Source organism: Lactuca virosa, chromosome 5 (assembly GCF_052849685.1).
Source record: "Lactuca virosa cultivar CGN04683 chromosome 5, Lactuca_virosa_CGN04683_v6, whole genome shotgun sequence".
In the NCBI taxonomy this organism is placed as follows: domain Eukaryota; kingdom Viridiplantae; phylum Streptophyta; class Magnoliopsida; order Asterales; family Asteraceae; genus Lactuca; species Lactuca virosa.
In genome coordinates, this window is record NC_136430.1 from 388,623,884 (window position 1) to 388,678,621 (window position 54,738).

A 54,738-nucleotide genomic window follows, 5' to 3' on the forward strand; every position below is an offset into this window, starting at 1 on the left:
ATTCCTTCTATAATCACCCAGTGTATATAAGTTATATAAAATTTAAGTTAAATAAACCGTCGAATATAATGGGTCTGCCCTAGGTCCACAACCAAACAATGAACAGGAAGTAAGGCGGTCCCACCAATTCTAGGTCGATTGCGACTAGAGTCTTATATAACTCTAGCATATACACTTATCAATTATAGCTGAAGTCTAACAATTCTAGATGAAATGTAGTTTTGATAGAAATATGTTCCCGAAGAAAATCCAATATTTTCCTTATAAAAGTCATGTAGTCCTAATTGTTAAGACAGAGAATATGTGTGTGTTTTGTGCTTAAAATGTTCGTAATGGGAATGTGTTTCCAAAGAAAATCCAATATTTTCCTTATAAAAAGTCATGTAGCCTTAAGCGTCAAGACCGAGAATATACAAGTATTTTTACATACTTAGAGTAATTCATGCAAGTTTAAATCGGCATAAACTCGTTTAATTTAGAAGTAAAATCCCTTTTCACTTTAGAATTTTTCCTGTAAACTTGAAAGATTGTTAACTCCCTATGTGAGTCGCTATAACCATACTACGACAGAATAACCTGCTTGCGACGTTCTTCAGGCGTCGGAATCGAAATGACACTTGTCACCCCCGATCTGCCGATCGGAATGATGCAAGCAGCATGGGTGTGGGTTGTCAATCCCAATATAGATCTATACACAATTATCACGCTCTCCCTACAAGAGACTCTGGTTATAACTAATTCAGGATCTTCTGTGGTACTTAAGAGTACCCCGAAGGAGAATGTCTCACAACTTACGTTAACTAGTTTACATATAGTTTTGAGTATAAAACCTCTTCCATGGAGGAAGTGAAATCACCTTTTATGAAAATACATTTGTGATATAAATCCATAAACTATTACTATTATAGTTTATCAAGTAGTATATGAAAAACCCATTTGTTTTGAGAGTAAAACATTTTCCATGTAGTATGCTTTTATCGAAAATTCATAAACTATACTTAATGTAGTTTATTAGATGTGTTCGAAATGAATGGAGGAAAATCCTTAACATGAATGACTAATTTCTGTTTATGATGATAAACTAACAAGAATGCATCCAAACATTGAGAAACTTATTGTTATGCACTTTGCTCAACATAATACAAAGTGTTGTTAATATGGTAAACTATGCAACTAGTTTTTATCCTTTCTGCACTGTTTTGAAATTACCATAGAAAAATCATACGAAGTCGAAAACTACCTCCGTAAACTCTGAGAGCTTAGAAAATGTGTCTAGTTTATTCATAATTTTTATTATGATTTTTAGAAGTCTCTAACTTATGTGAAAGTGTTCATAATCACAGACTGGTCCGAATTCGTTTCTGAAATGATAGGCAGTTTTGTAAAAATCACCATAAATCGTAGCAAAATCATATGGAGATGTGAAAGTAGTCATTTTAAAGGTATAAACCTGAACTATTCGCATATTATACAGTTTTGAAAGATATTAAGTTTAAGTTGGGTAAAACAGTTCGTGAACAGGTCACAACTTTTCTGTTGTAAGCTGTCAAGTTGAGTTTTGAATATGTTTTGGTGTTTTAACTTGTATCCCCCCCCCCCCCTTGAAAACTGAAGAAAACTAGAAAATGTAGGGGTATGAACTCACCTTGAGTGATGAATTGAAGAGTGGAAGGTCGGAGACGGGGAGTATCAAGTCAAGAACACTTGATGAACACGTGAGAGTTTGGATGATCCTAAGAACGATTTTTGGGTGTTAAGATATGAGTCAATGATCCAAGAGTGTTATGAAATTGTGGAATGACACTTGAGTTTAGATGGAATACTTACCAAAAAGTGTTGTAGCAACTCAAGAACACTTGCACAAGGTGGTGGAAAGTAGATAGAAAGAAGCTTTCTTTAGTGGTGATATGAGAGGTGGGTATGTTAGAAATGAGCAAGTAACTCAAGAAATCCTCGAGGGATTTCCTTGTATGGAAGGTTGCTAGAGCAACTTGTGAGCTTGAAGTGATGTGTGTATTGGTTTGTGTGATGTTGATAAGGTGGCAACTGAGAGGGTGACACATGGAAGGCAAGTGGGCACACTTGACCCACTTGTGGGGTTAATATCTTCTTAATATAAACTAATGATTTTTAATTAATAAACTCTTGAGAAATAAATAAAATAAGAGTCGTGGGAGTTAAAAATGATAAAATATGGATTTTAGTAAAAATCCCACGTTAAAATCATGAAAAACGGGCTTAAAACGAAGTCGTGGTCGAAAACCGGGTGAAAAGGGGAAAATCTGAAGTCAGGCTTGGTCACTGAAGTGGATCCGAAGGGAAGAAGAACCGCGGTTCGGAGGTTGCGCTTGCTTGGCTGCGGTTCGCTTGGCTGCGGTCGGCTTGGCTGCAGTCGGCTTGGCTGCAGTCGGCTTGGCTGCAGTCGGCTTGGCTGCAGTCGGCTTGGCTGCGACTAGGTTGTTGCGGTCTTCAGCAGCCTTGGTCCTTAGTAGTCCCATTCCTTAGTCATTGCGGTCCGATGGCATGGCTACACAAGGGGACTCCGGTCCAAGTAAGGTTTGGTCCCTATAGAGGGACTCCGGTTCAAGTAGGGTTTGGCCCCTATAGAGGGACTCCGGTTCAAGTAGGGTTTGGCCCCTATAGAGGGACTCCGGCCCTAAAAGGCTATTTTCCAAGGTATCTTCCCGTTTCGCATGGTTTTTCACCAAGTCAAGTGTCGGGATGACTATAAAAAGTTGAGAGAGATTTTGAGAGAGATTTGGGAGAGATTCCCCATATTTGGAGAGATTTCACATACTTGGAGAGATTTGGGAGAGATTTCACATACTTGGAGAGATTTCACATACTTAGAGAGATTTGGGAGAAATTTCACATACTTGGAGAGATTTCACATACTTAAAGAGATTTGGGAGAGATTTCACATAGTTGGAGAGATTTGGGAGAGATTTCACATATTTGGAGAGATTTCACATACTTAGAGAGATTTGGGAGAGATTTCACATACTTGGAGAGATTTGGGAGAGATTTCCCATACTTGGAGATATTTCACATACTTGGAGAGATTTGGGAGAGATTTCACATATTTGGAGAGATTTGGGAGAGATTTCACTTACTTAGAGAGATTTGGGAGAGATTTCACATACTTGGAGAGATTTGGGAGAGATTTCACATACTTAGAGAGATTTGGGAGAGATTTCACATACTTGGAGAGATTTGGGAGAGATTTCACATACTTGGAGAGATTTGGGAGAGATTTCACATACTTGGAGAGATTTCACATACTTGGAGAGATTTCACATACTTAGAGAGATTTGGGAGAGATTTCACATACTTGGAGAGATTTGGGAGAGATTTCCCATACTTGGAGAGATTTCACATACTTGGAGAGATTTGGGAGAGATTTCACATACTTGGAGAGATTTGGGAGAGATTTCACATACTTAGAGAGATTTGGGAGAGATTTCACATACTTGGAGAGATTTGGGAGAGATTTCACATACTTAGAGAGATTTGGGAGAGATTTCACATACTTGGAGAGATTTGGGAGAGATTTCACATACTTGGAGAGATTTGGGAGAGATTTCACATACTTGGAGAGATTTGGGAGAGATTTCACATACTTGGAGAGATTTCACATACTTAGAGAGATTTGGGAGAGATTTCACATACTTGGAGAGATTTGGGAGAGATTTCACATACTTGGAGAGATTTGATCTTAGCAATTATTATCGTATAATCTCGTAATGCAAGGTTCGTGAACCCCGTGATGTTTCGTTTATGATTGTTTTAAGTTCCCGAAAGGGTCCTTAGTCATGTTTTGATGCGTTTACCTCCCTTTTTAGGGTTTTTACATTGTTAACACATAGATTCTTCGAGACACTTGAATTTTTGACATACAAATGCACATTTTTATACATAGAATAACTTTTAACATACAAGTATTAGTTAAGTTTGACCGGTTTGACTTGTTGACTTTGACTTTGACTTTGACTTGAATTTGACGGTTGTCACAATTCAGCCCCTATCTTCAAAAATCTTTACAAATTGAATCCGCAATTTACCATTTAGCCGCTGCTTTCCAAAATCTATCCAAATTAAGTCCCAATAATTTACCAATCAGCCCTACCTTCATAAATATTTACAAACCACTCCAGAACTTATACTTTTAACCCCCAACTTCCATAATTGTAACAATTAACTCCTCGAGACCAACACCTTGCTATATTACTATTGATTTTAGGGCTACTATTCATTCATTAATTCGTTTATTTATTTATTTAATAAACGGGGTGTTGCAACTCTCCCCCACTTAAATTAGATTTCGTCCTCGAAATCATTCCTTACCATTCCTTACACGCCAGACAACTTGAATATCATGGCCACAAACCCGTGCATAACCTAGCCTTTCTGAGGCAATCAAAACCATCCCCCGCAGGGTTCTTAGAACCTGAAGATGCACGAATTCTTGGCATTATGATCACATTACTCAATCTTAAATCTGAAGTCTCGATATGGTCTAAGTCCCTAACAGACTGCCCATGTAGAATCATTATAGCTTAATTCCGTTGTGAGTGACTTAGCATTACCCAACAATCTGTTACTCTAACCATACACGAAGTCCTGAAATACCATTATTGCTTGAGACACTGAAACTATCTGAAGCACTGAAGTGCCTGAAACATTGAACTGCTTGAAACAGCATGCTGCCACATGGCTGCTTCCCAAAATCCATTGGGACCTCCTGGGTTCCGGCTTATCTTGAATGCTGAAGCCCTACCCAGTTGCTGAGCCGAGAGCAATCTCATAGTCGCCCCGCGCGACTTCCGAACGAAATCCTTGTCTATCAATAGTTTCCACTAGTTATCTTGCCACCGGGGCTCTAACGACTTTCTGATCTAACTGATCGGGTCCATACATCGACTCCTGACGTCACCAAATCCAAGGCTAAAAGTGATTTCTACATGCCCCAGGGTAGCCTTATATCACAAACGACCTTAAACGGTCCATCGCTTCCTCGATTCCCATGACTTTAGTGGTGTTCCTACAGCCGTATCACTGGCTCAAACAGGTCTAATTCATTTGGGGAAATCCGTAAACGAATCTGTGGATTTGCCAAACCCTCACTGCTACACCCAAAATGATGAGTACCATTGTTCCTTCTACGATCTAACAACACTCCCATAATATCTACCAACCTAGTGAATGTTACGGCTACACCCGCGGTCTCACAACACTCTAGCACTATCTGCCAACCTTGTGAATGCTACGGCTACACTCGCAGAATTACAACACTCTAGCACTATCTGGCTGCTAGTGAATGCTACAGCTACACCCGCAGACTTACAACACTCTAACACTATCTGGATGCTAGTGAATGATATAGCTATACCCGCAGACTTACAACTCTTTCTCACACTATCTGGCTGCCAGTGAATGCTACAACTACACCCGCAGACTTACAACACTTTCCATACTATCACAATTGCTGATTACTAATCCGAACACATCCAACGTCGAGCATACACACGACCTATCATCCCAAACTGATCTCATGTCCTTACTGGAATCCCCAACCTGATTCACTAAGGCTTGCTAGCAAACATTCCGAGAACGCAATCTCATTATTGGCAAGTTTTTCGAACTTCCAACTCACACTATCCTCAATCCATACAGTCGCTTGGGCTATCTTCCTTTCTGACAAGGATGTGAAACTTATCCCAGTTTCAGAACTACTCTTGCTTCTGAATCCCTGGATGATTCTCCCCCACTTTGATTCAACTACCATCTTACAAAACACAATACTAGAAGGATTCTCAGTACTTCTTACCATCCCATGACCAATCTGCTGGAAACCACGCTTACCATTGCTAGTGTTCAAATACTAGCCAATCCAAAAGATCACACAACTTCTAAGAACCCGATGAATACTTACCGAATCCACAATTAGGGAAATGACCTTCCGCTACCCACTAATAATTCTCGGTATGCAAGTGGCATATGACATCTCTAGAAAATATAATTCAAACACAACAGAGGATAACCCAGAGTTACACTTACTCAAACTCTTGGAACGAAAGGCTCCACCGTGCAGTTTCCCGCAAGTGCTGCACCGATTCTGGCCCTGCTGGCCACTCAAAAGCTTATCTGAAATCTTAGGTCTCCTCCCGAGACCCTTCAATATAAGCAACTGATATGTTTCCCTCTTCCCAATGTGCTCCAAGTCAATATCTCATTCTCGGGCTCTAGAAGTCATATCATTCAGGATCTCACATCCCGAGATACTCACGATCTTCCTGCCATCATTCTGTAGTATGTCCTGATACCTGAACTTCTTCATTTCATCATCCATTGCATACTTTGGTACCAACTAAGCTCTCTCCCGAGACTTGGCAGTGATCTCTGCCATAGTGTCCGTAGCCTGGCGGAGATCTAATAACTCCTGCGCTAACTATTGTGCCTCAATCGCATGGGCAAACTCTGCCCAGAATCTAGTCGAAGAGTCATCCCATAACATAACATCGACCGTATCATCACCCAAATCACTACCAACCTCTTCCCATCAATCATATGCCCTGTCCTTCGGGAGGCAAGAAGTAAGTCGGACCTTTTCCCCTTTCGAGACATCGGCTGGTACGAAAAGTGTTGTGGACGTCTGCCAACCATCTGCTGCTAGCAATGGGGTCCTTAACCCCATGATAATATGGAGCTTCACAAGCTCTGAATTCCCAAACATCAACGTACACGTCCCTATCATGGTTGTGATCTTAGTGCAGTATGCACTCAGCCTCTCATCACAAATCTCTAAAATGCCCTCTTTGATCATATCGAAGATCACATGAGTCTGGTAAGTGATACTGTGCGTACTCTCAGATGGAATGAACTCCTTTATCTGATCATCGAGCTGCCCGGCTCCAGAGTCCGAACCTGATCCCTTGCCGGTACCAGAACTACCATCTGGTCTACCACGTAGCGTCATCATACTCAGAAATATACCATAACAATCATTATAATACTCATCATAACTCGAGGGATCTCACACACTACAAGTTCCCTAGGTTCATCTCAGCCTTCCTTGATTCGAGTACGGATCCTCTGCTTTCAGTAGTACGGGCCCATACTACCTTCCACATCTATCCGTACTTTCCTCAAGAACTGCCTCGACTCCACCAAGTCCCTTCTACTACTACTGTTGATCCCATGCTAAACTCATCCTAGGATTGCCCTAGGGTAATCACCAACCCACTCTCCGCTATCAGCTGCATAAGAATTCCCTGCTATCTCCCCCTAACTAGCTCGTGAATACTATTACATATCACTAAGACTAGATAATTCTTGGAATGAGAGGTTCTACCCTACAATGGTTAGACTCAAACGAGAGCTGCGAAATAAGGCTAAACCTAACCTTCTGAAATTATTTAGTCCTCGTAATATTTAACTTAACATATTCGTTTACTAGTTAGTAAAAGATAACTAGAACTCTTAAAAGCACAAAGCAAGCAGCATTCGAGCATTGAGTACACGTAATCAAGCATATCTCATTCAGGCCATCATATCACTGACTAATCAGTATTAGCATGCAGTTCATCAAGCTCATACACATATAACAGGCACATAAGGCCTCCTTCCTAGATCCTTAGTCCTAATCTAGCATACAGTTTTCATAAAGCTGATGCACATATAACAGGCACATAAGGCATCCTTCATAGATCCTTAGTCCTAATCTAACATGCAGTTCTCATAAAGCTAATACACATATCATAACATAAACTTGTATGGGTAATTTGGGAGTACTTACTTGAGCTCGGCTGATTGCATGCACCACACCCTTTTCTCTTTTCAAAGTTCTTTTTTTTTCTTTTCAAAATTCTTTCCTTTTTTCAAAATTCTTTTTATAAAAAATGATTTTCTTTTGAAAATTTTCATACCAAGCACTTAGTCTGAGTTCAGACACACCCGAGAGTGTACCCGAATCCCTCAAACCAAGGCTCTGATACCAACTTGAAACATCCCAAAAATACAGTCAAAAATTTTTGTTTTAAATCATTAATAAAACCATAATTATAATTCAACATATAAAAATCATAAATTGTGTATCTCAAGAATATCATAACATCTGTCAAATATATCAGAGTATAAACATCCCAGGCTGAACAAATGGTATGTGCACTACAATCATCTCGAGCTCCTCTTTTGAAAACCGAAGTACTCGAAACCAAAACTAAAAACCATAAGCACGAAGCTTAGTGAGTCTCCCCAAACTACCAGATACCATACACATGTCACACAAACACATCGTGGGCCCCACCCTGCTACATCGAGCCCCGCCCGACATCGAGCAAAGGTCGGTATACACATGATTAGATCAACAATTACATAAACATAATCACATATTCATAAACATATAAACATAACATTGGGCCTTGCTAGCTACATCGGGCCCCGGCCGATATCGGGCCCCGCCCGGCATCTGGCCGCATCGGGCATCGGGCCTCGCCCGACATCGGACCAAAGTCTGGTATACATATAACATATCAACAAGCATATAACATACACGTAACATAAACATATCTTAGGCCTAGCCTACTACATCGGGCCCCGCCCAGCATCGAACCAAAGTCCGGCATCGGGCCCTGCCCGGCATTCAGCAAAGCTCGGTATACAAAAGAATATCAACATATACATATAAACATAAACATAAAAACATTCCTCGGGCCCCGCCCGACATTGGACCGAAGTCCGGAAACATACAAACAGACACATGCAAGAGTCACGAAGAAATCAAGCATACAAACATTCATCAGGCTTGCCCCAGCATCGGATCGAATTCCGAAAAAGCATATAAACCTGCATCGGGCCCCGCCCGGCATCGGACCGTAGTCCGGAGCTGCTACTAACTAAACGGGCTGGCCTTGGTGCCTTAGACACGTTCCAACTAGAAAAGGACTCACCTTACACTGCTGAAGCCCTGTGGACAAAAACCGTAGCTGCTGGATGACAGATTCTCGAATCTGTCAACATCAAAATAATACCCAATTAATAGTTGGGTCCCAACACATATCCATAGATCCATGCTTGGGGTAAAAGACTACTTTACCCATAACTTAGCTTGATTCAAGCCCAAGGCCCAATGCTAAGGCACAAAAGTCTAATAATGAACCAAAGTCCAACATATGGCCTAATTTCCAAATTGGGCCCAAACCCCTACATGGTCTTACCTTAAGGCCCAATCATTTATTCTGGTCCAAACACTTGGCAATCCAATGGTCCATTATCTCATAATCATCAAGGCCCAGTTATGGCCCATCTATGGCCCAATTATCCCAATTGGGCCCAAGCCTATACAATGGGCCTTATCCTAAAGCCCAATCCAAATATTCTAGTCCATATACTAGTTCTTGGATGTCCCATCAATAGTCCAGACATCTAGGCCCAACAAAAAAGGCCCAAATCAAACCCAACACAATTAGGATTTTAACATGAAATGACGATTAAGGTTAATTAGAAACACTTAACCCGTTAAGGACTTAATCCATTGAGTCCATCAATCTACTAGGTCAATCATACAGTGTAATTGGCCATAAGCCATACATCTATCCACTGGTCCAAACGCGGGTCCCGGGAATCCAAAACTAACATTTTCTAAAATTAGGGTTTTCTAAACCCTAATTAGGGTTTCTAACCCAAACACAAACCAACTAAGTCCAAGATTAAGCTATTGGGCCAATTAGGGTTCCATTAGGTTGTGTACCACCCACTACCACCTCGGGTAGTGGTGGTCAACGGTGGCTCACGGCGGCAGCCACCACCTCGCGGTGGTGGTTATGATTTTAAACCAAAATACATCAAACGAATCCTAAATAACGGTCCAATCACATGTAAGCGCACACAACTACCCAAAGTGGCGGCTGATAGCGGCGTGAGGTGGTAGCCACCACCTCACGGTGGTGGTAGCGAGGTTTTTCTTCGAATCTTCAGCCAAGAAACGCTCCTACATCCCTTACAAGTAAAACACACACACACAAATTCTATATCATACCCACAGCCACCTATACACGACGGTTAAGGGTGGCAGAAAAAAAACAAGCGACGGCAGCCACCATGGTTGGTAGCCATGGTGGTTTCCTCAGGTTTTCCGGCCAACTAGCATACACCAAAAGTACTGAAACACGCACACACCCACGGACAGAACACCCACCGCGCAGAAATACATCGAACATGGAGGAGGAAGACGGTGACGAAGGAACTCGCTACAACGGCGACGTGGCTGATGGCAAAACTGAAGAAGAACGAGGAGGAGGAGGAACGTCCGAGATCGACAACAACATTACCCAGACGTCGGTCTTCAGCATGTCTCGGTTTTGTCGGCAATCATCGAGGAGACATCGTTGGTAGCTCACAACTTCGACGACGGAGGTGTGGCGCCGCTGGCTGGAGGGGTCATAAGGGTGGAGGCTGGTGAAGAGCTAGGGTTAGGGTTTGGGGGTAACGACCTTAAGACGGGAAGGATTGATCATCGAGTTCAAATCCCGTGTTCATTCAAACTTCATACGGGTTTGACACTTTCAGTCCCTCATACACATAAACTTTTCAAAACAGATCCATAAGTTACCATTCAGCCCCTGTCTTCAAAAATATTTACAAATTGAATCCGCAATTTACCATTTAGCCCTTGCTTCCCAAAATCTATCCAAATTAAGTCCCAATAATTTACCAATCAGTCCCTGCCTTCATAAATATTTACAAACGACTCCGGAACTTACACTTTTAACCCCCAACTTCTATAATTGTAACAATTAACTCCTCGAGACCAACACCTTGATATATTACTATTGATTTTAGGGCTACTATTCATTCATTAATTCGTCTATTTATTTATTTAATAAACGGGGTGTTACAAAAGACTTCTTTTCTTAATAGACATCTACTAGAAGATATCCATATAGATTGTCCTGGAGGTTTTCTTAATCCAATTTATCCTAACAAAATGTGTAGAGCTTGAGATCCACTTGTGGATATAAAGAAAACATCTAAATATTATAATCATCATTTTATGTAAAACCACAAGGTGTGTTTTATATCAAAATGAATAGAACATGTGTGTTTAATAAGAACTAGTGGGAGCATAGTGAAATTCATAATCTTGTATGAATGAGACATACTTAATCATTTGAAATCACATTCTGACTAAGCAAAGTTGTTTTCACGTTGACTAGGAAAGTGTTTCTAAAACGAAAGACTTAAGAAGGAGAAGATACATTCTTGGAATGTAAAAACTATAAGGGATAGATAAAATGAATGTTAAAAGTTTCACGTCCTTATAGATATATTGGCAAATATCTTGAAAGCGATCAAGACACAAGATTCTTTTGGAGAATTCTTGGCATTGTCATATGACGCCATTTTGAGCTAGCATCGAAAGTAAATAGCTCATAGGCTTGAACTAAATAAAATTATTTATATTCTATTTGATTGGCAAATGAATTTACCATTTACGCCATATTATGCATAAGACATTGTGACAACCCGAAATTTCTATCTTGTAAAGCCATTCAATTCAATCAAAGTTAGACTTGTATCTGTTACCTTTTAGCCGTGCTAAGGATTATTCTAGAAGTTTTTATGCCTGGTACACTTAGGACTTGATGCTATGATGTGTGAGTAACGAATCTATGAGTTTCAAATTAAGTCAAGATCATCCACCAAGGGATGTTTATGACCCAAAGTGGGTTTACGGCCGTAAACCCAAGCTTGGCCGTAAACCCTTTCTACTAGTATAGATTTCCTTCATTCTTCTTCATTCCTCACATCTTCAAGTCAAGAAAACTCATTTCTCTCCCAAGTATCATCAAGAACACTTCCATTTCTCTTCTATGTTATCTTCAAATCATGAAGATCACCAAGAACACACACTTGTTCTTTGGACCGTAATCACCCTATAAGATTCCAAAACGTAAGTATCTCTTCCATATACTTGTTATTCATTAGAAGCTCTTGATGTCCAACCAAGAATCAACCATTTTATGCATGAACTTCAAGAGTTTACGGCCGTAAACCCTTCATGTGGCCGTAAACCCTTCTTGGTTCATGAGGTGGCCGTGAACCCTTCAACCCATGGCTGTAAACCCTTCATAGGATCTTGATGTGGCCGTAAACCCTTCAACCCATGGCCGTAAACCCTTCATGTGTGGCTGTAAACTCTCCTATGGCCGTAAACACTCATTGTGTGACCGTGAACACCCTTTCATACAATCATATGTCATTGTAACACTTCATTCCAAGTGTTTCCTAGTACCTAAGGTTGTTCCCTTACATGATTAGTTGTTATATACACTAATTGTATGCCTATATATGTGATTGTATGTCTAATAGGATCCAATTGTGCTTCGGGACTTCATTTGTGATCTCAAGCATCCTATATCTATCTTTCATTCGAATCACTCACTACAGGTGAGTTCATACCCCTAACTTATGTTTTAATGATTTTAAATGCTTTTATGGGGGGGGGGGAATACAAGTAGAAAACAATATAGTTGTATAATCAATCACATGTGATTTATAACTAGCAAGCAAGAAGATTTCTTATACTTCAAAACTGTGGTATCAAACAAACTATTTCAAATCATTTTATAAACTGACATCAAGTCATTCATAACCATTCAAATGGTTAAAACTCTTTTCAAATGATAAACTCTTTAAATGTTTTACAAAACTCTTTTAAACTTATATATTGTCAAAATCATCTCTATATAGATATAGTTATATAAACAAGGTTGAAAGGGCTTAGGACTGATAACTCGCTTTATTTCCTATTTCTTGTTTGGTTGTGGACTTAGGGTATCGGGTGTGTGTCTGAATGTCGTTTGAATCTTAGTTATATATTATGTATATGTATATAGATATAAAAGTACCTTCAATAAGTTCAATACCTTTGGGTAGCAAAGGTGTACAAACATGATCAGTCCATCAATATCAGAGCTTACTAGTAAACTATAATAGGTATAGTTTAGGAAGTTACTACTTACTATTTCTAGAACAATGAAACTGAGTCAGTTCATACATGAGTCAGTTCAAACATACAATAACTAGAACAGGAAGGAACATACAATAACTAGAACAGGAAGAAACATACAATAACTAGAACAGGAAGGAGCAAACAATAACAAGAATAGAAAGGAACATACATCCTTTTACAAGAACAAGATAACATTAATGTGAAACCACTACTTGACGGCTTAGAAATATACTTGTTAGGTCGCGTTTTGTAACCAGAGTCTCCTGGAGGGAGAGCGGGCATTGTGTGTATAGATCTATACGGGACTGACAATCCCGCATCCCGACTGTTCGCTACAGTTTGGCCGGCAGTCCAAGGGGTGACAAATGTCACATCAGTTTCGACGCCAGTAGGTCGTTGTGTTAAACACTCGTCAATCAGTATGGTTATAACCACATCACATTTTAACCTTAATTAAAAAAATTGGTTTTAAGGTAGTTAGTGCTTCGGTAGTTACTTTTTATAACATTATTGTACACTGTCATTTTCCCATTACATTCATATAGTGATCTTCTCACATAAAAGGTAATGTAAACTATTTTCTCGTAATAATAGTCATATACTTGGGAAAACACTCAATTTTACAAAAGAAAAAACATACAAAACAGTCGGGTCTTGGTAGAAGACTACTCTCCATTTCAGTAGAAAATATAGGATTTTCTACGAAGTATACAAACATTTACATCAAAACACTTACAATCATTTACAGCAAACATTTACAAACTTTACATCAAACACTTACAAACATTTTCTTCAAACTTATACAAACATTTGACACTAAAATATTTATGAACTCACCAGCCTAAATGTTGATCTACTCTTTCAAAATAACTTGTATTTTCAGGTCATCAGTAGACAGGTACACTGGACCAGGTTTTGAGAAGACGGAGCGTGTTCAAGACTCGTCTTTCATTTTGATATATATATTTTTGGTGTCTTACAAATACATTCAGAACACACTTGTATTAACTATATTATTAATGAAATGGATGATGTTGTTGCTTGTTTTACTATTGTGCATTGTTATGATACTGAACATGACGTCCTCTGCCCCCGAACGTTTTCTGTCGTTCTGGTTTGGGGTGTGACAGATAGTATCTGATAATGTTGTAAGCATGTCATAGGATACAAATTGAATACATGGTTAAGTCACTGGGTGACTAAGAGATCATTCGAAGAGTACTTTAGAAGAACTAAGAGAATGTATATAAGACCTACAGAAGATGTTAATTTCTAAACAGATATAAATAATTATGAATTATAATTGGATTTTTTACTTCATTATGGAATGAAGAGTAAGTTTTGTTGGAATGAGGTCCAAGCAAAATATAATGACACAATCTACTAAAAATAAGAATACCCTACTTGAGAAGTTGAATTCAAATATGATTGGATATATGAGATCATTGAAAAACTATGTTGATTTCTGCCATTCGAGGATCACATAGAAATCTTCGTGACTTCGAGAGTATACTTAATCAAGCTAAGAGACTCTATGTCACGAAAGAACACCAATCATATTCTCCAAGATATTTAACTATACCTAAAGTAAAGTTAAGTATGGAGATGATAGTATTCACAGTATTCACACAAATTAAATTTTTGTCAGATCCATTGATAAAGTCATTCTTTTGAGTTAAGTATGAATGGTCACACTTCAGCTATAAGACTTTATTATTCTAGAAATGGGGTTTTGATTTGGATTTAGTATTTGGATATTGGAACATTATAACAACAACTATTAGATAATGTTATGATATATTGGGATATAGTCATGACAATAATACTTGTTGTGTTCTATATTAACATGTTTAATCCATGAATAATGTTATTATTCTAAAAGTTCATAGTCGGTTATAATTGTGGGAGCAATTATGAAGTAAGACTAATATGAATTGGATTGGTTGACTCTCACTAGATGAAAGTAGGCAAGTGGTTGTAACCAAGTTTCATAGGTACTTGTCAGAGAACTAGTATTGAACTGACCCGCATCAAGATCATCTCATGGATCGCTAACCTGCTGAATCCTCTCCGTCGTCTTGAGCACCACTTCGGTGCTCCCCATGACCCTCTGGCCAACCTCACCCCAACATATCGGGGTTCTGCACTTCCTCCTGTATAACATCTCGAAGGGAGGACGGTCAATACTCGCATGATAGCTATTATTATACGAGAACTCCGCCAACGGAAGGTAGGTATCCCAGCTACCTCCGAAGTCTAAAACACATGTCCGCATCATATCCTCTAGAGTCTGGATGGTCCGCTCGCTCTGACCATCCGTCTGCGGGTGAAAGGCGGTGCTAAAATGCAGACGAGTACCCAGCTCGTCATGAAACTTCTTCCAAAACCTGGAAGTGAACAACACATCCCTGTCGGAAATCACTGAAACTGGCACTCCGTGCCGAGCTACCACCTCTCGGATATAGATGTCGGCCAACTTTTCGGCCGAAATGCTCTCCTGGATCGGTATGAAATGGGCACTCTTGGTCAACCGATCCACGATTGCCCAAATCGAATCCACTCCCTGTGCAGTCTTGGGAAGCTTGGTAATGAAATCCATGGTAATATCTTCCCATTTCCACAATGGAATATCTAACGGCTGCATCTTGCCGTGTGGCCTCTGGTGCTCGGCCTTGACCTTCCTGCAGGTCAAGCACCGCTCCACATACCATGCTACGTCCCGCTTCATGCAGGGCCACCAATAATCAGGACGAAGATCTCTATACATCTTCGTTACTCCGGGATGGATAGAAAATCTGGATTTGTGTGCCTCCTCCATTAGGATCTGGCGCACGCCTCCATGATAAGGGACCCACACCCTACGGTGAAGAGTCAATAACCCTCGGCTATCATAGTCGAAGGTCTTCCGATGTTCCTCCTTCATAGCCTCCTGCTGAGCCTCCCGGATCCGCTCCAACAGTGGAGTCACCACTGTTATCCTCAGACAGATGTCCCTGATTGGCGCTGCCTTGCGGCTAAGCGCATCGGCCACAACATTGGCCTTCCTCGGGTGGTAGAGGATCTCGCAATCATAATCCTTCACCACATCCATCCACCGACGCTGCCTCATGTTCAGGTTTGGCTGATCCATGAGGTACCTCAAACTCTTGTGGTCCATGTAAATGGTACAACGAACACCATAGAGGTAATGACGCCAAATCTTGAGGGCAAAAACAACAGCCCCCAGCTCCAAATCATGCGTCGGGTAATTCGCCTCGTGAGGCTTCAGCTGCCTCAAAGCGTATGCAATAACATGCCCTCTCTGCATCAGAACCGCGCCCAAACCTGAGATGGACGCATCACAATATACCACAAAATCCTCCATGCCCTCTGGCAGGGCTAAGATTGGCGCCTCGCACAATCTCTGCCTCAGTGTCTCGAATGCGGCCTGCTGCTCAGGCCCCCAGCGAAAGACCACGACTTTCCTCATCAGCCTGGTCAGGGGCACGACTATCTTGGAGAAGTCCTGAATGAATCTCCGATAGTAGCCTGCCAATCCCAAAAAGCTCCGAATCTCAGATGGAGACCTCGGGACTTCCCACCTCATCACGGCCTCAACCTTGGCCGGGTCCACCGATATCCCGTTCTGGTTCACAAGGTGCCCGAGAAACTGCACCTGGCGCAACCAAAACTCACACTTGGAGAACTTAGCATCCAAGCTCTCCCTTCTCAAAGTCTCCAGAACCTCTCGTAGACGCTCCTCATGCTGCTCTCGCGTCTTGGAGTAAACCAAGATATCATCAATAAACACTATCACAGACCGGTCTAACATCGGTCTACACACGCGGTTCATGAGGTCCATGAACGCGGCAGGAGGATTGGTGAGCCCGAAAGGCATCACCACAAACTCATAGTGGCCATATCGCGTCCGAAACGCAGTCTTCTGTATATCCTCCTCTCTGACTCTCATCTGATGATACCCTGATCGCAAATCAATCTTGGAGAACCAAGATGCTCCGTGTAGCTGGTCAAAGAGGCCATCAATCCTCGGGAGTGGGTAACGGTTCTTCACCGTTACCTTATTCAGCTCCCTATAATCTATACACATCCGATGCGACCCGTCCTTCTTCTTCACAAACAGAATCGGGGCTCCCCAGGGTGAACTGCTCGGTCTAATGAAACCCTTGTCTAACAGCTCTTGCAGCTGTGTAGAGAACTCCTGCATCTCAGGAGGAGCCAACCGATACGGTGCCTTGGCTATCGGAGCCGCACCAGGGACTAGTTCAATCCTGAACTCTACCTGCCTCTCCGGAGGTATCCCAGGTAAATCCTCGGGGAATACGTCCGCAAACTCTCGTACCACGGGCACATCGCTCACTGTTTCCTTACCCATCTCCCGGGTATCCATCACATAGGCAACAAATCCTGCGCAACCCTGCTGAAGGTAACGCCTAGCTCTCGCTGCTGAACATAAAGTTGGTCCTTGTTGTGGCCTCTCGCCCAGAATCACCAGCTCTCCCCCACTTGGGGTCCTGATTCGCACCAACTGCTGCGTACAGTCAATCACTGCCCCATTGGGGCTTAGCCAATCCATACCAATAATAACCTTGTTCCCCCGCAAAGGTATGGGAACCAGATCTACCAGATAATGCTCCTCAAACAGTCCCAGGACGCAATCTCGGTAGACCTCTGATGCTCATACTGACCGGTCGTCCGCAATCTCGACCTCTAGAGGGCAATCCAACGTGCCCGACGACTCAGGAAACTTCTTGCTAAGCGCAAGAGAGACAAACGATCAGGTAGCACCCGAATCAAACAATACCTAAACTGGGATACCGTTCACATGGAACGATCCTAAACAGAGCACATACATAACATATCAAGATCACAGCGCCATAAAATAAAAGCATAAGAAAGGAATCATACCTGTCACTACATCAGGTGCAGTGCGTGCCTCCTCGGCTGTCAACTGAAATGCTTGGCTCCGCACCACTGGAGCCTCTGTCTTGGCCTTCCGGCCATCTGCAACCTGCGCTGTCGCTGAAACCGGCGCCGCTGCTGACGCTGCTGTCAATCTCGGGCAATTGGCCTTTTTGTGGCCCCTCTGATTGCAATGGAAGCAAATCAGGTCTGTCATCTGTACTGTGGGGGCGGGGGCAGTACAATCCCTCCCAAAGTGCCCCGTATTGCCACACTTGTAGCAGCCTGACGATCCTGCTCTACAAGCTCCCTCATGTGGCCTGCCGCACTTCCAGCAACGGCTCTGGCCCGGCTGGCCCTTCGACCTAACGTTGGATCCCTTGGGTTTCTTCCCCGAAACCCCTGTAACCTGCTCAGACTCAGCTTTCCTCTTCCTCACATGCTCCAAATCGAGCTCCCTCTCCCACGCCCTGGCAATCATGGACTCCAGGGTCGGGCAGGCAGAGTAGCTGACATGCTCCCGAATATCAGCCCTCAACATATCATGGTAGTGAGTCTTCTGCATCTCCTCATCCCCCGCATACTGGGGTACCAACAATGCTCTCTCCCGGAACTTGGCGGTGATCTCCGCCACAGTCTCCGTAGTCTGCCTCATATCCAAAAACTCTCTGGCCAGCTGCTGAAGCTCTACAGCCGGCACAAACTCAGCTCTGAATCTGGTCACGAAATCTGACCACGCCATAACCTCGACGGTTGGGGCTCCCAATGAGTCACCAATCAACTCCCACCAGTCTCTAGCTCTATCCCCCAAACATCCCGCAGCAAAGCGGACCTTCGACCCTTCCGGGCAGAAGCTCGTCAACTGCGCAGACTCAATGTCTGTGATCCATCTCCTGGCAGCGATGGGGTCTTTCACCCCGTGATAATCCCGCGCACCACTCCCACGAAAGTCCTTAAAGGACAGTGTGTGCGTACTCATCTGGCTAGACGCCATATCACTCCTGAATGCCCGGAGGCGATCCTCCATCAGCTCAACAATCCCTTCCTTGCTCGACCCGAAAATGACTGGGGTCGACTCAAGAATGCCTCTCATGATCTCAGACGCGATGAACTCGCGCAGCCCGTCATCAACCTGCTCGGATCCTGCATCCGAGCCTGATCCTGATCCTGATCCGGAACCTCCTGCTCCATGTCGCGTGGTCACCATACTGAAAAATACACGCATAAATGTCAGGATCATACATACTCTCGAGAGGTCTAACACATTCTCCAAGGTTCCCGGTTCTGTCTCAACCTTCCTTGATTCGAGTACGGATCCTCTGCTTCCAGTAGTACGGGCCCATACTACCTTTCACATCTATACGTACTTTCCTCAAGGACTGTCTCGACTTCACCAGGTCCCTTAACCAATATCCCTTTCCATCTAGTCTCATCCCAGGCTTTCCTGGGGCACTCTCTGACCTACTCTCTGCCATCAGCTGCACTAGGAGTCCCTACTTCCCTTCCCTAACTAGCTTGCGAGTACTGTTAAATATCCGCTCACTAGTTAGTTAAAGTTAGCCAGGACCCCTTAAGCACAAAGCAAGCAGCATTCGTGCATCGAGTAACCGCATCAGGCATAACCTAATCAGACTATCCTACTGTTGACTAAACAGTCCTAACATACAGCTCGTACAACAGGCATATAAGGAATCCTTCCTAGATCCTTGGCCCTACTCTAGCATGCAGTTCTCAGAATCATATACATCAGGCATACAAGGCATCCTCCTAGATCCTTAGCCCTAATCTAGCATGCAGTTCTCAGAATCATATACATCAGGCATACAAGGCATCCTCCTAAATCATTAGCCCTAATCTAGCATGCAGTTCTCAGAATCATATATCATATAACTTATTATAACAAGTATGAGTATCTTGGGGGAAAACTTACTTGAGCTCGGCTGGTCGCACGCATCACACACCTTGTTCTTTCTCAAAACCCTTTGACTCAGATTTTAGAGAACCATTTTCTTTGTAAAAATCTTTTAAATCCCTCGGTTTGAGTCCAGACACTCCCGAGGGTGTGTCCGAATCCCTCAAACCAGGGCTCTGATACCAACTTGTAACATCCCAATTTCCAAGCCCAATTTTTTTTTTAAATTAAGTAATTCTCAACATAGTTTACCAAAACATTTCCCATGCCATATCATTTGCAAACAAAACTATAACAATGTGTCTGAAATCATAATGTCAAAGTAAAATCAATCAGAGTACAATCCCAGAAAACTCCATGCGGAAATCATGTGTGTGTGATGCGCTGCTACACTGCCGGCTCCTTCCCCTTAGACGAAGAGGTACCTGAAACCAAAACTAAAGCTATAAGCACAAAGCTTAGTGAGTTCCCCCATCATACCACATACCATACAGACATATCGCATACATACTGCCGGGCAATTCTGGGGTGCCCGACCTACCCAGTACGGCCATTCTGGGGTGCCGACCTACCCGTGTCAAGCCGTTCTGGGGTGCTGACCTACCCATGTCAAGCCATTCTGGGGTGCTAACCTACCCTTCGGTTCTATCAACCGAACCTTGGGGACTATTCCACCCCCTACTGCTACTATCATAACGTAAACATACTGTCAGACGTTTCTGGGGTGTCCGACCTACCCTTCGGTCCTAACAACCGAACTTGGGCAATATTCCATCCCTACTACCACTATCACATATAACATATCATGCCGGCATATAATCATATCATCACATACTGTCAGACATATCTAGGGTGTCAGACCTACCCTCCGGTCCTAACAACCGGACTCTACTACTGTCACATATACATATCATGCTAGCATATAACATATCAGGTAATAGAAAACCTAGATGAATATCACAAAGACAATCATCCAATATACAACTCCTACTGGTGGGCCGGCATTGTGGCCATTGACCCACCGCTACTGGAAGGTAACTCACCTCGAACGAGTAGCTGTGCGGGAAATCTCTGTCTGCTGCTGCTCCGGAAATCCTTCGGCTATAATCCCCACAAAACACTTAATCAGAGTCTGATATCTATTCTTATGGTAAAATGACCATTTTACCCCTGACCAAGTCTAAGTCAAAGTCAAAGTCAACTTCCAGTTGACCCGACTCGCCGAGTTGGGCCGCCAACTCGTCGAGTCCCTATCTCTTCCACTGTCCTCATCCACGTCTCTACTCGTCGAGTTGGGCCGCCAACTCGTCGAGTCCCTATCTCTTCAACTGTCCTCATCCACGACTCTACTCGTCGAGTTTAGCAACGACTCGACGAGTTCTCCTTCTAACACCACCCCGGATGAACCTTCATCCGACTCGCCGAGTTGTATGAACAACTCGTCGAGTCCATCTTCATCCTATGAATACGTCCTGACCTCGACTCGCCGAGTTGTATGAACAACTCGTCGAGTTCATCTTCAAGAGTTGGGAGATTGCCTTGGACTCGCCGAGTCGACTCATGCACTCGCCGAGTCCTATGAACTGCAGGACTATGGCTCATCCCGATACGTTTGGGTCACTCTCCTGGACCCTCTAAAACCTTTCTCTCACTCAACTGGGTCTCTTGGACCATAACAGAAAAAAGAAGTCAAGCCTCGGACTCGCCGAGTCGCAAGAATGAATCGCCGAGTCGATACAGTCCCAAGTCTATTCCTTCGATTTCTGGTGTACAACTCTTGTCCAAAAGATAGATCTAGGCCCCTAAACTCGATCTACCATGTAAAGTTACGAACTTTACGTGCATGCATGGGACTTTGAGCCAAAAAGGCTCTAAAAGAGGCTCTTAAGTTGCATGGGGGATTCCATGGGTGCAAAAGCAGCCCTTTTCTGCCTTGTAACTCTTCCATGGGCCTAGATCCGAAGCCTCAACCCCCAACCATGCTTGCAATCATGGGTGGTTACCAAGAATGGCTTATAAAAGCCCTAAATCTCCCCAAAAAGGGATCAAACGAATAAGCAAGCAAGATACAGACTTTATACCTTTCAAACACTGCAAATGATGCACCAAACTCGAATCCTTCAGTCTCCTCTTGATCCTTCTATGCTCTTCCTTCTTCCTTGTGATCAAAACCCACAAAATCACTCAAAAGCCTTAGATCTTGCACCAAAACACTTAGGGTTTGCTATGGAGGGTTTCTGGGAGCATAAAGGGGAGATGGAGGCTGTATAAGGTTGTTTAAATAGGGTGCAAACCCTCAGATTAGGGTTTTGTCCAGACAGAGCCTACTCGTCGAGTCTAGGACCCGACTCGACGAGTCCCATACTTAAATCCCGCGTCTCATCCTGCTTCTACTCGGTGAGTTGGGCCTTCAACTCGCCGAGTCCCAGGCCAAAAATGCAAAATTACTTAAATAAAATACATACCAGGAACTAGGTGCTACAGTTTAAATCCTCAAAATAGCTTCATATTAGTGACTTAGTCCATAAAGTTGTCAACTTGGAACCTTTGCATGGTCCAAAAGGACCCAATCATGATTTCAAGCCTTCTAACTCCATAAAGAGGCCAAGATGCAAGATTTTACCTTAAGACCTTTGTCTAAACTTCCAGATCTCATTCAAAGGGACTTCTCAAGTCATAATGTTTCCAACTTTATGACGTAGCATAACTCAATGGGACCCAAACCAAAACCCTAAGTCCCCAAACTTCATCAAATAACTACCAAATCATACATGGAAGGTCTACACCCATCAAGATCCAAACGTTATGACTCCATAACCTCAACAAGGACCAAATATGAAACTCAAAGGTTCTGGAGTAACTTCGACTCACAAGAACCACCTCAAAGGGACCAAAACCATAACCAAAAACCAACTAGCTAGATCTACATGAAGGAGTTGTCAAGGTTGAAACTTTATACCTCTAGAAGATAGATCTAGGTGCACAAAGCTTGGATACAAAAGCTCCAGGTCAAGCAATGACTCTTCAAGAAGTTCCTTCTTCCTCCTCAAGCACCAAAATACTCATAATTCACTTTAAAGCTCAAGAATCACTCAAATGGAGGCTAGGGTTTTGTTCTTAGGGTTGGAGAGGATGGAGGTTGAAGAATGGAAGAGGTTTGGGTCCATAATGATGCTTATAAAGGGACCAAACCCTAAAAACGAGCTTTTGAATCTGCGCAGCGAACGCATTGCGTTCCCAACAAGGTCCGCGTCCAATTTCCTTCTTGAACGCCATGTGTTCTTATTGGGTACGCAATGCGTACCCGTTTTGGCCCAAAACCCCTTAAACTTCAAATGGTCATAAGTTTTGCATCCCTGATCCGTTTTCGACATTCTTTATATCCACGAAAAGGTAACGAGAAGCCCTACACTTCTATCAACTTTATTTAGCCGGAAAACCAACCGAAATAAAATCTAAAATTCATAAAGGCCCGAACCAACGCCTTTGCCAATACCCTTGGGCTCCGAAACACAAACCGAAAACTCGGATCATCCAAACTACATCATCCACATACAATGAGCCCAAACTCAGTTCCTCAAGGGTTCTAAGTCTGCTAATACCCACTCCTTGATCCTCATTCTGCAATGGTGAACGATTCGAAACAGGGCGTTACAGATGTAGGGCTAAGTAACAATATGGTCGGCGTTATCGATGATATTATGGAGGAGCTGATCGAAAGCGATACCAAACTCGACGAAGGGACTTGGATATTGCAGGTAGAAGTTTCGATGATGATTTTCTAAATCTTTTAGAGGAATTGTAAAAAGAATTATATATTGGTTGTACCTATTTTTCATCGCTCAACGTTTCTATCAAAGCTAATGCATATCAAGGTGAACAAAAAAATGGACTAATAGTTCATTTGACCAACTGTTGCAATTGTTTCAATAAACAATTGAAAAGGAAACAAAGTCCCCCTTCATACTATGTAGCCAAAAAGAATATATGAAATACTAGTTTGGGCTATGAATTGATACATGTGTGCAAAAACAATTGTTCTCTATTTGGAAAGAACATAAGTTTTGCAAAGTTGTCATGTCTGTCATGAAAGTTGGTTGGTCAATAAAAACACAAAGACCAAGATAATTTGTGTATGGTATGTTGTTAATTTTGGTAATTAATAGGAAGTTTGGTATCTAATTTGGTTTATGTTTATTAGTATTTTGGTATGTTGAAATTGGATGTTATTATGTTGAAATTAAGCATACGATCACGTGAATGCTATTATAAAAAAACAAACAGAGATATAACAAGAAACTTGCAAATTGGTTTCGATCGTTTTCACAACATGGTGGGGATGACGAGGATATCGGGACTGATTATGAGGAGAACAATTGGCCCGAAGACGGCGGAGACGACGAGGATGACTAGGTAGCTTATGTTTAGTATTATATTTTGTTAATGGTGTACGTTTGTTAACGACTTTAATATCTTATGGATTTTATATTAAGTATTTTATAAGAAAATGTGGATTTTGCATTTGTATAATTTGTATCTTGTTTTTATAAATTTTAATAATAATTTAAATATTGTTTATATAGATTAGCTGCAATATTTAAAAAAAACTAGTTTTAGCGGCGACAGGTGGTATCGGTGACATCAATACCAGCGATACGAAGCATTGCTAATGACATAGAGGATTGTTGAAGAAAGGTAGTCCTGATGATATCAATACCGACGATAAAAGGGTTTTAATGAAGTATTATTAGCGGCGACATGTCGTCGGTAATACAATTAGCAACGACATTGGGGGCCTTTAGCGGCAACAATTAGTAACTCTTTTATTTTTTGTAGTTGTAATTACACATGTCCATCCCCTTTTTCTAACATAGAATATGTCATAAACATAAGCTGAAACATATATCAATTTTTTAATTTTCAGGTCAAGCTATTTATGATTAAGCCCAGAAAAAGTAACATTTTAATTTTTAACACAAAACAACAACATATTTTTCTTTTTAACACAAAACAAAAAGATATCTTTTTTTATTTTAAAACAGCCACATGTTTTTATTTCTAACAAGACACGTGTAACATCCCAAAAATATGAGGTAAAAATTTCATTTTTAATTCAACCAATGCATTAACTATCTTTGAGTCAACATTTAATATTTTTTTTTCTAATATTCAAAAGTACTTTATAAGAAAACAGTTATCAGAGTATAATCCCAAAATCATCATAATGAGGAAACATAGGTGGATGCGTCGCGATCAAGTCGGACTCTTCCCTTCGAAGCAGAAGTACGTGAAACATAAATTGAAAACCATAAACAGAAAAATTAGTGAGTTCCCCAAAATACCACATACCATACATGAAAAACACATACTGGGCCTGCCCTACATCGGGCCCCACCCGACAACGAGTCTCACTTGGCCGCGGGCCTGCCCGACATCGAGCCCCGCTCGGTTTACAGATCTGTCAATCACCAGGCCCCTCCTGACACCGGACCCCGTCTGATACACATATAAACATATAAACATATAATCATACTAACACATGCGATAATCACAAAGATAAGAGCATACCATACAATCATCGGGCCTCGCCCGACATCAAGCGGGTATACATACCACTACATATACATGCAAGAGTCACACAAACATCTAACATCCTACATAATAAACCATGGGCCGGCATTGGTGCCTTCGACCCGCTAAACATAGTGAGGAAACTCACCTCTGAATCTGAACAATAGCTGATGAGGTCCCGACTCCGAATCTTAACTCTAACCGATGCCTAACCATCAAACAGAGCAATTCTCAAACATAATCGAGAATACCCAAAATACCCCCATGGGTCAAACTAGGTCAAATGGTTAAAAAGTCAAGAAGATCCAACTCAGGTGACTACCACGTCATGGTAGCCCTTTACCACGTCGCGGTGTCAAAGACGACAAGATAGTCGCGACCAGCCCCGCCAGCACATCGTAGTGGCCTTGCCACGCCGTGGCAGGGTTTTCAGCAGTTTAACGCATTCAGCCATTTTCTTCGATTCTAATGGGTCTCCAACTCACATCTGGTCCATAATAGGGTCTAGATGGATAAAGTTTCCAACTTAATCCAATAGAACCTTCCAAAGTGTATAGATCTTAACTTTAAGGTCCAAAACACTACATGGCTTAAGCAATAATCATAAGGTTACTTGATCAAAAGCTCCAAAAGAGTCTCCAACACAAAACACATCAAAATAATTGGTGTTTTTCCAGACATGCATGTCCAATGCATGTCTTGAACTCTAATTAGGCCAAAATAGGGCAAAAAGGCCAAGATTCCATGCATGGCCTCAAAACTCAAGTCTAATTCAGATCCAAAGAGTCAAATGCTCCAAATAGCCTGGAGATTCATAAAGTTGCAAGCTTTATGAATTTCAACATTCCAAACCAACAAGGCATACAGAAAAGTGGACAAAATCCAAAGATCTAACAACTAACTCATCAAGATAAAGACTTTATACCTCCTTGAGATGCTTGAGGAAGATAAACTCCTGGATCTACATTGCTATGGACTCCCAATATGACCATCCACCACCTTCTTCCTTAACAAGCACCAAACACCCACACTTGAGGCTAAAAACTCACAAAAGGGATCTAGGGTTTGCAAGGGACGATTTGGAGAGATGGAGACTGATGTGAGGGAGGCTATGAGAGGTTAAAAGGTTTAAATAAGGTTTAACTTTTAAAATTTATGGTTTTCTCCAACAGCCGCCTCCACGTTGTGGCAAGAATCACCATGCCATGGTGGGTCATTAAACTCTCGCGAGCAAAAGGTTATCGCCACGTCGTGGTGAGGCTTCAACACGTCGTGGCCTTCAAAAAAATATCATACTCAGTCGAAAATAATTTTCTACCTAGAATCAAGTGTTAGAACACGACAACATATTTTTATTTTTAACTAGAAACAATAACGTATTTGTATTTTTCAACTTAAAACAACAATGCACTTATGTTAGCAGCATATTTTTATTTTTAACCCGATACACCAACATATTTTATTTTTACACGTCACATCGGGTACTTATATTTTTATATCTTTAAACCGAGTAACAACAAAGAACAAAACACAATTGTAGATATAGTAAACAAAAACAGCACCAACATACCTCTAAATTATAATATCACCGATTAAATATGGAGAAATAGAAAAATCGAGAGAAAAATAACCTCCACCGAGCAACCTACACACAAAAGGCCTTTCGGAGTACTTGTAACGAGAACCATTCGTGGTTGACATGGCAAGGTGGTAAGAATATGAAGAGCACCCCGTATCATTGTTATGGATTGTGGTGATGAGGTGGAGTGATGGACAGTGGTCACGACAATAATTAACCACACTTAATCATATTCTTTCTCTTTCTATCTCTTTCTACCTCTCCACATTTTAAACAATTATAACATATTTGTTTTATTTAAATAATTAAAAAAATAAGAGGGATATAGTGATGTAGAGTGATGAGTATACCATCTTACAGCATCCATAATGGTGAGTTCAATTGGATGGTTGAATGAGGTGGCAAATCTAGTTCTCATTCAATGGATGAAACGCTAGCATAGTGAGATCCACCTTGGAATTCAATGGATTTGGAGTTCAATGGCCATTGAACTCTTCAATGGTAAAAATGAATGTTTTCTAATCTTAAATACATACTATAAATTAGCTTTTGTAACTTTCTATTGAACTCTCTAGAGTTCAATGCATTGTAGAAAAAAAATCGATAGAGTTGTATGGAATGTAGAAAAATGATGTGTCAATCCATTGAACTTTATAGAGTTCAATGCATTGTAGATGCCCTTAATATAGTTATGTGAAGTAATGAGGTGGCAATGATGTGGTGTCCACTACATTTATGATTACCGTGGGTAGTCTAGAATAGTGGTTGATGTAGGAATTTAAGGAGTAGTGGCACTACTTTTTTTTTTCACTCAACATATACTTGTATTTGCTAGAGTGAGCATGATAAAATAAAACAAAGAGTAAGAATGTAGAATTGAAGCTACAACCAAAAATCTATTTGTGCTTTTGAACCGGAGAAAATATTGAGTTTAGAGAGCTAGCATGCTAACTGAATAAACCACTTAATGCTTTTTTTATTAATTCGCAAAAAATATTTATATAAGTGGTTGCATGTTAATACAAAATAATAATATTTTTCTAACATTACCGGCTCACCGCACATACATTTTTAGATGTCTTAAAGATAATTAACAAACTCTTTGTCCTTATGAAGAATGGCCATTTCTTCTTCTGGCAGATGCACATGTGCTGTAATATCATTTCCAGATGGAGTATCCATCAAAATGATAGTATTCTCATCCACATTTGGAATTCTTAGTAGAACTTCCTGTGGCTTGCCCCACCCAAAATCCACTTCGTAAAATGGAACCCTACACACGCTTGAACTATAATAAATGTCACTCTGTAAGGTGGAGAATGTGTTTAGCAACTTTTCAACTACTTCTTGCTCATCTCTCATTCCTTCAAGACCCATTTTTGCCTTCCTTACCTCAGAAATCACCTCACTCAACCTGATTTCACCAAATTCCTCCATCTTTGCTATCGCTAACGTGAATAAGTTTCCTGCTGCTGTTTCAGGATAGTTTTCAACAAACTTGTTCCTCATGTTCGTAGCTACAGACAAGTTTGATGGTTTCAAAGAATCTGACTTTGTTGCGGCTGCACTCACTGCGTGTTTAAATATTAAAGACGTCAACACTTCAACTCGAGAAGGGTTCGTTGGAGCTTTTCCGGTGGCAGCAACCTTCTTCTTCAGCTCATTTAGTTTTGAATTAGGAAACACAAATATCCTTGTAGCATACTTTACTTTATCCAAGTCCTTAATAATGAACTTAGGCAACCTAACGTTATTACTTGTGGAGGATGAGGTGAAAGATGGATTTACTGGTGGCTGACAACGTGTAACTGTAGCCCAATGGTTGATGAAGTTGGCAAAGGTGGCTCCATCAGCAAGCTTGTGCGACATGGACACAGCCACTGCTGCTCCACCACCAGCAAAATGGTTCAGCTGGACATCGAGCAACTTAGGGCAAGAAGCACGAACAGTACAGCTGAGACCATAAGGAAAGAGTTGGTCTAGGGTTTCGTTTTGCTCCTTCTTGTGAATGAAGTCGTCGATGGGGCTATAATTAAAAGCTTCAAGGAATTCTACCCCTTGGTCGTTGCAGTTGATGTAAGGTAAAAAACGGGTTGGAATTCTACCGGCGAAGGGGTAATACTGTGTTAAGCACTGTGATAAGGATGCTTTAAGACGTTGGTGTCAACAGTTTTGTAGTTCCGGTAGAAAAGAACAAATGGCGTGTGCATGTCAGGAGCAAACTGATCAAGCAACGAAAGATTATGAGTTTTCAGGTGCGGAGGTGTTGGGGAAGATGGTCTAATGGTTTCCTAAGATATGATTGTGTGAAGTTGCCTAATTTTTGCAAATGTTTGGAGCTTTTGCTTGATTTTGTTCATTATGGACAAGATTGCAAGTAGTATGCCGAATGCCGATGTAAACATTTATACCACACTGAAGTTGGATTTTAATAATTTTAAACTTTGGCAAGTTGGATTTTAATAAATAAAAGAAGAAGCGCACAAGGATTTAATTAATTATATATATATATATATATATATATATATATATATATATATATATATATATATATATATATATATATATATAAACTTAGCCTAAAAGATGAATAGTGAACTCTGCTACAGTTTGGCAAAAAGGCCCCCTATTTATGGGTTTCGCTGCAATTTGGGTTCGTTTTTTGTAAGCGGGCATTTTATGAAATTATATACATTCTTTATACACGTGTTGTTCATTTATCGTGGTCTCCATCCCTTCTGGATTCTTCTTCTCGGTATTGCGACTCATCTTTGAACTACGTCTCTTCCACTGATTTTGGTCTGTAATCGAATGCTTACACACTTGCTTCCACCCCCTTCAACTGCTTTCGTCTACGTCTTCTGTGTTCCATCGTCGGATCCACTGTGGATCGTTTTGGGATTTTAGGGCTTTCAAAGCAAAAGGTTCCAGCAACAACGAATGTTAGGTTACGAGACCTCATACCTGTTTTCCATGCTTCTACAGGTTTGTTGCCAATTCTTTATTCATCACTTCGTCAATCACCATATATCGCTGATTTCGGTTCTCTTTGACAACCCACCTCCGGTGACAACTTTGTGATGATGTTGGGCCCTTAGCTGTTTCTGGTGCCGGTGGGTCATCATCAGCTGTACCGGTTGCCCCTGTTCCTCTCCGACGAAGAGCAAAATAGAAGATTTAGGGCTTTTTTGTGGAGAGTCGATTTCCACAGTCAGTAGAAGAGGACGACGGAGAAAACCGATTCCACTCTACGAAGAGATGAGGTATGTAGTATATTCGGTGGATCCTTCCCACCGCCTTCTTATCAAATATCTTTAGTCATTCAGAAGTTTTTTCCGCTCAACAGATTGCGCATCGCCAGTCTATTTCCGGCGACCCAATCAAGTAAGTTTCGAATTCAATAAACATATTGTCGAACAGCTGGTGTGCGTAAGCTGAAATAACTGGACTGAGTGCTTGCTACTGGTTTCCGTTCTTTTACTTTTTAGGGTTGCTTTACCGGATGGGCCTGTGAAGGAGGGGAAGAAATGGGAAACAACTCCTTTCGATATAGCCAAGGAGGTATCCAAGAGCTTAGCGTCAGCGTCAGATGCTTTCATTTCTCAGGTGGATGGAGTGCTTTGGGACATGTCAAGACCCTTGGAAGGTGATTGTCAGCTCAAAATATTCACTTTTGATAGTGATGAGGGTCGTCACACATTTTCGCATTCAAGTGCTCATATTCTTGGCTACGTATTGAACTAAAGACGAATCTGTTTTACTGGGAATGATTTTTGTGTATAACGTGGATGCTGAATTCACTTGTATACATTGTTTTCAGCTCATTACAGGCCCTTGAAATGTTTGTGCACTACTAGATCTCTCTTTCCCCCCATGCGACATCGACATGACCATGTTCAACTTTAGTTGTATCTTGTATGATCACTAAGCCATTTTCATTGACTATGCTGCAGATTTTCAGAGTCGTGGCCTACACATCAAGACTTAAAATCTATTGGTATGCTTCTCTACATATTGGAGTGTGTCACAGAGACATCAAAATCTTTTGGTATGCTTCTCTCCTGAGATATAAATCATAACATTGGTTGATTAATTATTTAGTCCATGTCATGTCCGTGCATCATTTGTTTAACATTTAAATTTGCACCGGTGTCTGTCCTTGACAGGTGGGAGGGTCTTTCAGATTCAATTCGGTCTACTAGAGGCTACACCTTTTTTTATGGATCTAATAAACATCGCATTTGTACAACCTGAAAGCATGTCTCTGTTGTAATTTCAGCCTCTTTTCCCTGGTGAGAGTGGAGTCGGCCAGGTAGTGGAAATCATAAAGGTACGTACTTGTGATTTTTTAAATTATTGTTCTTTGATATTTGTTATTGAGATTTGTGTTCAAGCTGAAATTATGTGCACAATACATAGTTGGGGATTATGTAAACTAAACTGAGGTGTAACACACATTTGCCGCCTTGCAACATCAAATGTTTATTATATAGTATATGATATGATCCAGCAATCAGCTTTAACTAAAAGGGTTTTTCTTTCCTTGGTTTTCTTGCATTTTGTGGAGCGTGAAACTAACTTGTAGGCTTAGTTTTTTCTGAAAACATGTTGATTACGTTTTGTTGCTGATATTGGGAATTCGGGATATCATTTCTCTTGGTTGCTATGGTTTATAATCTCTGTGAAAGCCTTGATAAATAGATAAGTCATGTACGTATGTGTCTTTGTGCAGAATTTGGTGAAGAAGCTTAAAGATGTCTGATTTGTACAAACAATACGCTGAGAGGCTTCTACAATCTGGTGAAGTTTATCGTTGCTTTTGCTTAAATGAGGTAAGTGCCCTCGAACTTGACAGATGTGTGTACCTCATGTATATATGAGAAAAAGAGTTATCACAAGGAACTCCATATACTTACAGATTTTGTGTCCCTAAAGAAGAAGTTTAAAAATTAACGGCTTGAGTAGAGGAGAGGTAATTAATTTTTATACAAAAATTAATTTAATAACTTTTTAGACATTAAAAATTTGATATTGTTTAATGATGTTGTGTAAAGGTTAGCTGGAATCTAGACACACTTGGCGATTTTGAACACTTGTGCTTCAGGGCAGAAGAACACTTACCTAATACAGTAAGGCAAGCATTGATATATAAGGTAGTTTTATTTTAATATTAATAAAATTTTCATATACAAAGGGAGTTTATTCATAAGTGCTACTGAACACAAAGAGCAAATTCTGTATTTCAGTCAACAAGTGAATATTTTCTTATTATTATTTTTTTCGATTAATAAATTATGAAAAATGATATATATATATATATATATATATATATATATATATATATATATATATATTATTTGTTTTTTCTATTTCAGGATCTTAGGGAGCTTTTCAGTATCCGAAAACAGGGTTTTGATGTTTCTTTAACTCAACAACAGTTGCATGAAGAGCATGATTGTGAACACAAAATGTTTGTACTATGTAATTCATTAAAAATAAGGTTTTTTTAATGTGATTTGAAATATTAAATTTCTTCAGAACAATTTCTTTTGTTATAGGGATGCATCTGTTAAAGATCACACAGCTTTTTTTGAGTCTCTTGGTATAGCTGGACTTAGTAACCACAGTTTGCTTTTCTCAAAAACTGCTCCAGTCCCTGTTGTGCAAGATGAAGAACTAACAAGGTGATATATCTATCCTTTTTACCCTTCAAGGGCATTTTAGTAAATTCACATTTTTGAATTTTTGTTTAAGTTCTCTTAATTGTTTTTAGGATTAGGCAATCAACTTATGTGGGAAACTCATCTTCTTACAACTCACGTGAACCAGACATGGATGCGTATGTCTTCTTAAAATCTCAATCTTCTTTTTACCTTAAAAAGATATATTTTTATTTTATTTATTTTATTTTATATTTCATTTACAGGGGAGCTCAATTTGCTATCAGTCCAAAGTATGTTGTCATTCTATATTGCCTTCCAAAAAGTTTTTTTTGATTTGTTGGATTAAATTTCGTTGCATTTTTTTTCTTTAAATTCATTTCAGTTTTTTTTTGGGCCCATTTTATGATGTATTTGCTGTTATTAATTGTTTCAGGTTAAAAAGGACAGAAGACCTAACACATCAACATGTAGATGCTTGGTCGAAGGCTAGGTGTAAAAAAGTGTCATAGTTAATGATTTTAAATTTTATATTACGAACTTTAATGGTGTTTTTTTGAATTTTGCTTTCTTTTCAAGTTTGATCGTGTTGCAGCTGAGCCTAGATAGGGAATAAGAAGTTGCCATGTACCTGGGAGCAAGTGCATCCCTTTTACATGGTTTTAGGATGATGTGGCGAGACACCTTTCACAATCAGAAAAACAAATAAACTTATGGAATCATATAGATGATGAGCAAAATGATGAAAATGGTCATTTTTACCAAAATGGCCTAGATGGTAAAAATGCTTTCTGTTTCCCTATTATGTCATGGTTTAAGTGGCCTTTTTTTATTTTACTAAACTAAATGTCATTATATTGATTTCTTTTTATGGTAGAAAATTAGTGCAGACTCCATCAAAATATATCGGCAGCTGCTAAAAGTATCATAGACTACGGATGAATATAAAGCCATTTTACTTTCTTTGAGTCCATTTAATTTTCCATTTTTTTTGTATTAAAATTGCATTGTATACTTTTGGTATGTAATTCACATCCAACCCATGCAAAGCATGGACACCTACAAATATAGTAAAAGGATGAACCGAGTTGTGCAACTCCGTTGTAACAAGTCCAACACGCACATAAGCACTCAATATTAATGACTAATTATCATGGATGTAGAAAACCGGCGATGACATCTACTACACGGGAGGTAAGTGTTGTTTGATGTAACTGGAATGTATCGTTATGCTTCAAAAAGAAGTTTCAGAAATTGTATCACATCTAAAGTTTTTTTTGGTTAAAATCAAATGCAAAGTTTTTTCGTAAACAGTATTAGTGCCCCATGACGAAAGAATATTACTGCCCCATAACAATACTCAAACTATAAACAAATAGTTGATCAAATAACATTTACAAAGAACAAACAACGGAAAAAATTGTTGCATCCGACCCCCGCAACGCGGGGGTTCCCCACCTAGTTAATATAACTTGTGATGATAGAAGAAATAAGAGTAAATTTCACGGATAGTCCCTATCTGTTTGAGTAGTTTTGTTGTTGGTCCGTAATTACATTATAACATGTGAAAATGACAAAAATAGCCAATTATCCTAATCACTTTGCGGAAAATAGCCAAAAAAAATCGAAATTGCAAAAATGGCCACGAAAATCGCAGATGGGAATGGTCCATCTGCGATTTGCACGTTCCATCTGCGAATGTACAAGTACCTAAAGCACAGCTGTGTTTTAGGTACTTGTACATTAGCAGAGGAAAAGTCCATCTGCGATTTGTACTGTTCACCTGCGATTTTCATTCTGAAATTCTATAAAACGGTTTTTTTTTCCTCATTTTTTACTCTTCAATATAAAAAAACTCACTCTCTCGGGGATTCCTTTTGACGATTTCTTGAAGAAAATGGACGATTACTTCAACAATCCCGAAAATATGGTTAGATTTTAACTCTTTTTATGTTTTAATTAACATTTATTTAGTATATGTCTTTATTATTTTATTATTTATTGTATTAGTTAGTATAAAAAAAAATTATATTGTTTGTGATAGGGTAATTTTGTTGTATTTGATAGTTTTAATATTTGTTATTACTAAACTTGAAGTTTAAATGCTATTTTGTTAGTGGTTGTATGAATGTACAAGTAGAGACTGCTTAGAGTGTGCATCGGGTAGTTGTACATTTAGTAAAATGGTTAGAATATGCTTATTTTTTTAAGTTATTAGTTAAATAATTTGTTAGAATAATATTTACAATATGTTTGGTTAGTGGTTTAAGTTGATAAATTGATATAGCATGGTTAGAATATATTATTTTATATAATTTGAACTTAAAAATTGTTTGTATATTTGTCGTATAAGTTGAAAATTTGTTAATTTAGTTGTCGTTTTAGTTGAAAAATTGTTTGTTTATATGGTTAGAAAATGTTATTTGATATAATTAGAAAGATAAAAAATCGTTTGTATATTTGTCGTATAACTTGGAAAATTGTTTATATAGTTGTCGTTTAAGTTGAAAAATTGTTATAGTATGTTATTGTTTTTTAGCGTAAATATATAAATTATTTATTAAATATTTGTATTTGCATTGTTATTATTGTTTATGTTATTATTGCATTTAATAATAATATATTTTAAAATGAAATAGTTGTTTAGTTTTCTAATATGTTATTGTGTTTTTTGCAGCATAATTATAATAATTTCGATGTGAAAACTATTGTAAACTTAAAGGGATCGGGGTGTAACATATGGGAAGTATTTGAAGTATTAGATGGTGTGAGACGTGATATATTTAGAGATACAGTATTTGGTTACTTGTTGGACGTCCCTCGTTTACAAGGGGACGGATTGCTGTTCCACAAAATGTTCCTTCATCAGATACGGCCGGACGTTGTTTTATCTCCAGATGGAATAAAACGGTTATATTTTAGAGTAGGCGATACGAAAATGGTATATGGGCCGGAAGAGTTTTGTTTTATAACCGGGTTGAAATTTGCGGAGTATCCAAAAAACATCGGGAAAAAAGTGTCAGAAAAAATAGTTAGTAGTAAAAAAAGATGTTTATTGCGTGAGCGGCTATTTCCGAACCATACAAATAGTTCGGTGAAAATCAGTGACCTGAAAAGTTTTATTTTAAATCAACCATTATTAGAAGTTGACGATGCCGATGCAGTTAGAATATGTTTGATTTACATTTTATGTGAAGGTTTTTTGGAAAAAGAAATAAATGATAGCGTGCCACAAGATTGGTTTTTGTTTGCTGAGAATTTGGATGTTTGGAACAGGTATTTTTTGTTTACTTTGAAAGTTTTATATTATTCATGTTAATTTATATTATAACTAAATTTTTTTTGTTTTGTTAGTTTCGCTTGGGGTAGCTATTTATGGGATTTTACGTATGATGACCTTGAAGATACATGGAACAAGATAAATAAATATTTATCACTTTCTGAGCGTCATCAAACTTTAAAATACACCGTCTTAGGATTTACGGCTCCAATTATGGTATAAAAATTTACTTATATTTAAATGGTTTTATTGTTATGTTAGTTATTTTAATTTTAACTTTTATTACTATAATTGTAAAAATTGTAGATATGGATATATGAGATGCTTCCGGCTGTTCGTGCCTGTGGATTTGTATTGGGAAAAAATAGAGACATGCCTCGGATGAAACGATGGAGTGGGACAAAAAAATTGAAATGGGTTGATGTGAACAAGATTTTTTCAAAGATACAGGTTTATAAATTTTTTTAATTATTAATAAAATACATTATTATACTTTTATATGCATTTTTAATATGTTCAATTTTTTAGGAGGGACAACCACCAAGAAATAAAATGTCACCGAGTGATGATGAGATGACATCTTTTTATTATATGTCATTTCAAGAGTATGTATATGGTGAACGGAAATCAGTTCCATCCCCAGTACGGGACCATTTTAGGAGACAAGACGAATCTTCGTCTAGTATGTCGTCTAGTGGTCGCTCTCATGGTAGAGGTGGGCGTAGTGGAAAACCCAACCTAGAGGAGGTGTTGAAACGGCTACATGCACTGGAGCAACATGTGTTTATGAACCGAGAACCTACAGAGGTGTTTGTTGAAGAAGTGAATAATGAAGATCTATGGAATAACATCAGTTTTGAGGAGCCTGCAGTATTCCAAACAAAATTTGATGAACGGGTTAGTTACACGCTACATTATTTTTTTTAATTTATTAATATATATTAATATTTGTGTTCATATTTTATATTTGCAAATTTAGGTTGTAGAAGATGAAGTGATGAATAAAAATAATACAAATGAAAATATTTTTGGTGATATCGAAGACGACAATGTTATTATAGATAATACATTTACGATTTTAATAAATAATTTTTAATGTTTCTTTCGTTAATAACTATAATGTGTTAATTTTAATGTAGGAGTTGGAGGAGAGGAATGAGAATGCGGGTTGTAGTAGGAACAAATTTGATGATGATGTGTTTGATGTAAATGATAATGAAGCTAAAGAGGTTGTTATACTTACATTTATTTTAATTTTTATTTAGTAGATTGAATCATGTTTTACTTAGAGATTTTTGCTTATTAATTTAGGTGTCGGAGGAAGATGAAATACAAATTACGGGAAATGTAAATTATTATGATGCTTATGGTTTTGATGGCAAACAAGTAACACCCGATAGACTGAGGGCTCGAAATCCATCAAAGTATTTGTGTCATCCGTACACCGAGGTGTTCGTTTAATTTAAAAACTTATATCGTAATAATAGAATTTTTTTTATGTGAATTATTTGAAAGATAGAGATCTAAACATTTCAATATTGTTTTAGCTGCACACAACACCGAAACAAAAAAGAAGAGCAAAAAGGAAGGTTGATATGAAATCAAGAAGCCCCGTTCCTCCTCCAGCATTTGCTGTTGCTCACGACTTCTCTGTGTTGCGCCTGCAACCTTACGTAGCAGGCGGTGAGGTTGTGATCCAGAATTATTTATTTCATTCATATGACATGCAGCATCGTTTGTTTAATTTGGTGTTAGACAGAGAATTTTGGAGCGCCTTGTTTGGGCATACACACGACGGATGGTTGGAGTCAGCGGTAAAATAATACTTAATTTATTTTTTTAAAAGTATTTTCTTTTTTAGTTAATAACAAAAGTATCATAATTTTGTGTAGCATATCACCCTTTGGTATAGACTACTGATGGAGTGACGTTTTGATAGCGACCGATATACAATAATGCCGCCAAATTTTTTTGTTTGCCATGCTCTGGAGGAAGGGCAGGATTGGAGGGCGTTTATGGCTGGTATTGCTAAATACCCCAACTTCATGGTTGCTTGGTGGGATGTCGATACGGTAAACTAAATTTTATTTTTTTAAAATATTGTCGTTATGTTTTTGTATTCTTATTTCTAAACAAAATTTATTTCTTTTTTATCTTTATACAGGTCCTATTTCCGATTCATTCAGCCCCTAATCACTGCTTATTTGGGGAACTACGATTGGCGAATATGGAAGTCCATATTTATGACAGTCTCGGTAGAGGGGCTTATGAAAAATTCAACTCTGATGGAACCTTTACCAAATTTGAAGCTATGGTGGCCGGTTGTTTAGACAAGATTAACTATTGGGCCCGGAGGAACATCCCAAGGATTCCATTGAATATGCAATTCATATTCGAAACAAATGTTCCCCAACAAAGTAGCCATTTGGGAGATTGCTGTGTTTTTGTTTGTATGTTTATGGAACAATTAGTTTCAGGCCAACCAATACGTGAACTTATTGACCCAAGGAACGCAGCTTTAGAGTTTCGCCAACGGATGGCAAAACTTTATTAGGGGTCGAGTCTTGGTCCTATGTAGTTGGATTATATATTTGTATATGTAATTGTATGTTGGATTTAATGACCTAGTAATAACTTAAATACTTACAACATAAGAACGACACCACCATTTGTTTTAAAGTAACAAGTACACTGCTCTAAACATAACAACAAATACAACAATTTATTGATGTAACAACCTAAAAACTATCAAAACAATACTAAAAAGCTTACAACTTATAAATAATAATTGCCAAAAACAACACCCAACTACAAACCAAGGCTATCTTTAACTGCTTATTTTCTGATTGAAAGAGCTTGTTACTGTTAGCTATTTTAGCTATTATGATAGATGATTGGTCCTTCTCTTCATCAACCCAACTGATAAACCCGCATTTTGGTCCCTGTAAATTTAAACATTAACAATAAGAATTGTTGCCATATAATGATTAGGGTGTAAATATGAATGAAGTTAAGAACATGATACCATATATGGGCAAGCGTAAAATAATCTTCCTGGGTTTTTAGTTGTACCCGAAATCCTAATGATACGTTCACCTCCGCAATTACAGTATGCCATTCGCCTTTTTTAGTCTATCTAATATGAATTACTTTCACATATAAATTTAATGGAGTTACATTACACCCATTTATAGAAGAAGTTTTATTACAAACAAGTATCTTTGACTATGAAATGAACTGGTTTGACTACGAATTTAAAAAGTTGAACTATGAACTACATACTAGTACATTGTCTTGTCTTGTCGGTCAGTGATGTTTGACTATGAAATGAACTGGTTTGACTACGAATTTAAAAAGTTGAACTATGAACTGCATACAAGTACATTGTCTTGTCTTGTCGGTCAGTGATGTTTGACTATGAAATGAACTGGTTTGACTACGAATTTAAAAAGTTGAACTATGAAATATGAACTGTAGAGAAATACCAATTTGTATATAATTAAATTTGTATTTGTGTCATGATTATAATACACTTTCATTGCTTGTGAAAATGAGTACTTACACCGAAAGAAGCTTTTCTCAGCTACCAATATTCCTGCATAATCTACAAAGAACAAATCCTAATACCTTCACAGCCATCAAGAAAATGGATACCAACCGCTTTTAATTCTGTTTGTGGCTTTAGGTTGTGTGGTATAACATATTAGTTTTATTGACTTAATTAATATTTCTTGCTAATGTATCTTGTGTACTCTTTACTTATCACTAATTTGAGTTTGTTATTTTATGCAGATTCGTACGTTCCTTAGGTGCATGATACCGTTGATATATGTGGGTTATTTACCCATTCTTGGGAGCTATCTGACAACAATGTACTTCGCAGTGGCTTTGGATGGAAATCATGAACCCCTACTCTTAGCAATTGGTTTCGGAACCTTAGAGTGTGAAGAATCATGGAGATGGTTCATGATGAAGTTAAAAGAGTGTTTAGGTGAGGATACAGAGGTTGGTTTCATAAGCAACCTATGTGATAAAATAGACTTTGGTGTTCAGAGTGCCTACCCGGGTTCGTATCATGGATATTGTCCTAAAGATATAGCTCGAAAAATTCGTGAGTCTGTCGGACATAACGATACGGAAGTCGAATCGTTGTTTTGGAAGTCATGCAATGCATATAGTGTTCATGATTTTTACTTGTGTCTGGAAAGGTTGCAAAGTGCATGTAGGAAACCACCTTTCTGCACCTTGCTTAGGAGTCCAATTTTCTGGCTTGACGATATAGCAATTTCAAAATGGACACGAGCATTTTTCCCAAAAGTACGTTACAATGTTAAATCGATTGATGGCCCTGAAATGTTGCAAATTATATCCACACGTGAGTTTCCTATAACAACGATAATTGAGTTAATCAATACGTCGATACTGTTGGATATAGTGTCTAAGTCCATAACTATATTTGGTATGTACTTGACCCGACCCGGCATGGTCCATTTGGGTTGCACTTCACCCGAACAATTTATGGATAATCTTTTGAGAATAGTATAAGTTATGATTTATTAATATATTATAAGTTCTAATATATTAATATAAAATCATATTATTTAATTAGTATTGATCTATAATTAATTTAGAATTAATTTAGAGATCAAAAGTATGACTAGTTAAATATAGGCTCTTGCATTTATATAGTGTGGGCTAATGCTTATTTGGAATGGGCTAGGCTTGCATGGAAAGTCCATGGATACTCCATGGAGCTTTAACCCATGGATCTCATGCAAATGAAAAGACATGTGTATTAGGGTTTACATGGATGTAACCCTAATCCATCACACTATATAAAGGAGGCTTTGGTTCTTGAAATCACACTAGTTGATGTGAGAAAACTAAGAGGGCCGATTTCAAGAAAGGTTGTGACTATTCTCTCAAGTATCCAAGTTTGTGGTGTTTTGTGACTTCCATTTGAGGCATCCACACTATTGGTGCTAGGCTCTCAAACTCCAAGCAATCAACTACAACTACAAGGTAAGTAATTCTACTAGCTTTATTTGATTCAAGTACCCCATGCCATGCTAGTTAGGATAAGAACCTTGGAAAAATAATTATTTGCATGTATCTTAGTCAAACATAGATCCAAGGTTTCTAGGGTTGCATGTACACCATAGGAGTGTTAGAATGCTCAAAACCCATCAGTGGTATCAGAGCCTAGGCTTGTTTACTTGATACTTGATGCAAATTACTTGAAAATCGAATTTTTTGTTCACTGCAAGTATGAACTCGCCGAGTCCATTGGGGGGACTCGACGAGTCCATGAACAAATGCATGCTACTCGTCGAGTCTGTTCATACACTCGACGAGTAGAGGCTTCAGTGTCCAGATTTTCGAGTTTTGCTGCTGGAAATGGACTAAAAACATTACCCTAAACTGTTTTGGTGTTATAAAACTTGTTTTAGATGGTGTAATGTTTATGCTAATCCATTTACAATGGCTATTATCAAAAAATTACAAGTTTTATATAAGTTATTTATGATTCTTGAAATTATTGATAATCATGTTCTTGAACTTATGAGATTAGATGATCATAGGAATTATTTGTAACCTCCTTGGTAGTTTAATTCTTGATCATTATGTGTTTTAATGGAGTCCATAACTTGTCCTCAAGTTATGGAAAACCAAAGGTCACACTTTAATTAAAAAACCATTATAAGAACATATGAGTTATAAAAATGAAGAGTCTTCATTTTAGTACTCAATTAATTCATAAGTTATGAGAAATGTAAAGTTTTGAAAGTTTACAAAACTTGCCCTCAAGTTTTGGAACAAGTAAAGTCATATTAAAAACTTTAGTTCCATCCTTTAAAATTTTAATTATTAAAATTCAACCCTTATACTTTATAATATTATGAGTTAATAATATATATATATATATATATATATATATATATATATATATATATATATATATATATATATAAGAACAAAGTCTTCTTACCATTAGTAGGCCTCATTCACGAAGCCGGTCTATAAGGGGGGTATAAGGTTGTTGCCTATAAAATGGCAACTTAATGGGTGTCCATTCTCACCCACCGCTTCCTTGATCGGTGGAGGATCGTTAGCCGAAAAGGTAGGACAAGGACTATAATTCTCATTTAAGTATGATGAATATACTAAAGTAACTAAACCCTTATTAAATTCCCAATCTTAGTTACTTTAGGAAAATGTGAATAAGGTGCTAATCCATGAAATTACACTTTGCACTTTGATTAAGTCGTTAGTGGAGCGTGTGTGGTTAACCGGCACACTAACCTGGACTTAGACAAAGGGTGACTTAATGTTTATCATAGTATCGATGGAGCGTGTGTGGTTAACCGACACATCGATTGAGGGGTAGTACATTAAGGGTACCAAGTAATTTGCATGGTTACTTCACACCTTGTTTTGTGATCTTCGGCATCCCAGTCACAAAACTTGAAGGGCACACTCGAGATTGAAACATGTCATTGAAAAGTTCAATGAATCTCAAAGAATCTAGGAGTTTCTAAACCAATTAAAACATAATTAAATATTTCGTTTTTCATGGTGGAAATTGGTGAATCGTCATTCACCTACCTTCAAATATCTTATAGCTTAGATTACGGCATCCCTCTTCTAAGTTATAAAATATTGTGTTGGGTCCTTGCCTTAATATTACATTTGGGTGTTTTATTAAGGACTATCTTTACATCTAATCTAATCTATTCTTTCTTCTTTTCAGATGTCTTCCAATAACAATGCTTCTGGCTCAAACCCTACTGGCTCCTTCTCTCTCATGAATCTTTGTGGGAGAGTCATCTTTGATGGATCCAACTTTATGGATTGGATCAGGAACATCAGGATGGTCACTCGTTATGAGGACAAAGAATATGTCCTTGATAAGGAGCTAAAGGAGATTGATGAGTCAACTGCTACTCCAGAGGAGATTGTTGCATTTCAGGCACATGAAAGGGATGCTACTAAGGTAGCATGCATCATGATGGCCACTATGACAGCTGAGCTCCAAAAGTCCTATGAGGACCACTACCCTTTTGAGATGAACATGGATTTGATGGAACGGTACCATCAAAGTGCTCGTCAAGAAAGGTATGAAATTATCTCCTCCATGATAACTACCCGAATGAAGGATGGTGAGACCATCACGGCCCACATGCAGAAAATGCAAAGGTTTGTGGATCGGTTGAAGAAACTAAATGTTGACTTTCCTGAGGAGATGGAAATAGATATCATTTTGCACTCCTTACCTTCATGCTATGACCAATTTAGAATGACATACCACATGAACAAGGAAGAAGTTACACTTAGTAAACTTCAAGGGCTTTTAAAGACTGTAGAAAGTAGTCTTAAAGGCAAGTCGGGTGTTTCTACTCCTCCAACTGCGGCCAATGTCTTGGCAATCGGGCATGGCAAAGGGAAGAAGAGAAAGAACCCTTCTAACGGTACCAAGGGGAAGACCCTTGAAGGCTCCTCTTCAAGAAAAACCAAGAAAGGTTTTGTCACTCCTTCTGCTAACCCTAATGAGGCTGAATGCTTCTATTGCCATGAAAAGTCGCACTGGAAGCGAAACTGCCCAAAATACCATATGTGAAGGATGGGAAAGTAAAACCCAACCATGCAGGTATATACACTATATTCTCTAATAACTCACCTCATTCTAAGTCTTGGGTCCTTGATACAGGTTGTGGAATTCACATATGTTCTGATTTGCAGGGACTAAAAAGAAGTGAGAATGTGGAGCATGGAAAGATAAACTTGATCATGGGGAACAGGAAAGCTTCACCTGTCACCAAGATAGGAGTTTATTCCTTATTGCTCAAGAGTGGGTTTACATTAGATTTGAATAAATGTTATTATTCGCCAGAAATGGCAAGAAATGTTATTTCCTTTCATGTATTGTATAAACAAGGTTTTACCTTTTATTTTGATAATAATAATGGTGGTATTGATGCTTTCTTTAATAATGTTCTTTATTTTAAAGCATTACCTTGTGATGGTGTGTATGAAACTGTATCTGTTGTAGATAACCAAGGAAATATTGTATTGTGTATTGATTCTTCCACTAGCTTAGATAAATCATCTTTATGACATTGTCGTCTTGGACATGTAAGCAAGAAACGCATAGGCCAACTCTAAAAGGATGGAGTCTTGGAATCATTTGACCTAAAATCAGATGATAGTTATGAAACTTGTTTGCTTGGAAAAATGACAAAGTCACCTTTTACTGGCACTTGTGCTAGGGGTGAAGGTTTGTTGGACCTCATACACACGGATGTGTGTGGACCCTTCAGAACCGCCACAAGAGATGCTAATCGCTTCTATGTGACTTTTACTGATGATTTTAGTAGATATGGATATGTCTACTTAATCAAGCATAAGTCAGAAACCTTTGAAAAATTCAAAGAGTTTAAGCAAGAAGTGGAGAATCAGTTGGGCAGGAACATTAATATGCTTCGATCCGATCGAGGTGGTGAGTATCTTAGTATTGAGTTCCTTGACTATCTTAAGGAATGTGGAATTGTCTCACAATTGACACCTCCTAGGACACCACAGTTGAATGGTGTAGCTGAGAGGCGCAATCGGACCTTGTTGGACATGGTTCGTTCCATGATGAGTCGAGCTTCGCTACCAATCTCATTTTGGGGGTATGCCTTAGAGACTGCCGCCCATATCCTTAACCTAGTCCTTACAAAGAAGGTTGCCAAAACACCTCACGAGATGCGGACTGGAAAAGTTCCCAATCTAGACCACATCAAGATTTGGGGTTGTGAGGCTTTCGTGAGACGCGAGACTCATGATAAGCTCGAACCTCGAAGTGAGAGGTGTATTTTCATCGGCTACCCACAGAGATCCTTCAGTTACCTTTTCTACAGACCCAGTGATAATGTGGTCTTTGTAGCAAGAAGAGGAGTCTTTCGAGAGAGAGAGAATTCATAAGCCAAGGAGACAGTGGGAGGCAAATTGACCTTGAGGAAATTCAAAATTCAAGTGGTGAAGGAACCTCAAACCCTAGCCCTCAACCTGAGGAGGAAACTCCTGTTGAGCCAATTGACAAGTCTGAACCTCTGAGGGGTTCCACAAGGGTTAGGAATGCACCTGAGCATTATTATGGCTTCCATATTACTGCAGAAGGTGAGACGTTTATCAGTGATGAGACATTGGTAAGTCTGGATGAACCTAACAGCTATGCGGAAGCCATGACAGGCCCCGAGTCTGCCAAATGGAAAGAGTCAATGGACAACGAGATACAGTCCATTTATGACAATCAAGTTTGGAACTTGGTTGACAATGTACCAGGTCGTAAGACAGTTGGGTGCAAATGGATTTTCAAGAAGAAAACCGACATGGATGGTAATGTACACACTTACAAGGCACGACTGGTTGCAAAGGGTTACTCTCAAACTCTGGGAGTTGATTATGATGAGACCTTTTCACCAGTGGCCAAGATTAAGTCTATTAGGGTTCTGTTAGCCATTGCTGCATTTCATGACTATGAAATATGGCAAATGGATGTCAAAACCGCTTTCCTTAATGGAAAGTTGGCTGAAGATGTTTACATGGTTCAGCCAGAGGGTTTTGTCAGTACAGGGTATCCTAATAGAGTGTGTAACCTTGAGAAATCCATCTATGGATTGAAACAAGCACCTCGGAGATGGAATCTTTGTTTCGATGAGAAAGTCAAAGAGTTTGGCTTTTCGAGATGCGAAGATGAATCTTGTGTATATGTCAAGGCTAGTGGGAGTATAGTCAGCTTTTTGGTATTGTATGTGGATGACATACTACTCATAGGAAATGACATCCCAACCTTGCAGGAAGTAAAGTCCTGGCTTGGGAAGTGTTTCGCTATGAAGGACCTTGGAGAAGCTGCCTATATCCTAGGGATAAGGATTTTGAGAAACAGGAGTAAAAGACTAATTGGACTTAGTCAAAGCACCTATGTGGACAAAGTGTTGAAAAGGTTCAACATGCATAATTCCAAGAAAGGTTAGTTACCTATCCAGTGTAATGCCAGACTGAGTAAAACTCAGAGTCCGAGTACAGAGGCTGAGATAGCTGAGATGAGTCGAGTACCATATGCTTCCGCTGTAGGCTCGATCATGTATGTTATGACTTGTACTCGTCCTGATGTTGCTTTTGCTTTGAGCATGGTCAGCAGATATCAGGGGAATCCTGGCAAGGCACACTGGACAGCGGTAAAGAATATTCTCAAGTACCTTCGAAGGACTAAGGACTGGGTCCTTACCCTTGGTGGGAGTGATGACTTGAAAGTAGCAGGGTATAGTGATGCTAGCTTTCAGACTGACAGGGATAATTTCCGCTCTCAGTCGGGCTGGGTCTTTACCCTAAATGGAGGGGCGATTACTTGGAAAAGTTCCAAGCAAGATACAATGGCCGATTCCACTTGTGAATCAGAGTATATAGCAGTAAGCGAGGCAGCAAAAGAGGCTATATGGCTAAAGAACTTCATCGGAGATATTGGAGTTGTACCAGCTATAAAGGAGCCAATGGAGATTTTCTGTGACAGCAATAATGCGGTTGCCTTAGCCAAGGAACCAAGAGATCATGGGAGATCCAGACACATTGACAGAAAATATCACTTTATCAGACATCGAATAGAAGAAGGAATCCTCGTGGCAAAGAGGGTATCATCGGATGAGAACCCAGCAGATCCCCTCACGAAGGGACTGACTTGGGTTAAGCATCTCCAGCATGCTCGGAGCATAGGGCTGAAGGATGATATTAGTTTTTAGTAGTTAGATAATGTTGAAATTTGTAAAGTGTAATTGACATTTGATGATAAATAAAAGCTGTTATTTATGAGTAAAGTGTTGCTATCTCTTGTCGATCGTTTACTATTATTTCTTTTTGCATGTTTTGACTTCCAGAATAATTATGTTATGGTATATATCATATTATTCAAACTCTCCACAGTCGATCATATGTTGGAAGTAGATATGAATCAAGACTGTCATGGGTTGGCTTGTAGAGGTCTAAGATGTTAGACAAAGCAGGGCTACAACACTCATGAGTGCTCATAAGTTCTGAGTATTGGATTCAACCCACGCTCACTGGTATCACTTCATGGAATTTATCTCGAGTGATCGTGAGACGGTAATATCATATAAGTCTTCAAACCTAGAGATATGATTTGTTGCATATGAGTTGGTTATGCATTGATTGCATGAAAACGCAGTGGTAACTCGATGTTATAAACCGTGCCTTTGTGTGTAATTCAACAAGTAGTAGAGCAAACATATGAGTCGAAGTTTATCTGTTCCTTCTAGGATTAGAATTGATATCTGGGCCCCTCGATGATTTTTTTTGACCTATGTACCGGGCCCGGTCAGAACTAAATTGATGTGTTCAGTTAAGTTCTATGTCAAACAAATCAGAAATCGGGAAACAAATGCTGGACAATAAGCAAGACCATGTTCCATGTATTTGTCCGGCTGATATCTAGAACTGAGGATTATATGATCACTTATCTAAAATGGCGCTTCATAGTTCAACAGAGTTTTAAGAGCTACGATTGCTGATCGGTTCCTGAAGTCATACTTGCAACTATAGTTATTAGACTCATCCAAGTGGGAGACTGTTGGATATAGTGTCTAAGTCCATAACTATATTTGGTATGTACTTGACCCGACCCGGCATGGTCCATTTGGGTTGCACTTCACCCGAACAATTTATGGATAATCTTTTGAGAATAGTATAAGTTATGATTTATTAATTTATTATAAGTTCTAATATATTAATATAAAATCATATTATTTAATTAGTATTGATCTATAATTAATTTAGAATTAATTTAGAGATCAAAAGTATGACTACTTAAATATGGGCTCTTGTATTTATATAGTGTGGGCTAATGCTTATTTGGAATGGGCTAGGCTTGCATGGAAAGTCCATGGATAATCCATGGAGCTTTAACCCATGGATCTCATGGAAATGAAAAGACATGGGTATTAGGGTTTACATGGATGTAACCCTAATCCATCACACTATATAAAGGAGGCTTTGGTTCTTGAAATCACACTAGTTGATGTGAGAAAACTAAGAGGGCCGATTTCAAGAAAGGTTGTGACTATTCTCTCAAGTATCCAAGTTTGTGGTGTTTTGTGACTTCCATTTGAGGCATCCACACTATTGGTGCTAGGCTCTCAAACTCCAAGCAATCAACTACAACTACAAGGTAAGTAATTCTACTAGCTTTATTTGATTCAAGTACCCCATGCCATTCTAGTTAGGATAAGAACCTTGGAAAAATAATTATTTGCATGTATCTTAGTCAAACATAGATCCAAGGTTTCTAGGGTTGCATGTACACCATAGGAGTGTTAGAATGCTCAAAACCCATCCATCAGATACAATCAAAGTATGCTGAACGGGCTGAAGTGGAGGGTAAGGGAGATTGTTATATTTAGTTTTTTTCTTGTGTTATTATTTTTCTAAAATTATCAAATTTTCCAGGGAGGTTGTCTGGTGGGTTGACCCCTTATGTTGAGAGTAAGGTTCAAAAACGTGTCAACAAGTCTTATAATTTGATGGCAAGACGTTTGTATGGGGATACATTTGAAGTCGATGACAATTTTGCCACCAGCAAAGTACAACTTGAACAAAGGGTATGTAGTTGTGGGAAATGGCAAAAAAGCGGTATACCATGTGGCCACGCTATAGCATCTCTAAGAACCCGTACGTCTGAAGCCATTCACGAAATGGTTGATTACAAGTTCACTGCTTTCGTGTATCGACTTGCATTTGGATCTGAGTTGGTGAATTCTATACCATCACATGTGCACTGGGAAATACTAAATGAAACGGTGGTCCTGTTACCTCCCTCAAAGAAGTAGTTATTCATGTACCCCGTTTGTATTTTATGTCGTATTATGTATTAGTTATTCATCTACCCCGTTTGCATTTTATGTCATATTATGTATTACTTACTCATGTACCCCGTTTGCATTTTATGTCGTATTATGTATTACTTATTCATGTACCCCGTTTGCATTTTATGTCGTATTATGTATTAGTTATTTATGTACCTGTTTTGTTAATTCTTTTTTAATTGCGATTGAGGAAACAACATACATTAAAAGTAAGGGACATTTATTAACTAGTCACAAAACACACGTACAACAACAACCAACTAAACTAACGAAAAACAATTAACTTAACCAACATGCATATTAAAAATGAGGGACATTCTTTAAAAGATTCCATGCATCTGTGTGGGTAAACTCGCTACCATCATATTCAAAACGGTATAGTTCCAAAGCCACCTGTCGCAGAATGTCTTCATCCGTATTTGCATGTTCATTATCCAACTCGTTATAAATACGTTGAAATTGTTTCACCTTTATTTTCAAATCCATAAACTTCGCTTTGACATCTCTTCTTCTTCGATATTGAGTACGCCCCATTAAATGGTGAAACAAATGACAGACACGAGACCAAAATGATCCAGCGCAAACTTGTGGGGGACCCGGTGGAAAATCCTCCTCTACAGTTACAATCCAAGCTTGAACCAAAGCGACCTCCTCTTCGTTCCTCCATATATGTGGTACAGGTGAGTCCATAATTGCAAGGGGAGAAGTAATACGATACAACTAAAATGGATATTAACAACTATTTATAGCGACTCCTTATTTTCCAGGTGCAATGGCTTGTCAACTCAAATAGCAATGTATTGTGTTGTCATTCAACGGAATGACTTGTCAACTCGAACAGTGATCTGTTGTGTTCTCACTTAGTACACTGCGTTCGTCAGTTAAGTTTGACTATGAATTGAAGACATATTAGAAGATTGGACTGCGATATTGTGTATAAACTACTATAAATTGACATTAAGTTAAATAAATAGTTTACTAAACGATGTTACAGTTGTTCATATATTATTTTTGAGATTTTACTCTCTTTGTTTCAATCAAAATGAGTTCTATACCATGGAGCAATGACGAGTTCTTGGTTCTTACACGTGCTTATATTCATGTGTACGAGACCAACAAGTTGAACGATCCAATGTTTTGGAGTCGTTTAACCAATATTTTCAACGCTGAAAACCGAATGACTACAAGAAACGATCGTGACGAACTAGACATCTTAGCAAGATGGTATGAAATGAAAACCGAAGTTCTATTATTCAACGATCTTTATACCAAAATTGACGACACCCGTTTAAATGCTACTGAGGAGGTCATCTTGGAAGCTGCTAAGGAGGAATACAAGTCATTAAGTGACGGGTTGGAATTCCAGTTTGAAGCCCCTTGGAATATTTTGAAATATATCCCGTTTGTTTAAAATCTATTTAAGTTTATTAGGTGAGTACTAGGTTATTTTCATGTATTACGTATGTATTGGATGCATCTCCTATGTTTAATTTTAATTAATAAATGCCCATTGCATTAGTTTTCACAATACATTAGAATACATTACTAACAACAATTCCATGAACCATTACAAACATTACAACAATTACATGAAAAACAACGAAATACTACAAACAAAGCATTAAAATAAAAAACAAGTCCATGGGTTATTATTAACGGAAATTAGAGCGGTCTACATGAAATACTGATTATTTTTAACAACCTTCCAAACTTCCTCATATTCGAAGTCTCTGCCGTCACGCTCACAGATGTAAAAATCTGTAACAACTTCCAAGAACTCTTCTTCGTCCCGACAACGAAGTTTGGTACTTTTCGCATAATTACACGCTCGATTGAACCATGTCACTTCTTCCTTTACATCCATCCATTTAGTAACAACATCTGATTGTTCTCGTTGTTGTCCTTCTCCCATCTCATGGTTGAACAAAGCTGTTATGCGAGTCCATTCATCACCTACTAGGCAATGCGGGGGAGCAAGTAACGATACACCATCCTTAACACTTAGCCAGCATCGTGTAAGAACCAACACCTCATTTTTCGTCCATGACCTTTCAGAATTGGAACTAAGTACTTCATTCGAAGAACTTGTTGCATTCTACGACATTTCTAAATATGGGAGTTCGTTTCGTTTAGGTGATTTGGGTGTTTGGTTTTTAGATCTTAAACATCTTTTTATATTAATAAATACAGGACTATGCATTACAACTTTGACTACGAAATGGTTGCATTTGGACTACGATTTGCAGGTTTCTACAGTGACTTATCATGTCAAATAGTCATTTATGTCTTGTCACTTAAGAGTTTGACTACGATTTGCAGGTTACTGTAGTGAATTATCATGTTGAACAGTCATTTACGTCTTGTCCCTTCAAAGTTTGACTACGATTTGCAGGTTACTAGAGTGACTTGTCATTAATGTCTAGTCATTTCAAAGTTGGACTATGAATTAGAACTCTGACTACGAAATGGTAGCATTTAGACTAGTATGTATAAATACCACTTATAGCACCAGTTTATTATAATGTCGACTTTATTATGAGTTCCTCACACAAATTCGAAGTTTGCTCATGCAACGAAGTAGATTGTTACTACTGTAATTCAGTTGACCCTTTTTTTACACCCTCTTCAGCCGGGCCATATATGTCAGATGAAAATTTTGAAGAATTGAAGAAGGCTTAAGAACAACAAGAAGAGGACAAAGATTCATCCCGACGTCTCACTCAATGTGGTAATGATATTGCATCGGAATGCAAACAAGCTCAAGAATGGATAGACCTCAATAAAAACAAAATCAAAGAGCATGAAGAATGGATAAAAAAGACTAGGAAGGCAATCAAAACGACTGAAAAATGGCTTGTTGAGAAGGACGAGCATTTGATACACATTATGGTGCAAAAGGATCGTTTGGAAGACAAAATGAGAATTAGGGATGACTATATAACAATGGAGAAAGAGAAGTACCCATTGCAGTTCCCTAAGTTTAATAATTAGTTACAAAATTGTTGTAATATTATCATGATACACCTTTGGTTGCAAAAGGATCGTTTGTTGTTGTTTTTTTAAATAACATCTTGTAATTGTTATAATCTGCAAACTAAATTTTATAATATAAAAGCTTCATTAATTGTTATAATCTACAAACTAAACTAAAATATGAAAGCATAGCAAAGTCTTATAAGATTTAATAAAAAAATTACAATACATAATAAGTTAACAACTCTTCATTTCAAGGTTGTTTTATATCAAAATCAACGTCATAGGTTTGTGAGCAACTCGCTGAACCACCAATATTAAATGCCATTTCTGCAGTAGAAATTGTGCGACGTGCTCCACTACCGGACGCCCATCCAGTACAATTGTTTCTCGTGTGTCCTACTTGACCACATGTAGAACACTCTTTTCTAATTGGACCCTCGCCTTGGGATGGAATGCGGTCTGTGTTTCTTGGCCTGCCTGGCTGACGTTTATCCATTATAGGTGGCTTAACAATCATCAAATCATCGGGGATATCCCATTTGGATGGCTTTGGCAAAGGGTTTATTGATTCCTCATACGTTTTCCTCAGTGTTTCGGTGAAGTAAGCATTTAATGCATACCTCGAGCAGTCTTGGTAATTGTTCACTGTTAAACATCTTATGACATGACCACAAGGTATCTCATCAAGTTGCCAATGCCTACATGTACATGTCATATGTTGGAAATCAACAATCACGTTTTGTGCCCCCTTTTTGACCTCGCATTTCGTATTTGAGATCATGCGAACATCCCACTTAGTAAAAGTTTTTTTGTTTTCTTTTACAATATCATCGACCCAAGGGGTAAGTATTGTTGTTGCTTCCGCTAAAAAAACAGGCAAAATAAAGAAGTTAAGATCAATAAAATTAAATTAATAATAAATTAATATTAAAAATTAACTTAATACCTGCAAAGTTACGTCTTTGAAACCACCACTGTTGCATTGTTGCACGAAAAAAATCGATCAACATAAGTATCGGCACCTTACGTGCGTGTCTAGATAATGCATTTATAGACTTCGCACTGTTGGACGACATAAGATTGTATCGGTTCCCTTTAAAATGTGCCCTTAACCAAGTCTCTGGATTTATACTTTTTAAGTACTCCCATACTGGTTCTTTTGTCTTTTTCATAACATCCATGGCAGCGTCAAAAGCATCAACTGTGTACGCCCTACAAGCCTCCTAAAAAATTCCTTTAACTGTGTTACTCTTCCCGAATCTAGATACTATGTTGAAATACAAATGGAGACCACATATTCCGTGATGAGCGTGAGGAAAAATGTTGGCAACGGATGTTGCTATAGATGGAGACCTATCATATATAATTGTAAGCTCCTGCATACTTCTTATGCAATCACGTAGTTTTTGAAAAAACCATGTCCAAGAATCGGTACACTCATTTTTGCATATACCATATGCAACCGGTAATATTTGGTTTTGTCCGTCCTTAGTAACTGCAAGTAACATGGTACCTTTGAACTCGCCCTTTAGGTGGGCTCCATCTACTACTAGGGTCGGTTTACAAAATTTGACAAAAGCGCGTACCTACAATACATTATATATCTATTCAAATACACCAAAATCAAAACGAAAAAATTAATAAAATTTTATAATACTAACCGAGCAACCAAGTGCGACGTACAAAAACTCAAAGCGATCATCACCATTTGTTTTAATATGTGTCATCGTACCCGGATTATGTTTGACCAAATTGTGACAATAAGCCGGAAGTTTGGTAAAAGAATCCTCTTTCGTACCCCTTAACAACAACAATGCACATTGCTTTGCACGCCATGCCTGATGGTATGAGATATTGATATTCAATTGAGCATTCATATCATTAATAATATCTTTTCCCCGATAAACTCTACTATAATCTTCAGCCAAAACATCAGCAAGATATTCACCCAAAACATATTTGTTTGCTTGTCGATGATTAGGTTGCAAAATTGTTGAAGAACATGTGTGTACATCAACAAATTTATTCACTTGGAAAAGTCCATCAGAATTTTTAATTGCTTTTGCTCTTAGTAACCAAGAACAATTTTTCGAAACACACAACAGCCTCATACCTTCATTTGGTGGATCTACTTGTCCTCGTCTGAAAACCTTCTCGAAGACATTTTTTTACCAATACACCGCTTTAAAAGTTCTTTGTTCTTAAATATACCCTCACATTCAATCTTTTGAAGATTCATGTCTACCATCTGTGTTGGGATATCTTCATTAATATCAACTGGGCATGCTGGTATAGGGGGCATACCGTAAAAAGGTTATCGGGAAACTTAGCTTTAACTTTATCACCCAACTCATCTCTATCTGAATTGCTTTGTAAGTCGGTTATATCTAAACGTACATCAGCAACATCAACATAATCCCCGTAAACATGTTTTTTTTCATTTTTTTGACTCGATTTTTTTTTCTTTTTACTTTTATCTACTATACGCCTATTCATAACTTTAACTTCTTGTTCGGCAACATCATCACAACGACCACCCACGTCATTAAGATATGTACCAACATCATCATCACCAACGTACTTATAATTCTCAGGATCCACATAGTTAATAGGTGAATAACTAACATTAACATTTTCAGCAACACTGTGAAACTGAGGTACACTAGGAGTATTGAAAGTACCTATCGGATCGTTGCTCCCTTTATAGCTGCATAAATTACCAACCGGCTGATTTCCACTGTGACCAGCCTCATTAACCTCATCTCCTTCATCAACCACCACAAACACTTTGACAGCCCTTCCTCCACTACATTTGATTACATTTATCAACATTCTAACATCCATGTCTTCAACTATAGCTATATAATAATTCAATTCAAAATGATGGAAACGAAGTCTAATTCTATATTTGTCTAACAAACCAATTTTGCTTCTC

General features: G+C 38.8%; 3 protein-coding genes, 1 long non-coding RNA gene and 1 pseudogene across 4 annotated transcripts; 3 read left to right on the forward strand and 2 right to left on the reverse strand.

Moving 5' to 3' along the window:
* Window positions 1-28,053: 28,053 nt before the first annotated feature.
* Window positions 28,054-29,333, reverse strand: LOC145113765 (akuammiline synthase 1-like; annotated as a pseudogene).
* Window positions 29,334-29,687: 354 nt separating this feature from the next.
* Window positions 29,688-32,444, forward strand: LOC145110948 (uncharacterized). The gene is made up of 10 exons (XR_013710129.1): window positions 29,688-29,958; window positions 30,072-30,236; window positions 30,320-30,357; window positions 30,462-30,619; window positions 30,927-31,021; window positions 31,140-31,303; window positions 31,706-31,805; window positions 31,892-31,945; window positions 32,028-32,102; window positions 32,349-32,444. It is a non-coding gene; the product is annotated as an uncharacterized LOC145110948 (long non-coding RNA).
* Window positions 32,445-33,144: 700 nt separating this feature from the next.
* LOC145110946 (uncharacterized) lies at window positions 33,145-38,517 on the forward strand. The gene is made up of 12 exons (XM_079047259.1): window positions 33,145-33,411; window positions 33,511-34,563; window positions 35,311-35,909; window positions 35,988-36,129; window positions 36,220-36,363; window positions 36,442-36,810; window positions 37,053-37,142; window positions 37,225-37,362; window positions 37,461-37,601; window positions 37,669-37,727; window positions 37,806-37,985; window positions 38,078-38,517. Exons 2-11 carry the CDS (start codon window positions 34,531-34,533, stop codon window positions 37,831-37,833), a joined length of 1,743 nt encoding a protein of 580 aa, XP_078903385.1. The 5' UTR covers window positions 33,145-33,411; window positions 33,511-34,530; the 3' UTR covers window positions 37,834-37,985; window positions 38,078-38,517.
* Window positions 38,518-39,783: 1,266 nt separating this feature from the next.
* On the forward strand, window positions 39,784-48,791 carry LOC145113766 (uncharacterized). The gene is made up of 2 exons (XM_079049824.1): window positions 39,784-40,288; window positions 48,412-48,791. Exons 1-2 carry the CDS (start codon window positions 39,784-39,786, stop codon window positions 48,789-48,791), a joined length of 885 nt encoding a protein of 294 aa, XP_078905950.1.
* Window positions 48,792-52,053: 3,262 nt separating this feature from the next.
* Window positions 52,054-52,984, reverse strand: LOC145113768 (uncharacterized). Its single transcript, XM_079049825.1, has 2 exons — window positions 52,750-52,984; window positions 52,054-52,667 (listed from the first exon to the last, which is right to left on the reverse strand). Exons 1-2 carry the CDS (start codon window positions 52,982-52,984, stop codon window positions 52,054-52,056), a joined length of 849 nt encoding a protein of 282 aa, XP_078905951.1.
* Between the last annotated feature and the right edge of the window lie 1,754 nt (window positions 52,985-54,738).

Bases quoted from the DNA above. Each gene is read 5' to 3' on its own strand.
- LOC145113766 (XM_079049824.1), top strand. From the start codon at position 39,784: ATGTACTTCGCAGTGGCTTTGGATGGAAATCATGAACCCCTACTCTTA. The intron at 40,289-48,411 runs GTGAGTTTCCTA...CAAATTTTCCAG, and splicing joins GTTGCAAATTATATCCACAC to GGAGGTTGTCTGGTGGGTTG.
- LOC145113768 (XM_079049825.1), bottom strand. From the start codon at position 52,984: ATGGATGTTATGAAAAAGACAAAAGAACCAGTATGGGAGTACTTAAAA. The intron at 52,668-52,749 runs GTATTAAGTTAA...CTGTTTTTTTAG, and splicing joins TCAAAGACGTAACTTTGCAG to CGGAAGCAACAACAATACTT.
- LOC145110946 (XM_079047259.1), top strand. From the start codon at position 34,531: ATGGACGATTACTTCAACAATCCCGAAAATATG. The intron at 37,143-37,224 runs GTTGTTATACTT...TTATTAATTTAG, and splicing joins ATGATAATGAAGCTAAAGAG to GTGTCGGAGGAAGATGAAAT. The intron at 37,602-37,668 runs GTTGTGATCCAG...ATTTGGTGTTAG, and splicing joins CTTACGTAGCAGGCGGTGAG to ACAGAGAATTTTGGAGCGCC.